This window comes from Salmo salar, chromosome ssa26 (assembly GCF_905237065.1).
Source record: "Salmo salar chromosome ssa26, Ssal_v3.1, whole genome shotgun sequence".
Taxonomy (NCBI): domain Eukaryota; kingdom Metazoa; phylum Chordata; class Actinopteri; order Salmoniformes; family Salmonidae; genus Salmo; species Salmo salar.
Window position 1 is genome coordinate 3,022,558 of NC_059467.1, and position 71,416 is coordinate 3,093,973.

General features: G+C 42.1%; 2 protein-coding genes across 3 annotated transcripts; one reads left to right on the forward strand and one right to left on the reverse strand.

Moving 5' to 3' along the window:
• The first annotated feature begins 3,365 nt into the window (after nucleotides 1-3,365).
• Nucleotides 3,366-21,767, forward strand: mfsd14bb (major facilitator superfamily domain containing 14Bb). Its single transcript, XM_014174881.2, has 12 exons — nucleotides 3,366-3,627; nucleotides 11,293-11,385; nucleotides 15,278-15,340; nucleotides 15,981-16,108; nucleotides 16,572-16,686; nucleotides 16,808-17,026; nucleotides 17,322-17,435; nucleotides 18,011-18,082; nucleotides 18,236-18,348; nucleotides 18,534-18,631; nucleotides 18,924-19,078; nucleotides 20,882-21,767. Exons 1-12 carry the CDS (start codon nucleotides 3,556-3,558, stop codon nucleotides 21,095-21,097), a joined length of 1,458 nt encoding a protein of 485 aa, XP_014030356.1. The 5' UTR covers nucleotides 3,366-3,555; the 3' UTR covers nucleotides 21,098-21,767.
• A 3,669-nt stretch (nucleotides 21,768-25,436) lies between these two features.
• On the reverse strand, nucleotides 25,437-52,202 carry lrrc2 (leucine rich repeat containing 2). Of its 2 annotated transcripts, XM_014174882.2 has the most exons (11): nucleotides 52,088-52,185; nucleotides 49,662-49,698; nucleotides 48,605-48,752; nucleotides 41,887-42,017; nucleotides 40,555-40,616; nucleotides 40,282-40,438; nucleotides 39,961-40,094; nucleotides 33,237-33,382; nucleotides 32,553-32,705; nucleotides 26,551-26,675; nucleotides 25,437-26,361 (listed from the first exon to the last, which is right to left on the reverse strand). In XM_014174882.2, the coding sequence occupies exons 3-11, from the start codon at nucleotides 48,739-48,741 to the stop codon at nucleotides 26,312-26,314; spliced, it is 1,095 nt and encodes a 364-aa protein (XP_014030357.1). In that variant the 5' UTR covers nucleotides 48,742-48,752; nucleotides 49,662-49,698; nucleotides 52,088-52,185; the 3' UTR covers nucleotides 25,437-26,311. The 2 variants fall into 2 exon arrangements, with proteins under 2 accessions (XP_014030357.1, XP_014030358.1); XM_014174883.2 differs by lacking the exon at nucleotides 49,662-49,698 and having other exon boundaries at nucleotides 52,088-52,202.
• Between the last annotated feature and the right edge of the window lie 19,214 nt (nucleotides 52,203-71,416).

Here is a 71,416-nt window from a genome sequence, read left to right on the forward strand (position 1 = left end):
TGTGGGGTTGATATAACCCACAATTCAATGCCAATTGTAGTCACCTGTCAAACTCTGGTGACTGTGAAGTGTGAAATTTAATCAACACGCCTGCATTTTCGGCATTTCAGACCAAATTATGATACTAGCGTGCTAAAAAATATATATTTACATGTAGATGACATTGATTTTAGCATTGGCAAAGTGGCTTAGTCTCGTAGTGAAGAGCCTGTAAAATGTAGCTAGCTTCATGAACATATTTTTGGGAATTCTGAAATGTATTGGAATAAATGACCAAACTGTAAAACTAGCTAGCCAGCTATGGGTAACTGTAGCTAGTTACCTGACAGGAGTCCTAGCTAGCTACGCTAGCTTGCTAAGTACATTAATAGCTTTAGGTTGGTTGTATTTAAGCTGAACTTCAAGATTTCTACCAAGAATGTTGCCTCTCCGATCATCACTCTCCCTCGCATGGGCAAGAGACATTTAAGGTACACTTGGATGTGACGATGTATAACGTCATTCGAGGGCTGAGGGTTTAGGGCCGAGGGCTGTCTACTTTGAGTTTGGACTGCAGCCAATGTTGACCGTATGACCTTTATAACAAGCATGTGATCAAAGGTCATGAACTTTCGACTGCAGTTGACTGGAAATTTCTGCAGTTGCTCCCTCACCAACACCAACTTGAGTTGGAACCAAAGCATTGTGGGAGACAACCTTCTAATGTTTTTTTTTTTTTTTAAAGCAAAAGGCACTACAAGCTCATAAATGGTTGATTTCACCACCTATCATTGGTTATATTCAATGCTCGTTTACGGTTTTGGGTCTATGACTATGTAGAGCTTAAATACATATTTATCCTTACGATCTAATTACATTGGCCTACATATGCTGCAAATTTCTAACATAAATAAATACAATATCCAGTTTGCGACAACATAGCTAATGTAATTCTCTAGATGTTACTGTAATGTTTTGTAATATTGTTCCCCAAACAAATTCAAATTTGTTGATTGTTTATTACATGTGAATAAAATGTAATACATATTGTAGGCTACACGTGTTATTGTAATGGATTTCTACACTGGGGATTTCTACATTTGCATTTTTGGAGAATTAATCTGTGTGGGGAACCGTCCCTTAATGAGCAAGTACCCCAGACACCAGTCGTGGGGTCAATACCAAGCGTTTTTGACTGCTTAGCATATTGCTTGGAATACTGTTTACCCAGTAATTTATGTGAACTGATGTACATGTATTTTCTAATACTTTTCTTCACAGTGAGTGTTTTGTCCTTCATGTGATTGAATCAAATTCTGCTCTTTACATGCTTACTGACAAAAGCAACAAAGGTTGAGAATTAAAGAAATACACTGCAGGCTGTAGTGATGCTAACATGCAATCAATTACCATACAGTAAGAATCTTTGTGGACTGCATTTAATCACATCTGTTACAATTCCATGTTGCACAATCACAAATAATAATGAGGAAGGTACAAGGGCATGAAGTAATGGCAAACAACAGAGCATAGCCCATAGCCTGCAAAAATGTTATTGTTCTAGTAGGCTATGTACTAACTACCAGGTTATATTTTGAGAAACCGTCACAAAAATACAAAACAAGTCTTGTGAATGTTAGAACGAGCTTGGGCTGGTATTTAATTTCCTTATCATCAGGATATTCATTCCTTGGAACATGTTGATCATGTTCTGCTTTGTGTAGGAAAGGTGAAATTTCGATACCATCAACTTCATCGGCAATAACAAAGACGAATGCCAATGTATGCCATTTTCGTCTGTCCTAGAAACAGCAGAAGTTGCTATCAGGCAGATGTACCTCCCTCCACTTTACTCGTTGACTTCCGTCTACCGTCAGCTACTTTCGCCTTACCACTCAAACGTGTGTCCGTTATTAAAATCTTTGACCCAGAAGTGCTTAGTTATTCTTGCCTGCTTCTCAAGGTCGTCACTAGATAACACAGCCACTAAGTAATAAACCCCACCTATTTCTACAATTTATATTTTTAAAACCTTAACTACACTGCTAACCTAATGCCTAACCCTAACCTTAAATGAAGACCAAAAAGTTCATTTTTGTTTTCAAGAATTTTTACGGTATATCCAATTTTTACTTTGTAGCTGTGCTAGCTGATGGAAACTGCTTCACACAGCCGAATCAGGGATGGAAGAGGAAGCGAGACATCCCACTCCCTAATTTCTTTCTGTGTCAATGGAAGTCAATGAAATAACTAGACCAGACCCAGTTGCTATTGCATTGGTGTCTGTGGGAGAGCCACTAAGTAGACAGGGAACTTACCATTTTTGTCAATGGTAAACAGCCTGAGTAAACTACCTTAATTTATCTACTATCCTTGGGTGAATGTCATGATGGGGAGCGGGCGCTGCACATCATCCCCCCTAGGGACAAAACCTGTGATTTGCTTTACTAAGCTGAGCAGGGCGCCTTTAAAAGGAGTGATTACTGGGGTGGCGTTAAGTGTTGAGGTGAAGCAAATTAAATGTAAGATTCCCTGCGTCTGTGACACCTGCTGTTTGGTGCGACACAGACCCGTTGGTGAGCGTGGTGAAACTGAGAAAACACTGTCTGTCCCTTTGAGTCTTTACCTGATAAAGTAATGTTAGGATATGTCAGTTATCCCGCGAAAGCTTTTGTGCCGAACCCACTAAGGTGTTTCAGATGCCAAGCTTATGGTCATGTTGCATCAGTGTGTAGGAGGGAGATTCTGAGATGTGAGAAGTGTGCGTAGGGCATGGGACAAAGGAGTGTGTAGTATTGGTGGAAAAAACGGTGTCAATTGTGGTGGTGTCCATGTTGCTGGGGATCAGAAGTGCCTGGTGCGAGAGAGACAGGTTGAGGTTGCCAGGGTCAAAGTAGAACAGAAGGTGTCGTATGCTGAGAAAGTGAAGAGAGTAGAGGATGATGGATCAAGGGTGAGTAGTAGCCCTAGGCCAATACAGAGTGATAGGAATGTATGCTTCACTAAGGTTGGCTTCTTAGCATTCATTGCCAACTGTACCGCAGAAATTGCATGTAAATCAGAGAAAATAGATGTTTTAGTGGCAGCTGCAGAGAAGTACTTAGGTGTATGGGGTTTTACTGCAGAAGGGTTTCTTGGTGTGTTGAACGAAAGAGGCCTGTCCTCCCAGGCAGTAGGCCTGGTATAGGATCAGTTCAGATCAAGTTAGTGAAATGGGGTGATACATTTTTGTTGTTGTAGTATTGGTATATACAGTAGGTGTAGGGTTAGTTGGTAGTGCATTATTTTTCTTCCTTTTCCCCCTTTTTAATTTTTGTATCACAAAATGTAACGTGATCGACCACACACGACCGCACAGTAGGTGGCCTCATGCGCAAACAAAATGTGCGAACGTCACATAATACCAAAGAAGAAGAACGTCATGACGTAACCTCAGAATCTGACAGAAAAACTCACAACAGTTTACTCGAACCGGGTAATAGTCATAATCATCAAGACAACCTGGAAGAGACGGATGTATCTAAGAGTATTACACAGCATGGACTTTATGTAAATATCGTTACAGCAAGATGTGAAATGACCCAGGAGAAAATACCGACTGAGACCAACGACATCATGTTGGTCCGAAACATGAGAGATGGGACCCCTGTAAGTGAAATGAACGTTGCCCACGTTTGGACATCCTTCAAAATATTTAGCTAGCTACTGTAGTTAGCTACGGCTATGCCGGAAGTGTCAATAACGTTATTTAGTCCCTCTTTTGTTGCTACCAGTTAGTCGAAGTTAGCATGTTATTAGCTACTAGCTACTAGCAAGTACGTTAGCTTTCTAGCTAATGTTAGCTATTTCTTCTGTTTTCGCTAGCTAATATCTCTGCCATTTTGACAATCTCATTTTCACGAGGTTATTGTGTCCATATAACTACGTATTTTCATGATTCGGACACATACACGTTAGATAGCTTTGTCGCTACATTTTGCGAACTCGTTAGCAATAAAGTTTGCTGTCCGTGCTCTTGAATTCCAATCTGGTATGATTAGCTAGGCGAGGGTCGGGGTCATATGAACAGGGTGCACATGACAGTAAGTGGCTATAGCTACCACAATAACATACAGCTGGGTGCCCTAAAATGTCTTTATCCAACATAACGTTGTAATAAAGCAAAATCTTTGGTCTGGAGCTATGCATGTAGCGAACTAGCAAATCCCATTACTTACTTGACTTTATCATTTTCTTTTATACTGATAGGACAGCTGAAAATACATTTTTGGTTATGGAAAATATATTTCACAGGTGTTTAGGTGTTACAATGATTCTCTACACTATACTTGCTTGTTTTGTCACATAAAAAAATAAATAGGCGAACTATTCGAACTTTAGCAACCAGGAAATGGCGATGCGATTTCTGCATAGTGCATCTTTAATTGATACAATCAAGATTTTCTTTGCCACTGGCCTACACATAATACCCCTTAATGTCAAAGTGGGATGATGTTTTTGGAAAATGTTACAAATTAATAAAAAATTACATTGAATATCCCTTTGGGCATGGTGAAGTTAATAATTACACATTGGATGGTGTATCAATACACCCAGTCACTACAAAGATACAGGCATCCTTCCTAACGCAGTTGCCTGAGAGGACATGAGGCCAATGGTGACTTTTTAAAACAGTTAGAGTTTAATGGCTGTGGTGGGAGAAAACTGAGGATGGCTCAACAACATTGTAGTTACTCCACAATAGTGATTAACACCGGGATCCTGGGACCACTCTTCACATTTCCTGAAAAAATGTAATGACAAGACCCGGGAAATTACAACATTTCCCCCAATGTCGCATTAATGCAATTCCAAAAAATACACAACATGCGCAGCAGCAGATTGGCCAAAAGTAAAATGGCACATTATCCAAACAGGTTGTTGCATGGAAGCCTTTAGCCTAGCGTATTTCCTTCACACGAAGATGCAATAATTTCAAAGCGCACGCATAATTGACACTGCTGGACTGCACACGAGAACCGAATGCAGTTTAGAGTTCTCATCATAACTGAAAATTAGATCATGTTCCGACCCAAGCCCGGTGAGTTGAAGCCTGAGCCCCAGTCCTACATCACAGAAATTAACCAGAAAAAAAGCCAGATTTCTAGAAGACAGCAGGCTATTTTGATTTAAATGTGTTGAGAACAACGCGGCGGAGGCAGGCAGCAGCGGAGTAAGAAGACGAGGAAACATTTGTCCTTTATTGTACAACAACGCTTGAGAGAACATAAAAACCATCAAGATATTTATTGTGAATCGCCCATAAGTTTGAAAAAAAAAATCTGTATGATTTTTAGGCTATATTGCCCAGCCTTACCTTCCATAGATTTACACAGTAATTATAACAACACCCGGATGATGTCTTCCAACCGATCTGAGCTCTTGCAGCATGAACTGACATGTTGTCCACCGAATCAAAGGTTCAGAGAATTAATCTAGTACTGAAAGCATAAGCTAGCTGTAGCCATCACTGCAATGGATTAAATGTGGTTGAGTAGTTGACTCAAAGAGAAAGTCAATAGTTGAACAGTTTTGAACTGTTCAACTATTCTTTTCCACTTAGCTTGCGAAGGCTGTTAGCTAGTTTAGCATACTCAAACAGACTGGGATCTTATGTTAGCTAGCTGGCAATGGCTATCCTACACTAGTACTCTTCCAAGTCAAGGTTTTATAAATGTATTGCCACTGGGGCCCGCCAGTTTAACTGCTAAAATGCTTGCTAACTACACTGTACTGCATGATTGTAGCGGGTTTACTAACACATTAGTTGTGGTAGCTATGCTCACTAAAATGTTAACTAATATGGTGACATCGATGTAGGCTGTGTGTAGTGGTTATAATATTAAGGTTTGACTTGAGAACTTTTCTTCATCTTCACACAGCTGATGTCCACAAGCGAAGGGAAAAGATGAGAGGAGAAGGACTTATATATTATATATATTTTATAATTTTTGCACCTGTGTTCTTACTTAATATAAACATATACAATTTCAGTAGCACATGTCTTGTGATGGACTGTGCCATCCCCACAGCCTCCACGGTGGATTAGTCCACTCAAAGAGGTGGGAATCAGACTGGTTTCTTGTTCACCATGATAATAAATATGTACTGTCAAACATCTGGACTCACCTCTACTTATTCAAGGATTTTTCTTTACATTGTAGAATCATAGTGAAGACATCAAAACTATGAAATAACACAGATGGAATCATATAGTTACCAAAAAAAGTCTTAAACAAATCTAAATATACTGCTCAAAAAAATAAAGTGAACACTTAAACAACACATCCTAGATCTGAATGAAAGAAATAATCTTATTAAATACTTTTTTCTTTACATAGTTGAATGTGCTGACAACAAAATCACACAAAAATAATCAATGGAAATCCAATTTATCAGCCCATGGAGGTCTGGATTTGGAGTCACACTCAAAGTTAAAGTGGAAAACCACACTACAGGCTGATCCAACTTTGATGTAATGTCCTTAAAACAAGTCAAAATGAGGCTCAGTAGTGTGTGTGTGGCCTCCACGTGCCTGTATGACCTCCCTACAACTCCTGGGCATGCTCCTGATGAGGTGGCGGATGGTCTCCTGAGGGATCTCCTCCCAGACCTGGACTAAAGCATCCGCCAACTCCTGGACAGTCTGTGGTGCAACGTGGCGTTGGTGGATGGAGCAAGACATGATGTCCCAGATGTGCTCAATTGGATTCAGGTCTGGGGAACGGGCGGGCCAGTCCATAGCATCAATGCCTTCCTCTTGCAGGAACTGCTGACACACTCCAGCCACATGAGGTCTTGCATTAGGAGGAACCCAGGGCCAACCGCACCAGCATATGGTCTCACAAGGGGTCTGGGGATCTCGGGATCTCATCTCGGTACCTAATGGCAGTCAGGCTACCTCTGGCGAGCACATGGAGGGCTGTGCGGCCCCCCCAAAGAAATGCCACCCCACACCATGACTGACCCACTGCCAAACCGGTCATACTGGAGGATGTTGCAGGCAGCAGAACGTTCTCCATGGCGTCTCCAGACTCTGTCACGTCTGTCACGTGCTCAGTGTGAACCTGCTTTCATCTGTGAAGAGCACAGGACGCCAGTGGCGAATTTGCCAATCTTGGTGTTCTCTGGCAAATGCCAAACGTCCTGCACGGTGTTGGGCTGTAAGCACAACCCCCACCTGTGGACGTCGGGCCCTCATACCACCCTCATGGAGTCTGTTTCTGACCGTTTGAGCAGACACATGCACATTTGTGGCCTGCTGGAGGTCATTTTGCAGGGTTCTGGCAGTGCTCCTCCTGCTCCTCCTTTCACAAAGGCGGAGGTAGCGGTCCTGCTGCTGGGTTGTTGCCCTCCTACGGCCTCCTCCACGTCTCCTGATGTACTGGCCTGTCTCCTGGTAGCGCCTCCATGCTCTGGACACTACGCTGACAGACACAGCAAACCTTCTTGCCACAGCTCGCATTGATGTGCCATCCTGGATGAGCTGCACTACCTGAGCCACTTGTGTGGGTTGTAGACTCCGTCTCAAGCTACCACTAGAGTGAAAGCACCGCCAGCATTCAAAAGTGACCAAAACATCAGCCAGGACGCATAGGAACTGAGAAGTGGTCTGTGGTCCCCACCTGCAGAACCACTCCTTTATTGGGGGTGTCTTGCTAATTGCCTATAATTTACACCTGTTGTCTATTCCATTTGCACAACAGCATGTGAAATTTATTGTCAATCAGTGTTGCTTCCTAAGTGGACAGTTTGATTTCACAGAAGTGTGATTGACTTGGAGTTACATTGTGTTGTTTAAGTGTTCCCTTTATTTTTTTGAGCAGTGTATATTTTATCTTTGAGATCCTTTGCCTTGACAGCTTTGCACACTCTTGGCTTTCTCTCAACCAGCTTCACCTGGAATGCTTTTCCAACAGACTTGAAGGAGTTTCCACATATGCTGAGCACTTGTTGACTGCTTTTCCTTCACTCTGCAGTTCAACTCATCCCAAACCATCTCAATTGGGTTGAGGTTGGGTGATTGTGGAGGCCCGGTCATCTGATGCAGCACTCCATCACTCTCCTTCTTGGTCAAATAGCCCTTACACAGCCTGGAGGTGTGTTGGGTCATTGTCCTGTTGAAAAACAGATGGGATGGCGTGCTGCTGCAGAATGCTGTGGTAGCCATGCTGGTTAAGTGTGCCTTAAATTCTAAATTGGTGACTGACAGTGTCACAAGCGGAGCACCATCACACCACCTCCTCCATGCTTCACGGTGGGAACCACACATGCAGAGATCATCCGTTCACCTACTCTGCGTCTTACTAAGAAGACACAGCGGTTAAAACCAAACATCTTCAATTTGGACTCATCAGACCAAAGAAGAGATTTCCACCGGTCTAATGTCCATTGGTTGTGTTTCTTGGCCCTAGCAAGTCTCTTCTTATTATTGGTGTCCTTTTAGTAGTGTTTTCTTTGCAGCAATTTGACCATGAAGGCCTTATTCACGCAGTCTCCTCTGAACAACTGATGTTGCGTTGTGTCTGTTACTTGAACTCTGTGAAGCATTTATTTGGGCTGCAATTTCTGAGATGCAGTTAACTCTAATGAACTTATCCTCTGCAGCAGAGGTAACTCTGGGTCTTCCTTTCCTGTGGTGGTCCTCATGAGAGACAGTTTCATCTTAGCACTTGATGGTTTTTGCCACTGCACTTGAATAAACTTTCAAAGTTCTTGAATTTGTCCGGATTGACTGACCTTCATTTCTTAACCTGTCAAGGTATAGGGGGCAGTATTTTCGATTTCGGATGAAAAACGTGCCCAGAGTAAACTGCCTAATACTTGGACCCAGTGTCAAATATTTGGATAGAACACACTCTGAAGTTTCTAAAACTGTTTGAATGATGTCTGTGAGTGTAACAGAACTCATATGGCAGGCAAAAACCTGAGAAAAATCCAACCAGGAAGTGGGAAATCTGATGCTTGTAGTCTTTTCAAGGCATTGCCTATCTAACACACAGTGACTTATGGTTAATTTTGCACTTCCTAAGGCTTCCACTAGATGTCAACAGTCTTTAGAACCTAGTTTCAGGCTTTTGCTGTGAACACAGAGCGAACAAGAAGGCCGGGAAGTTGGTGACTCAGAAAATGACATGAGTTTTGTGGCGCGCGTTCACGTGATGAGGTAGCTGTGTTCCATAACGTTTTTCAAGACATTGGACACGTTTTGTGTTAAAAAGGCCCTAAAGATTGATGCTATACAACGTTTGACATGTTTCAACGAATGTTAATAGAACTTTTTTTTACTTTTCGTTGTGAAATTTTGGGCGCGCTTCCTACATTTGGAGTAGCTTACTGAACGCGCTAACAACAAGGAGGTATTTGGACATGAATTATGGACTTTATCGAACAAAACAGCATTTTATTGTGGACCTGGGATTCCTGGAAGTGCCTTCTGATGAAGATCATCAAAGTTAAGTGAATATTTATAATGCTATTTATGATTTTAGATGACTCCAAAATGGCGGGTATCTGTATTGCCTGTTGTATTTTTCTGAGCGCCGTACTCCGGTTATTGCAAAGTGTGCTTTCCCCGTGAAGCTTTTTTGAAATCTGTCACAGCGGTTGCATTCAGGAGATGTTTATCTATAATTCTTTGAATAACAGTTTAATATTTTATCAACGTTTATGATGAGTATTTTTGTAAATTGTTGTGCTGATTCACCGGCAATTTTGGAGGAAAAATATCACGCGCCAATGTAAAATGGGTTTTTCGATATAAATATGAACTTTATCGAACAAAACATGCATGTATTGTGTAACATTGAGTCCTAGGAGTGTCATCTGATGAAGATCGTCAAAGGTTAGTGCTTAATTTTAGCTGTATTTATGGTTTTTGTGACCCCTCTCCTGCTTGGGAAATGGCTGTGTGGTTTTTCTTGTGTTGGCACTGTCCTAACATAATCTAACTTTATGCTTTTGCCGTAAAGCCTTTTTGAAATTGGACAATGTGGTTGGATTAAGGAGAGGTTTATCTTTAAAATGGTGTAAAATAGTTGTATGTTTGAGAACTTTGAATTATGACATTTTGTTTTAAATTTGGCGCTCTGATTTTTCACTGGCTGTTGAATAGTGTGAACCGTGGGTGGGACGGTAGCGTCCCACACAGCCCTGAGTAGTTAAAGATATGATGGACGGTCGTTTCTCTTTGCTTATTTGAGCTGTTCTTGTCATAATATGGATTTGGTCTTTTACCAAATAGGGTTATTTTCTGTATACCACCCCAGCCTTGTCACAACACTGATTGGCTCAAAGCATTAAGAAGGAAAGAAATTCACTTTTAACAAGGCACACCTGTTAATAATTTGGTAGCAATGAGATAGGTACATGTAGTAGTTCCAGATAATTACAAAATGTCCAAGTAGGTGACCTGGAAGACGAGACAAATTAAAGTGACATATTCATGTAAAAAATGGTCAGATATCAAACTCTTGGTTCAGACCTCTAGGAGACATGGTACACAAACGGTGAATCCAATCCATTACAATTCTCTTCTCCAATAATAGATTATCAAAAAAAACGATAACCTAAACTAAATAGCAAAATGAAGAATTGCGATTGATTTATTGAATTTTATCATTTGAATTTTGACCGTCTTAAAAAAAGCATTGTCAATTGCCAGTTGAGAATTCATTAGATTTGTCACAATTCATGTTATCACAACAATGCAATTAAATGGCAGACATGAGAAATGATTTGTCATTTATGCATTTACATTAGATTTTTAAATGTGTCAGTGTTGTACTGGTTAGTACCATGGGAATTAAATATCAGACTTTTTTCTTTTTCAAATTGGCAGACATGCGTACTCAATCATGAAAAATGATAATGCAATTTATTTTGCATTTCAATTTGAATTTCGTCACAAAATGCATACCCATTGAGGAAAAGGAATTGCATGATTTGTCATTTGACCATTTGCATTTCCAATTGAGTTTCGGCAGGTAACTGCTTCCATTAATATTCATCAGAATTAACCAATAGGAAGCTTTAAGAGTCTACGTAACTAATTTACATTCTTTTTAATTCTGAGGTCCCGAGTTTCCGACATGACCTGAACGCGACAGTAGTATCCCTACTGTAGCATCTCCCCACGTTGACATATTTTCACTTTTAAAACAACAAGGATGGGTGTAGCAAGTTCTTGCTCAATGTTGTTATTACAGATCAGACACTGCTGTTTTGCACCGTGTACTGTCCTAAACAGCCCCTGTCACTATCTTCCCATTGCAGCACACCACCGGCCGTGCCAAGGTGTCCCATGCAGTTGTGGTCATCTTTCTAGAGTTCTTTGCTTGGGGACTACTTACAACACCAATGCTGACTGTAAGTAAACACACCAGACACCCAAGTTTTAAGTTTGATATTTTATTAGTAATTTTAACACAGGAGACAGTTTTATTACTCATCCTTGAGATGTTTCTACCTGTGGTAAATTCAATTGATTGGACATGATTTGGAAAGGCACACACCTGTCTATATAACGTCCCACAGTTGACAGTGCATGTCAGCCAAAACCAAGCCATGAGGTCAAAGGAATTTTCCCTATAGCTCCGAAACAGGTTTGTGTCGAGGCACAGATCTGTGGAAGGGTACCAAAACATTGCTGCAGCGTTGAATGTCCCCAAGAACACAGTGGCCTCCATCATTCTTAAATTGAAGAAGTTTGGAACCACCAAGACTCTTAGAGCTGGCCACCCAGCCAAATTGAGCAATCGGGGGAGAAGGGCCTTGGTCAAGGAGGGGACCAAGAACCCGATGGTCACTCTGACAGAGCTCCAGAGTTCCTTTGTGGAGATGGGAGAATCTTCCAGAAGGACAACCATCTCTGCAGCACTCCCTCAATTAGGCCTTTATGGTGGAGTGGCCAGACGGAAGCCACTCCCTATGACAGCCCACTTGGAGTTTGCCAAAAGTTTCCTAAAGGACTCTCGGACCATGAGAAACTAGATTTTCTAGTCTGATGACTTGTCAGGATCGAGGGAAAGTTGAATGGAGCAAAGTACAGAGAGATCCTTGATGAAAGCCTGCTCAGGACCTCAGACTGGGGAAGAGGTTCACCTTCCAACAGAACAACGACCCTAAGCACACAGCCAAGACAACACAGGAGTGGCTTCTAGACAAGTCTCTGAATGTCCTTGAGTGGCCCAGCCAGAGCCCTGACTTGAACACGAATGAACATCTCTGGAGTGACCTGAAAATAGCTGTGTAGTGACGCTCCCCATCCAACCTGACAGAGCTTGAGAGGATCTGCAGATAACAATTGGAGAAACTCCCCAAATACTGGTGTGCCAAGCTTTTAACGTCATACCCAAGAAGACTCTCGGCAGTAATCACTGCCAAAGGTGTTTCAACAAAGTACTGACAAAGGGTCTGAATACATATGTGCATGTGATATTTCAGTTTTAAAAATGTCTAACAAACTGTTTTGCTTTGACATTATGGGGTATTGTGTGTAGATTGATAATAAAAATATATATTTTTAGAATATAGCTGTAACGAAACAAAATGTGGAAAAAGTCAAGGGGTCTGAATACTTTCCGAATGCACTGTAAATAGGTAGGTGCTGCTGAATGTCATTATTGGTGAGTTTGGACATTTACATGTGAATGTGAACGAGAGACATTGTGCAAATGAACAATACTGGCTATGGCGCAGCATGTGTACATTCTGTGTGGAGTCTGGAGTTGGTAGGGCAATGGGCCTACCTGGAGAAGATGGCGGAAGAGCAGACAGTCCGAGAACGGAGAGGAGAAAAAATGCAAGGAAATCAAAAGACAGTGCCAGCTGTACAGATAATTCATCCAAAGGGCTTTGACTTCTCAAACACGGCAGAAATCCAACACAATATGATGCCCCGTCACCTTATTAATTCAGCCACTTACTTAGATAACTAGCAAGTTAAACTAAGGGGTTGCTTTAACGTAGAATTCTTTGTTTTTCACACTGGGAAAAAAAGATAAAAATGCATAAATATCTTTCTGCTCGGCATCAGACAAATTTTGTCCTTTGTTGCACTTCTCCACTGGGATGAGAAAACGGGCGTTCTATCAGCAGACAGCGCTCTGACTGATGTGTAGCTACTTATCTCTGGTACTTTTCTCGGTGTGGCCAGCCAACTTTTCTCCGGTAAAATGCAAGCTGGCTATATTCTTTCTGTGATCAACTGAAATATGATGGTCATGCATTGATTTAGCAAAAAATACCTTGCTTTTTCATTGTAAGCTCATTTAGCCTACTTCCAGCCAAATAGCGTTGCACTTCATTTTCATCAGATGACAACAGACTATTTTCTGCCAAATGTGTTGCACTAAAGTATTTTCTGTAATGGAAAACTATAGTTGCACGTCCCTGAACACTCTCTATTGAAGCAAAAAAACCACTCACTTTCAATATAAAACGCAACCGCTGTCAAACAGCTGTACTCATCTGCTTCCGCTTTCTCCAGTTGTGCTATTTACAAACAAACACGTGACTGGCTCAAATCGCACACTCTGAGGACGCGGCCAGGGATGCCATTTGGGCCGGTGGCTTTGTGTATTCACTCATGAGAGTTCCTCACGTCAGACTCGGAGAGCGAAAACATCTGGTTCCGGAGCAGCAAAAGCCTTCCTGGATTGCTCAGTATTGTCTGCCTCGAAGAGTGCATAGATTGTGTTAATCTTGTCTGAGAGGGAGAGCACCACACAGCTGGATTTGCCTTTGTAGTCCGTGATAGCCTGTATTCCTTGCCACATGTGTTGCGAGTCTGAGTTGTCAAACATCGATTAAAGTTTGCGTTTGTAGTGTCTTTTTGCATCCCTAAAGGATTTGTAGAGCTCGTTCCTGCTTGCCTTGTTCACGCCACCGAATTGTTGGGGTTCGCGCTGCTGACATTGAATGGTGCAGGATGGGCTCTCGGCATGGTACGGATTTCTCTGTTCATCCAGGGTTTTGGTTGGGGTATGTCCGCATTGTTTTTGTACGTACATCATCAACACATTTCATAATGAAGCCTGTGACTGACAATGTATATTCCTCAATATTGATGGATGAGTCCTGGGTGGATGAATCTTTGAACATATTCCAATTAATATTCTTAAACAGTCTTACAGCATTGAGTCTGCCTCTATCCAGCACTTCACTATTCTTTGTGTTGGTGGCTCCCTCTTGAGTTGCTGCTTCTAGGCAGGGAGTAGGAACAGAGAGACTTGATCTGGTTGGCCGTTGTGGAGGCGGGGGACAGCTTTGTATGTGTCACAGATGTTTGTGTACACATGGTCCAGCACATTGTTTCCTCTCGTGATCCCGGATCCATTTTTGTGATACTTTGGAATAATAAATAATAAACTTGCTTTGTTAAAATCTCCCCCGTCCATAAAGACTTCTTCCGGGTGAGAGGATTCTTGATTTTCTTGTACAGTTCGCCGAGTGCCGCTTTGATGTTTGCTTGTAGCTGTATGTACACAGCTGTGGTAATAACGCACGTGAATTCCCTCGGCATATCGTGGGGTCCAACTTTTAGCACCAAAAACTCCAGGTAGGGTGAACAGGAGCTTGAGGTGTTTTTAACTTCGGTTCACCATGAACTGTTGACGAGGAAGCATACGCCTCCCCCTACTCTTACCAGAAGCCGGTGTTCAATCAATACGGAAAATTGAAAAGTCGTCTGGTTGAATAGCAGAGTCAAGTGAATTGTCCATACGCCATGTCTCTGTAAAAACCAAGACCCAGCATTCCCTGATGTCCCTCTACGATTGAAGCCTTGCTCTGAGTTCACAAAGTTCATTTTCCAGCGATTGGACATTAGCCATCAGGATGCTATAAAGAGGAGGCCATGTAGCCTGTCTTTTCAGCTTGGCTTGGAGTCCCCCTTTCGTTCTTCTTCTTCATCACCGGCATTGCCTTCTGTCTCGGCCAGCAGCAACAGGTAAGCCAGCTGTGCGAGACATTTATTATTCCAGATCTGGGAGGCTGAGTGATAAGTCTGTAGCTTCTGATTCATGATCCAGAAGTGTTTGTTGCTTGTAGGAAATTATTGCACAAACATTCTGAGCAAACAAAGTCATAATTAATGCAAAAATACTAATTAATAAAAGCATAGTCAAGCAGGAAGCGGGCAAGACGTGCGCCCTCCTCAGTGCCCCAAAGGTCATGAATGAATGACTGCATTATCTGTAGAGACTTTGCAAATGACCTAACAAGGGTATTTGTATTGTCTCCTTCTGCTGTCCTCCAGGTTCTTCATGAAACGTTCCCCCAGCACACATTTCTCATGAATGGTCTGATTCAAGGTGTTAAGGTAAGAGGCATTTCCATTTGGGTTGCTTTTAAGATTCAATGTTTAATACATTAATTTTATTTTTTTAAATACGAACTTTTATCTCAAAGATGAGAGGATATTTGGTTACTATGCTCACTTTCTAATTTCAGACAGCCCTGTTCTTTTAATGTTTCTGGATTCTTTTTAGGTGATCTAGCTTTTTGGTGTAGGTGAGAGGTGCGGTGGGAAACTGTTTGTCAAGTTTCTACTAGGCATAGGCAAAAATTGACAATCTGGTTTGTTCATCACATTCATCAATGGTGAAAAGAGCTGAGTATTACAGCATTGTAATATAACATATTGTCATGTATGACAGAGATGGTTGTCAGTCAGAATCACAGAGGGTTGAGCTTGCCTGGCAACCCAGGTCTGCCTAAGGCTTGGTCATGATCGTCTATGTGCTGCATTTACTACCCACAGCAAGACCCCGTTACTATACTTCAGTTAGCTATGTCACACTCTTTATGTGCTTAGGTGAGCAACTTTAACATTGGTAATGTAGCTCTTTCACACCTACATTGAGTTGTGTGAAACGCCTGCCCATATAGGTCTCGTGCTTGATGCATTTTTGGCGTAGCATTGTGATTACATTTTACCCACCCCCCTGTGTCGTGTGTAGGGGTTGCTGTCTTTCCTGAGTGCCCCTCTGATAGGTGCCTTATCAGATGTTTGGGGCAGGAAGTCCTTCCTGCTGGTTACAGTGTTCTTCACCTGTGCCCCAATCCCCCTAATGAGGATAAGCCCATGGTAAGAGGCACCAGTAGACATAGCACCCTTTGTGCTCAGTCACATGCTTCTCATGTGAGTGATCTCTACAGCGCTCTCCGTGGCTTCTGACTGTGAACCTGCTGGGAACAAGGGTCGTATGTGGGCAATGGGAAAATCTCAATTGCATACTCCTCATGTCCTCTCTCTTCACCTCCTTCTCAAAACCTATTGGATGAGAAAGCCATAGGTCCCTCCCCTCTGACCTTCTCCTCCAATGGGTTTTGAGAAGGAGGCAAGAAGAGAGGAAGCGAGGAGTAGGCAATTGAGATTCTCCCTATGTGTTTTCTGCTGATGCTTACATTTCTCTCAGTGAGAGAAGGTATCTTTGCTGCTGAATTTAAACGCAACTTTGTTTTCAATATACATTTCTATCAGTGTTGAATATTTGTGACATTTCCTCCTGTTTTGAGTAAGATTTTTACTTTTGAATGTTTCTCTGCAGGTGGTATTTTGCCATGATATCAGTCTCGGGCGTCTTCGCTGTGACTTTCTCTGTAATCTTTGCATATGTTGCAGACATCACTGAAGAACATGAAAGAAGCACAGCATATGGACTGGTAATGGTTCTTGTCTGTCTTAACGCCTTATCCCCCACCACCCTTACAACTCATGTTAAAGAGGATAAAATAAATTAACACACAAATGTTGAGGATGTTCCACCTTCCCCTTCTGCTTCAGGTGTCAGCAACGTTTGCCGCCAGTTTGGTCACGAGTCCCGCCATCGGTGCCTACCTTTCTGCAAATTACGGCGACAGTTTGGTGGTGCTAGTGGCCACTATCATCGCAGTGGTGGATATCGCCTTTGTCCTATTGGTCGTGCCAGAATCTCTCCCAGACAAAATGAGACTGACGTCCTGGGGGTCGCCTATCTCTTGGGAGCAAGCTGACCCCTTTGCTGTGAGTGACATTGACATAACCTGACTCAAATTGAATAAAATGTTATACCTTATGTACATATGCAAGAAGGCCATTAGCTCCGTAAAATGGCGATTTTGCGGAGTAGAAAATTGAAGGGCTGCATACGTCTGCGTATTTGGGCTACGCAGGATCGTCATTTTGCATTCTTGCGTATGTTGGTTGGGAACAAATTAGCCTCAAGTCTTACATCTGTTCAATATGTTTAGAATTTCACTGTGATACTACTGAATGTTGACCACTTGGTTTTTCTTCCTCACATGTCATTTGTCCACAGTCTCTTAGGCGAGTGGGAAAGGACCCGACAGTGCTGCTTATATGTGTCACAGTGTTCCTGTCCTACTTGCCAGAGGCAGGCCAGTACTCCAGTTTCTTCCTCTACCTGCGACAGGTGCGACTGGTTATAAGTCAGTTATAACAGGTTATAAGAATCATGGGAAGTCTTAAGTCATTCTAGCATTGTTATCAATCATTATGTAATGTTATCTGACCAGTGTTGCCAACAATTTTGCGGTGAGTTTCGCTATTGGCTCCTTGATTTGTCGCTAGAAGTCTCTAGATGTTTTGCCATTGCTGCGACGACGTCACAGCACAAATTTGCCTTGCTGCGGCATGGCTGCAGTCCCTGATGTAGCGTTTTTGCCCCCTCTCTCGCCGCACATCCTCAACCTGTGTGTGCACCGTTGCTGTGAATCCTACTCTCGTTTGCGGCAGAATTTTGTGGGAAAAGCCCTCGTGTCAAAACTTCCCAAAGGCACCCTAAAAAGTAGCTGAATTTGTCACTAGAACCAATAAAAGTCGCTGGAGGGGTCTGAGCTTGCATAGTATAGCAACAAAGTCACTCAATTGGCAACATTGCATCTGCCTTGTCTAAACTAATTGGATATGTTGAGGGTGACGTGTATACTTCACTTTTATCCACACTGTGTAATATGAGATACACTGTGCTTTTGTGTTCCTTACCAGGTTATTGAATTCTCACCTGCAGCAATTGCTGCTTTTATAGCAATGGTCGGGATCCTCTCTATTATCGCTCAGGTATTGTGTTGCTATATCTATTTATCAACTGTGAAAAGTGTCGCTATTTACGATGTTCCACGTCAATATTTACCTCAGTAAACTATTAAAAGGTAATGAAGAATACAATATTTTGGATTTACTGTAATTTTTCTCTCACTTTTCTTTTAACAGACATTGCTCTTAACCTATTTTATGAGAACTATCGGGAATAAAAACACAGTGTTACTTGGACTGGGGTTTCAGCTGTTCCAGCTAGCCTGGTATGGCTTTGGATCAGAACCATGGTAAGTTTGTATTTGATCCACAGCCAAAATGATATCTCATACGTGCTAGAATACATAGGGTTGGTCTTTCAGTCTTTAGTGTTGTCCAGCTGTCCAAGTGTTGGCACCGCGTGAGTGTGGAGTGGATTTGTCCATTGTCCGTGTGAAATAGCTCTAACCACACTGTGGGACCTCCTGCCTTTCAGGATGATGTGGGCTGCGGGCACAGTCGCAGCCATGTCCAGTATCACCTTCCCTGCAGTCAGTGCTTTGGTGTCCCGGATAGCAGCCTCTGATCAGCAAGGTAAGACAACACCAGTCTCCTCTCTGTGGCTCTACCTTTTCCCCTCCACACATTGCCCTTACACGGAGCTGCAGAGGTCACTGCCACTGACCAACTAAAGAGCAACAGCTGACATGTATGTGACAACTGATTCAAGCCTTGGTCTATGTAATCTCTACCTTGCTCTCCCTTTCACCATAACAGGCAGGAATCATTATGCTTTTTATACCCTGTCTACCTGAGGTGTCTGAAAGGAGGTGAATTGTGAGTTTATCTGTGCCGTCAGAGTAAAATCTCTTTGTTACGTTTACAGGATGTGTCCAGGGAATGATTACGGGTATCAGAGGCCTATGCAATGGCCTGGGTCCAGCTCTGTATGGCTTCATATTCTTCCTGTTCAACGTGGAGCTGAACGAGCTTGACCCTATGACAGGAAGAAACAAAAGCACACCTCAGGAGCCCAGCGAGGTACAGAGCCCAGAATACGCTTACATCTTTAATTTCATGGCTGTGTAACTCTGATGAGATCATATGAGTACAGCTGTGTTCGTGTGATGGTGAATGTGATAGTCAGTTTGCTTTAGGCCCAAAGAGCACAAAAACCCCTTCTGTTGGCTAAGAAACAGTAGTTTTATTTTATGGCGTTGGATTAGTACAACAAAAAGTTATCCCATTAAGAGAAGCTTCTTCTACTTTTTGATGATGGTTAAAATAAGCATTATCAAAGTAAAACCTATCATCAATACATACAGTGCATTCCAAAAGTATTCAGACCCCTTCCCTTTTTCTACATTTGGTTATGTAAAAGCCTTATTCTAGAATGGATTAAATAAATAAAAAATCCTGATCAATCTACACACACTACCCCATAATGAAAAAGCAAAAACAGAAATACCTTATTTACATAAGTATTCAAACCCTTTGCTATGAGACTCGAAGTTGAGCTCAGGTGCATCTTGTTTCTATTGATCATCCTTGAGATGTTTCTACAACTTGATTGGAGTCTACCTGTGGCAAATTAAATTGATTGGACATGATTTGGAAAGGCACATACATGTCTATATAAGGTCCCACAGTTGACAGTGCATGTCAGAGCAAAAACCAAGTCATGAGGTCGAAGGAATTATCCATAGAGCTCCGAGAGGATTGTGTCGGCACAGATCTGGGGAAGGGTATCAAACAATTTCTGCAGCAAAGTTTGGAACCACCAAGACTCTTCCTAGAGCTGGCTGCCTGGCCAAACTGAGCAGAGAGGTGACCAAGAACCCAACGGTCACTCTGACAGAACTCCAGAGTTTCTCTGTGGAAATGGTTGTCCTTCTGGAAGGTTCTCCCATCTCTGCAGCACTGCACCAATCAGGCCTTTATGGTTGAGTGGCCAGACGGAAGCCACTCCTCAGTAAAAGGCACATGACAGCCCGCTTGGAGTTTGCCAAAAGACACCTAAAGGACCATCAGACCATGAGAAACAAGATTCTCTGGTCTGATGAAACCAAGATTAAACTCTTTGGCCTGAATGCCAAGCGTCACGTCTGGAGGAAACCTGGCACCACCCTTACGGTGAAGCATGGTGGTGGCAGCATCATGCTGTGGAGATGATTTTCAGCGGCAGGTGCTGGGAGACTAGTCAGGATTGAGGCAAAGTACAGAGAGATCCTTGAAAACCTGCTGCAGAGCGCTCAGGACCTCAGACTGGCGTGAAGGTTCACCTTCCAACAGGACAACGATCCTAAGCACACAGCCAAGACAACGCAGGAGTGGCTAGAGGACAAGTCTCTGAATGTCCTTGGGTGGCCCAGCCAGAGCCCGGACTTGAACCCGATCGAACATCTCTGGAGATACCTTAAAATAACTATGCAGCGACGCTCCCCATCCAACCTGACAGAGCTTGAGAGGAGGATCTGCAGAGAAGAATGGGAGAAAGTCCCCAAATACCAGTGTGCCAAGCTTGTTGCGTCATACCCAAGAAGTCTCGAAGCTGTAATCGCTGCCAAAGGTGCTTCAACAAAGTACTGAGTAAAGGGTCTGAATACTTATGTAAAAGTGTCTACGTTTTATTTGATACATTTGAAAAAAATATAATCCTGTTTTTGCTTTGTCATTATGGGGTGTTGCATGTAGATTGAGGGTGGGGGGACAGTTCAATCCACTTTAGAATAACACTGTAACGTAATACAATGTGGAAAAGGTCAAGGGGTCTGAATACTTAACGAATGCACTGTACATGCAAGCGGTTCATTTTGGTAACATTTATTGTGAATTTCCTTTCAGAAACCGACCATTCCCGGGCCGCCCTTCCTTTTCGGAGCCTGTTTAGTGTTGCTGGCTCTCCTTGTGGCCATCTTCATCCCTGACCACCACAGTATGGCAGTGAAGACCTACACGGACACTTGCAAAATCAGCACCAGCAACAACCTCCAGAGTTTAAACCCCCTGCCTACCAGCGAAGAGGACATAGAGCCTCTCCTGCAGGACAGCAGCATGTGACTGTCTGAAAGGGACTCCAACATGAGCCCCCCTAATGACCCCCAAACTACAACCTCAACCAGCAGCAGCCGACATGGAGCCATTCAGGGTATATCCTTCAACCACATTGAAAACACAAAGTTCTGTTTCTACGATTAGGGATCGGTCTTTTGTCCAGCGAGATGGTTTTATCGTTTACTGTGATTTTACATTGCGACAAGGACAGAAACACTTCTTAATGCACCGGGTTGAGTGACAATGTGTTTTGGTGTTTAACATTGCCCTAGACAGTGTTTGTGGAGTTGAAGAGATGACCGTAAGCTCTGCTGGTTTCTCATATGCTTAAAGAACCCCCCCTCCTATTAATGGGTTTTAAAGGCCAATCAATGCCCACTCTAGCTTTATGTTAATAAAATATTGACCTGTATCTCATCAAAGTTACTGTGCAATCTAGATTGTAAACGGATTGGTGTATAGTTAGGTAAATACACTACCTGACAAAGTATGTGGACACCTGCTCTTAGACCATCTCATTCCAAAATCATGGGCATTAATATGGAGTTGGTCCCCCCCCCTTTGCTGCAATAACAACCTCCACTCTTCTGGGAAGGCTTTCTACTAGGTGTTGGAACATTGCTGCGGGGACTTGCTTCCATTCAGCCACAAGAGCATTAGTGAGGTAGAGCACTGATTCATCCCAAAGGTGTCAAATCAAATTTTATTTTTCACATACACGTATTTAGCAGATGTTATTGCGGGTGTAGCGAAATGCTTGTGTTTCTAGCTCCAACAGTGCAGGCGTTCGATGGGGTTGAGGTCAGGGCTCTGTGCAGGCCAGTCAAGTTCTTCCACACCGATCTCAACAAACCATTTCTGTATGGACCTCACTTTGTGCACGGGGGCGTTGTCATGTTGAGTCGTTGTTGCTCCAAGACGTTTCCAATTCACAATAACAGCACTTACAGTTGACTGGGGCAGCTCTAGGAAGGGCAGAAATTTGACAAACTAACTTGTTAGAAAGGTGGCATCCTATGACTGTGCCACGTTGAACGTCACTGAGCTCTTCAGTAAGGACATTCTACAGTCAATGTTTGTCTATGGAGATTGCATGGCTGTGTGCTTGATTTTATACACCTATCAGCAACGGGTGTGGCTGAAATAGTCTAATCCACTAATTTGAAGGGGTGTCCACATGCTTTTGCGTATATATAGTGTATGTACCTTAAAGGTGATGCAATTTATTATAAATGCTGTGCCATATATTCTTTTTATTCTTGCCTTTTTTTCATGCATTGTTGAATCAGCCGAGTGAGACTTGACTTGGACTTGAATGTTACAGAAATAGTTGCTGAAAGAGTTGAACATGACATTCCAAATATGCCTATCCACCCTACAAATCCCAACCTGAGTATATTGTCAGCTACCTCAAATGTTTACCTCTTCATAAAATGTAAATTTAGACAAATCTAGGCCCCCTGATTTGGTATAGCTTCTCATAACCTTTAAAAACTAAATCATCACTTTTACAGCAACTGTTACCTTTTACATCTGAGTGTTAGTTCTTGTGTTGCATAAAGGTCTGGTGGGATTGTGGCTACCAGTGAAGGATTAATTTGAGACCCACAGTACAGTTGTACTCCTCAGTTTTTAACTTGAGACTTTAACATTTTAACTGCCAATCCTGAATTGAAATTAAAACCGTGATAATGGCATATTGTGGTACTTTAAAAATGTATTTTCAGAGTACAGTTGTTTGGCCTCATAACTATTGCAACTAGTTGGAAAGTGCTTCTTTTTTTGTGGTATGGTACAGGTAACTGTCAAAATAAAGAATACACTTGAGTAAATGAGGGCTCTGGCCGCTCTGTTATGGTGCATGTTCCTGGCATGGTTTAGTTCCACTCAACCCCTTAGAGGACAAGGTAAACACCAATGAATACACAGCCATTGAGTGATCACCTTCAACCTATAGTGAATCCTTTCTGTCCTGATGGAAGTGGTCTCTTCTAGGATGACGATACCCCCATCCACAGGGCACGAATGGTCACTGAATTTTTTGCTGAGCATGAAAACGATTTAAACCATATACCATGGCCGTCTGTTACCAGATCTCAACCCAATTGAACACTTATGGGAAATTCTGGAGCGGCGCGTGAGACCACGTTTTCCACCACCAACAAAGCACCAAATTATGGATTTTCTCGTGGAAGAATGGTGTCGCATATAGTTCCAGACAGTTGTAGAATCTATTGTATGCCAAGGTGCACTGAAGCTGTTCTGGCGGCTCGTGGTGACCCAATGCCCTATTAAGACACTTTGTTGGTGTTTCCTTTATTTTAGCGGTTGCCTGTATCTATTATGACCACAGACTGAATTGAGACCAAGATGTTGCTCTGTCAGATCTTAAGATTTTTTTAAATGTTGCTTTCTCAAAGATAGTTGGTGTAAAAAAACACAATACAACCTATATTTTTGCATACAATCATAACTAACCTGTAAAAGTGGAATTTAGTGTTACATTTTCCCTGTATTGTGTATTGTGTTCATTTTGCCAGCAGGTTTGAATCTAACTTATGACATATCTCTACAAACATGTTGATGAAACAGTATGAATCTGCTCTAACTTATGTAAGACCCAAGTCTTTTGGACTTTCGTAATGCAGCACTTTGTATATTTTAAGAACAAGGTTAATATATTTAGCCATTGTTATTGCTAAAGAAAACTATTCACTTCTGCAGTTAAAATATACTTATTTCTACATGAACGAGTCATTTACTCAACTCTTGCAGTGTAAATTATGCATTCATTTGCTGAGTACTGGACCTTAATTTCAATGAAAATGTGTGCCTAAAAATATATATACATGTTAATATACTGAACAAAAATATAAGCGCAACTTGCAACAATTTCAAAGATTTTACTAAGTTACAGTTCATGTAAGGAAATTAGTCAATTGAATTGAAAGGAATTCATTTGGCCCTAATCTATGGATTTCATATGACTGGGCAGCGGTGCAGCCATGGATGGGCCTTGGAGGGGATAGGCCCACCCAATGGGGAACTAGACCCAGGCAATCAAAATGACTTTTTCTCCACAAAATGTTTTATTACAGACTGTAATATTTCTAATCCCCTACAGTTTTGAGGCCGGTTGGACGCACTGCCAAATTCTCTAAAATGACGTTGGAGGCAGCTTATGGTAGAGAAAGTAACATTCAATTATCTGGCAACAACTCTGGTGGACATTCCTGCAGTCAGCATGCTCCCAACAAACTTGAGACATCTGTGGCATTTTGTTGTGTGACAAAACTGCAAATTTTTAAAGTGGCCTTTTATTGTCCCCACCACAAGTTGCACCTGTGTAATGATCATGCTGTTTAATCAGCTTCTTGATATGCCACACCTGTCAGGTGGATGGATTATCTTGGTAAAGGAGAAATGCTCACTAACAGGGATGTGAACAAATTTGTGCACAAAATTTGAGAGAAATACACTTTGTGCATATGGAACATTTCTGGGATTTTTTATTTCAACTCATGAAACATGGGACCAACACTTTACATGTTGCGTTTTTATATTTTTGCTCAATATATTTTGAGGTCTTTTTTTAAATGATGTTGAATTATTTCTTCATGGGTTGTGCATTTGTAACAGCTTTGTTTTATCTTAAATCATAATTCTGAATATCTACAATAATAAAGAAATGTATAGCAATTGTTGGATGTCTGCATTACATAATTTATACTAGTATGTGTGGATTTTATAATCCACACATTTTGACCATTATGTGGGTATTATATCAAATTTGATTATGTGATAAGGATTCCTCATATTTGCTCTTGGTATCATGCAGACTTCGAAAGTGTTTAATCATACAGCATTGTCTATAACAAATCATACTCATGCTCACTTGCAAAACACTCAGCATCCCAGACACTCATTCAATAAACTTGATTGACAATCATTGTCTTTGAGGAAAAAGTTAGAAAAATATAATCCTTCCTACATTCAGGGCTTTCACTATTGCACTGCAACTAGTGTTTGGTCACATCAGAACAGATATACCATATTACAACTACCGTATGGTCTCCCATAACATGTGAGAGACCATTTCGTAAATATTGAAGCTAGTGCTAGCCCAATCTTCACAAATTTTACACTTAACAAATGTATATCGGTATGGTCATGTCATTTACAAGCCTTATTGATCATGGATTAAAAAGCGGGGGACCATGCTTTCCTTGGCAAAATGCAAGGTCCACAAAAGGCATCAGATATATCAAGTAAAAATCACACAGCATACTATATTGCAACATTTTAAAATGATATTGCACTCCAGCAGAGACTAGTAATCATGGCACAACATTAACCCATCCATAATCTTGAAAAAACTAACTTGAACTGTTAAAGTAGTAGATTACCAGGTGCAATTACTGGGAGATTTCCAGGTCGACTTCATTGCAGACATTGCATTGCATCAACCAATGGTTGCGTGACATGTCATCGACTGGGTCGGCATCAGATTGCAAAATCATATGATGGAATTAGTTTATATGTTAAAACAGTGGCGTGGGACAATTTTGTATTTTTTGGGGCAAAAAATTTTCATGGGGCAAAGAGAAAAATGTGCTGTTTTATAGCTAATCTCATGCTATTCTATACATTTTGCCGTAAGGCTGTGAGAAAATGTTGCTGTTTTAAAGCTAATTTCCTGCAATTTTATAGCTAATTAAAGATCAAATTTAGGTGGTTGACTGTGATAAAGGCACTGGAATATCAGCTGTCTTGTTTGCTAAATGAACAAATGAAATAGGCAGTGGCATAGAAGCACAAGGATATAAGCTTCATTGCAGTCATATTCGTGGCTTATTGGGTGTGTGGCTTCCAGTTAGTTTTGGCAACCCATCCCATGAGAGTGAATGTCATTCCAGTTCATCTCTTCTGTTATATTTACTCAAATCTGACTAACCCAATGCACTGCTTGCTATGAATTCTATCTGATGGTGTTTGTATGCTTAGGTAAATAATATCCCGTTTAGAACACTGACAAGTAAAGAGCATTACATGTCTACGCCCCAGTGTTAAACATCTATCCAGGTGATGTGAGTTTTGGCATGCATCTGCAATGTAGTCAGCCTGGAACTCGGCCACTGTTTACAAGTGTTCAGAGGATTGACATGCAATGCATGTACAGCAGCATGGTTGTCTGTTTTCTTCTGGTCATCTGAATCTCCATTACAGACAGCATGAGAATGACACTTTGGTGGTGTATGTTGGGGCAGTTTCTGGAGAGAAATTATACATTTACATGTCGAACTCTGCATTTATAGGCTACACAATAATACATTATTAGACATATGAGTGCCTTAAGTGGTAAATAAATAGTCTGTGGTGGATGGATCTAATGTCTTGCTAAGTGATTGCTAACTTGTCCAACAGTGAAACAACCCACAAATATGAAAGCGATGTCTTACCTCTGTCCTTCACTGTGTCAATGTATGTCTTCATAAATTCTTTGTGATGGTCTTGCCTTGTTTCCAATATCTCATCATCCCCCTCCATTATCTCATCAGCCATGTTGTCATATAGCTTAATGAATCTGAAAAGAAAAAGGCATATCACATATTTTCAATTTTAATTTAATATTTATCATCTGGACCCAGTTTTTTTAATACAGAAAAAATTATCCTGTGTTGTCCCAATCTTGTTCCCCCATTTGATTTTGTTCCCCCTTCATTAGAACAAATGACATGGGATCATATAACATGATCTTTGTTGTAGTATACAGTGCCTTGCGAAAGTATTCGGCCCCCTTGAACTTTTCGACCTTTTGCCACATTTCAGGCTTCAAACATAAAGATATAAAACTGTAATTTTTTGTGAAGAATCAACAACAAGTGGGACACAATCATGAAGTGGAACGAAATTTACTGGATATTTCAAACCTTTTTAACAATAAAAAACGGAAATATTGGGCGTGCAAAATTATTCAGCTCCTTTACTTTCAGTGCAGCAAACTCTCTCCAGAAGTTCAGTGAGGATCTCTGAATGATCCAATGTTGACCTAAATGACTAATGATGATAAACAGAATCCACCTGTGTGTAATCAAGTCTCTGTATAAATGCACCTGCTCTGTGATAGTCTCAGAGGTCCGTTTAAAGCGCAGAGAGCATCATGAAGAACAAGGAACACACCAGGCAGGTCCGAGATACTGTTGTGGAGAAGTTTAAAGCCGGATTTGGATACAAAAAGATTTCCCAAGCTTTAAACATCCCAAGGAGCACTGTGCAAGCGATAATATTGAAATGGAAGGAGTATCAGACCACTGCAAATCTACGAAGACCCGGCCGTCCCTCTAAACTTTCAGCTCATACAAGGAGAAGACTGATCAGAGATGCAGCCAAGAGGCCCATGATCACTCTGGATGAACTGCAGAGATCTACAGCTGAGGTGGGAGACTCTGTCCATAGGACAACAATCAGTCGTATACTGCACAAATCTGGCCTTTATGGAAGAGTGGCAAGAAGAAAGCCATTTCTTAAAGATATCCATAAAAAGTGTTGTTTAAAGTTTGCCACTAGCCACCTGGGAGACACACCAAACATGTGGAAGAAGGTGCTCTGGTCAGATGAAACCAAAATCGAACTTTTTGGCAACATTGCAAAATGTTATGTTTGGCGTGAAAGCAACACAGCTCATCACCCTGAACACACCATCCCCACTGTCAAACATGGTGGTGACAGCATCATGGTTTGGGCCTGCTTTTCTTCAGCAGGGGCAGGGAAGATGGTTAAAATTGATGGGAAGATGGATGGAGCCAAATACAGGACCATTCTGGAAGAAAACCTGATGGAGTCTGCAAAAGACCTGAGACTGGGACAGAGATTTGTCTTCCAACAAGACAATGATCCAAAACATAAAGCAAAATCTACAATGGAATGGTTCACAAATAAACATATCCAGGTGTTAGAATGGCTAAGTCAAAGTCCAGACCTGAATCCAATCGAGAATCTGTGGAAAGAACTGAAAACTGCTGTTCACAAACGCTCTCCATCCAACCTCACTGAGCTCAAGCTGTTTTGCAAGGAGGAATGGTCAAAAATTTCAGTCTCTCCATGTGCAAAACTGATAGAGACATACCCCAAGCGACTTACAGCTGTAATCGCAGCAAAAGGTGGCGCTACAAAGTATTAACTTAAGGGGGCTGAATAATTTTGCACGGCCAATTTTTCAGTTTTTTATTTGTTAAAAAAGTTTGAAATATCCAATAAATTACAGTTTTATATTGAAGCCTGAAATGTGGCAAAAGGTCGAAAAGTTCAAGGGGGCCGAATACTTTCGCAAGGCACTGTATGATGTGATATGTTACAGATTTGATTCATTTTGATCTGGGAAAGCTTTCCACTAGATGTTGGAACGTTGCTGCGGGGAACTTGCTTCCATTCAACCACAAGAGCATGAGCCGGGTACAAATCAAATCCTTTGTTTGTACCCCCCAGGGCAATTGAACTGATTCCAGATGCTGACCCAAAACATCACCAGCGGAGAAGAGGTACTCGGAGTGGACTTCTAGTCTGACTCAGGAGGCGCGCACACCACCAACCGCTTCCGAGTATATTATTCACTAATGTTTAGTCACTGGATAATAAAGTTGATGAGCTGAGGATTTCCTTCCAGATATACATCAGGGATTGTAACATACTCTGTTTCACGGAAACATGGCTCTCTTGGGATTTACGGTCTGAGTCCGTACAGCCAGTTGGGTTCTCAGTTCATCGCGCAGCCAGAAATAAAAATCTCTCCAGGAAGAAGAAGGGTGGGGGTGTATGTTAAATTGATTTACTACTCATGGTGTGATTGTGATAACATACAGGAACTCAAGTCTTTTTGTTCATCTGACCTAGAATACCCCACAATCAAATGCGGGTATAGTCACAGCTGTGTATATTCTCCCTCAAGCTGATACCACGACAGCCCTCAAAGAACTTCACTGGACTTTATGCATACTGGAAACCACATATCCTGAGGCCACATTTATTGTAGCTGGATTTCTAACAAGGGAAATTTGAGGAAAGTGCTACCAAAATTCTATCAACACATCGACTGTAGTACTCGCGCTGCTAAAAAATTTGACCACTGCTACACCAACTTCCAAGATGCCTGCAAGGCCCTCCCCCGCCCTCCATTCGGCAAATCTGATCATGACTCCATTTTGCTCCGCCCTTCCTATAGCCAGAAAATCAAACAGGAAGTACACGTGCTATGGACTATTCAACACTGGTCTGACCAATCGGAATCCACGCTCCAAGATTGTTTTGATCACGCAGACTGGAATATGTTCCGGGTAGCCTCCAAGAATAACATTGATGAATATACTGATACGGTGACTGAGTTTATCAGGAAGTGTATAGGAGATGTTGTTTCCACTGTGACTATTAAAACCTACCCTAAAAAGGAACCCCTGGCTAGATGGCCGCATTCGCGTAAAACTGAAAGTGCAAACCACTGCATTTAACCATTGAAAGGTGACTGTGAATATGGCAAAATACAAACAGTGTAGTTATTCCCTCTGCAAGGCATTCAAACAGGCAAAACATCAGCATAGAGACAAAGTGGAGTCGCAATTCAACGGCTCAGACTCAAGTCGTATGTGGCAGGGTCTACAGACAATCACGGACTACAAAATGAAAATCAGCCATGTCTTGGACACCGGCGTCTTGCTTCTGGACAAGCTAAACACCTTCTTCGCCTGCTTTGAGGATAAGACAGCGCCACCGACACGGCCCGCTTACCGAGGGCTGTTGGCTCTCCTTCTCTGTGGCCGACAAGAGTAAGACATTTAAACGTGTTAACCCTCGCAAGGCTGCCGACCCAGATGGCATCTCTAGCCGCGTCCTCAGAGCATGCGTAGGCCAGCTGGCTGATGTATTTATGGACATATTCAATCTCTCCTTATCCCAGTTTGCTGTCCTCGCATGCTTCAAGATGGCCACCATTGTTCCTGTACCCAAGAAAGCAAAGGTAACTGAACTAAATGACTATCGCCCCGTAGCACTCACTTCTCACAAGTGCTTTGAGAGACTAGTCAAGGATCATGTCACCTCTACCTTACCTGACACCCTAGACCCACTTCAATTTGCTTACTGCCCCAACAGATCCACAGATGATGCAATCGCCATTGCACGCACACTGCCCTATCCCATCTGGACAAGAGGAATACCTATGTAAGAATGCTGTTCATTGACTATAGTTCAGCATTCAACACCATAGTACCCTCAAAAGCTCATCATTAAGCTTGAGGCCCTGGATCTGAACCCCGCCCTGTGCAACTGGGTCCTGGACTTCCTGACGGGCCGCCCCCAGGTGGTGAAGGTAGGAAACAACACGCTGATCCTCAACACTGGAGCCCCACAAAGGTGTGTGCTCAGCCCCCTCCTGTACTCCCTGTTCACACGACTGCGTGGCCACGCACACCTACAACTCAATCATCAAGCTTGCAGATGACACAACAGTAGTAGGCTTGATTACCAACAGTGACAAAGCCTACAGGGATGAGGTGAGGGCTCTGTGAGTGTGGTGCCAGGAAAACAACCTCTCACTCAACGTCAACAAAACAAAGGAGATTATTGTGGAAAAGAGCAGATGGAGCTTCCCCCTATCCACATCGAAAACGACACATCACTAACAAACTGAAATGGTCCACTCTCACAGACAGTGTGGTGAAGAAGGCGCAATAGCGCCTCTTCAACCTCAGGAGGCTGAAGAGATTTGGCTTGGCACCTAAAACCCTCACAAACTTTTACAGATGCACAACTGAGAGCATCCTGTCAGGCTGTATCACCGCCTGATATGGAAACTGCACTGACCACAACCACAGGGTTCTCCAGAGGGTGTTGCGGTCTTCCCAACGCATCACTGGAGGTAACTACCTGCCCTCCAGGACACCTACAGCACCCGATGTCACGGTAAGGCCAAAAAGATCACCAGTCTCAGCATTAACAGTGAAAGGCGACTCCGGGATGCTGGCCTTCCAGGCAGAGTTCCTCTGTCCAGTGTTCTTTTCCCCATCTTAATCTTTTCTTTATATTAGCCAGTCTGAGATATGGCTTTTTCTTTGCAACTCTCCCTAGAAGGCCAGCATCCCGGAGTCACTTCTTCACTGTTGACATTGAGACTGGGGTTTTGCGGGCACTATTTAATGAAGCTGCCAGTTGAGGACTTGTGAGGCGTCTGTTTCTCAAACTAGACACTTTAATGTACATGTCCTCTTGCTCAGTTGTGTACCGGGGCCTCCCACTCCTCTTTCTATTCTGGTTAGAGCCAGTTTATGCTGTTCTGTGAAGGGACAGCGTTGTACGAGATCTTCAGTTTCTTGGCAATTTCCCGCATGGAATAGCCTTCATTTCTCAGAACAAGAATAGACTGACGAGTTTCAGAAGAAAGTTCTTTGTTTCTGGCCATTTTGAGCCCGTAATCGAACCTACAATTGCTGATGCTCCAGATACTCAACTAGTCTGAAGAAGGCCAGTTTTATCGATTCTTTAATCAGGACAACAGCTTTCAGCTGTGCTAACATAATTGCAAAATGGTTTTCTTATGATCAATTAGCCTTTTAAAATGATAAACTTGGATTAGCTAACACAACGTTCCATTGGAACACAGGAGTGATGGTTGCTGATAATGGGCCTCTGAACGCCTATGTAGATATTCCATAAAAAATCTGCCGTTTCCAGCAACAAAAGTCATTTACAACATTAACAATGTCTACACTGTATTTCTGATCAATTTGATGTTATTTTAATTGACAACAAATGTGCTTTTCTTTCAAAAACAAGGACATTTCTAAGTGACCCCAAACTTTTGAACAGTAGTGTACATAGACATGAAATCACTGGCCACTTTAATAAATGAAACACTAGTCACTTTAATAATGTTTACATATTTTGCATTAGTCATCTCATTTGTATATACTGTATTCTATTCTATTGTATCTTAGTCTATGCCGCTCTGACATTGCTCATCCTTATATTTATATATTCTTAATTCCATTCCTTTACTTGGATTTGTGTGTATTGTGTGTATTCTTGTGAAATTGTTTGATATTACTTGTTAGATAGTTCTGCACTGTTGGAGTTAGAAACACAAGCGTTTCGCTACTCCCGCAGTAACATCTGCTGAACGTGTATGTGACCAATACAATTTAGTAGAATTTTATCCTATGACAGTGCCACGTTGAAAGTCACTGAGCTCTTCAGTAAGGCCCTTCTACTGCCAATGTTTTGTCTATGGAGATTGCATGGTGGTATGCCTGATTTTATAAACTTGTCAGCAATGGGTGTGGCTGAAATAGCCAAATCCACTCATTTGAACGGGTGTCCACATACTTTTGTATATATAGTGTATATGTGACCAACAGGCATAGTTATACAGGGATATTATGATACTATACACTCTCAGTCATCTCGTCAGACTTACTTGATGGCAGGATTTTCTTTAAGCCCTGAAGGCCAGCAGATCAATGTGTCTCCACTAACAACAATCATCTTGAGTGTAGTGATATTTACCAAACACTTTGGCAAATATGACATGTTATTCTTATGAACAAACAAGGATTCCAATTCTTCCAACCTGAATCGGACACAGGAGATATTGGGAATAGTTAAAGAAGCTGTGGCCAACCCTCCTCCTAGAGAGCTACAAGGTACAGGCTTTTACCTCAACCCAACACACATCTAATTCAGGGGTGTACTCACTAGGAACTAAACCAAAGCAAATGTGACAAAACGTGGAGGGTCCTACCTAAATTTGTAAAAAAATTAACTAGTTTTCCTTGCAGAACATTTTTCGTTGCCAAATACTTTGCTATGATGTGCACTAGCAAATACACCCCAGCTAATCAAGATCCTGATGAGCAGCTGATTAACAGAGCCTTCAGCAGGGCTGGAGAAAAAACCTGCGCACTCAGTAGCTCTCCAGGCAGAAGGTTGCCCCCACCCAGAGTGGAAACATGTAGTACTTCATTATAACCATTTTAATATCATTCATGAATATGAAACTTTTATCATTAGATGATCATGATGATAATCAATGATGGTAATGTGTGAGTGATGAATGATGAAATGGTAATCTGTTATAGCATTAACGCTATGCTTCACATACCTGTCCATATCCTCAGGCAAATCCGTCAACATGTTGATACTCATATCCAACAATTGTAGGCTTGTCATACGAAGAGCACAGATGGGTATGCTGGCGAATTGGTTTTCTGCTATATCCAGATGTGTGACTTTCTTGAGATTGCTTAACTGAAACAAAGACTCTGATTTATTCTGTGTTTACATAGAAGAGCTGTAGCAAGAAAACAAATCCCTACAATAAAGCCCTTATAAAACATTATCATCACAGAATGAGACCTTTTGCATTTTCGTTAAGTTTTCGCATGGTTGTGGTTCGCCATTGTTGCTTGTTGTACAGTATACACAGTGAGTGTACAAACATTAAGAACACCTTCCTAATATCGAGTAGCACCCCCCATAGAACAGCCTCAATTCATAGGAGCACGGACTTTAAGGTGTCGAAAGCGTTCCACAGGGATGCTGGCCCATGTTGACTACAATGTTTCCCACTGTTGTGTCAACTGCATTCACCTGGTCAGTCTATATCATGGAAGGAGTGTTCTTAATGTTTTGTACACTCAGTGGAAATACCTGGTTCTAATACAGTTAACTGCCAAAATAATGGAAACGCTTCAGTAAATGAAGGATACAAAGTATATTGAAAGCAGGTGCTTCCACATAGGTGTGGTTCCTGAGTTAATTAAGCAATAAACATCCCAACATGCTTAGAGTCGTATATAAAAATGCTGGATAGGCCATTATTTTGGCTACCATGGCTATGCCCCCATAGGATGACAATGCCCCCATCTACAGGGCACGAGTGGTCACAATGGTTTGATAAGCATGAAAATGATGTAAACCATATCCCATGGCAGTTTCAGTCACCAGATCTCAACCCAATTGAACACTTATGGGAGATTCTGGAGAGGCGCCTGAGACAGCATTTTCCACCACCATAAACAAAACACCAAATTATAGCATTTCTCGAGAAAGATTGGTGTCGCATCCCTCCAATAGAGTCCCAGACACTTTTGGAAAGACCTTGGACACTATAAACACCCAGCTAGAGGTCAGAGATCAGCGGAACAACAGTAATATAGCCTGGCTGCTATTCAGAGGATTGTTGCTCTGTAACATAACTTGCAGCGACGGCCGCGCAGTTGGTTGGTGTATATAAATGTGCATATTCACAACAACCTGAGCCCGTTGCAGACTCACAATGATGGGGCTTTCCTTAGAAAATACAGGGTCCCACGAGAAGAGATAATCAGACTGCTTGACCTTGTGTCTCCCTCAATCAGCCGACCAACCCACTGCAACTTTGCCTGAGTGCTGCAACCTGGGCTTAGGGGTAGATGTAACATAGTAAACAAAAATAGTATGATATGTTACGTTTGTATGCATTACTTTGTGGATGTCCATCATCCATTTCGTATGATATGTTTCAAATTACAATTAGTATGATATGTTTCAAATTACAATCTGTTTATGTCAGAAATTGCAATTCGTACAATATGTTCAAAATATGCAATACATAAGATATTTTACGAATTCCAATTTGTTGTGGCAAATGTTTGCTAGGTGGCTAACGCTAACATTAGCTAGGTGGCTAACGTTAGCTAGACTAGGGGTTAAGGATAAGGTTAGAAGTTAGGTTAAAGGGTTAGGGTTAATTTTGGATTTTCATTTAATATGTTACATCTAGTCTATGAGACCAGAGTGGTATCATACAAATCAGGTTTGAGGAGAAAGTGACTCAACTCTGAGTTCAACTCGGGATAACCAGTCATATGAATATGGCTTACCTTTTAGTCAGGTCAATTTCTATTTGCAACAAATCCTTCAGATCTAATCTGCTCTGGGGCAGACTAACTCAGGGCTAACTCCATTTATCCTGAATGAAGTGTTTGAGCTGCGAGTTGAGGACCAATGAAATCAGAATACCTCCCTCTTGCAAAGATTGTGTCATCACCCCCTTTGTTTGAGGAAGACAATTGATTAAATATTTTATTATTCAACTGTTTCTGTGTGTAAATACATACAGTACCAGTCAAAAGTTTGGACATCTACACATTCAAGGGTTTTTCTTTATTTTGAATATTTTCTACATTGTAGAATAATAGTGAAGGCATCAAAACTATGACATAACACATATGGAATCATGTAGTAACCAAAAGAGTGTTAAACAAATCAAAATATATTTTAGATTCTTCAAAGTGATAACAGCTTTGCACACTCTTGACATTCTCTCAACCAGCTTCATGGGGAATGCTTTTCCAACAGTCTTGAAGGAGTTCTTACATATGCTGAGCACTTGTTGGTTGCTTTTCCTTCACTCTGCGGTCCAACTCATCCCAAATCATCGCAACTGGGTTGAGGTCAGTTGATTGTGGAGGCTAGGTCATCTGACGCAGCACTCCATCACTCTCCTTCTTCGTCAAATAGCCCTTACACAGCCTGGAGGTGTGTTATGGGTCATTGTCCTGTTGAAAAACAAATGATAGTCCCACAAAACGCAAACCAGATGAGATGGCGTATCGCTGCAGAATGCTGTGGTAGCCATGCTGGTTAAGTGTGCCTTGAATTCTAAATAAATCACAGACAGTGTCACCAGCAAAGCACACCTGCACCATCACACCTCCTCCTCCATGCTTCACGGTGGGAACCGCTCATGCGGAGATCATCCATTCTCCTGCTCTGTGTCTCACAAAGACATGGCGGTTGGAACCAAAAATCTCACATTTGGACTCATCAGAAAGATTTCCACCGGTCTAATGTCCATTGCTTGTGTTTCTTGGCCCAAGCAAGTCTCTTCTTATTATTGGTGTCCTTTAGTAGTGGTTTCTTCGTAGAAATTTGACCTTGAATGCCTGATTCACGCAGTCTCCTCTGAACAGTTGATGTTGAGATGTGTCTGTTACTTGAACTCTGTGGTAACTCTAATGAACTTATCCTCTGCAGCAGAGGTAACTCTGGGTCTTCCTTTTCTGTAGAGGTCCTTATGACAGCCAGTTTCATCATAGTGCTTGATGGTTCTTGTGACTGCACAAATTTTCCGTATTGACTGATCTTCATGTCTTAAAGTAATGATGGACTGTCGTTTCTCTTTGCTTATTTGAGCTGTTCTTACCAACTACCTACCTCCTCCCCATATTCGTTTTTTTCTGCTCTTTTGCACACCAGTATTTCTACTTGCACATCCTCATCTGCACATCTATCACTCCAGTGTTAATTGCTAAATTGTAATTACTTTGCCACTATGGCCTATTTATTGCCTTACTTCCTTACTTAATTTGCACACACTGTATACAGATTTTTGTATTGTGTTATTGACTGTACGTTTATTTCTCCCATGTCTAACTCTGTGTTGTTGTTTTTGTCACACGGCTTTGCTTTATCTTGTTCAGGTCGCAGTTGTAAATGAGAACTTGTTCTCAACTGGCCTGACTGGTTAAATAAAGGTGAAATAAAAAAATAATAAATATGGACTTTGTCTTTTACCAAATAGGGCTATCTTCTACATACCACCCCTACCTTGTCACAACACAACTGATTGGCTCAAACGCAATAAGAAGGAAAGACATTCCACAAATGAACTTTTAACAAGGCACACCTGTTAATTGAAATGCATTCCAGGTGACTACCTCATGAAGCTGGTTGAGAGAATGCCAAGAGTGTGCAAAGCTGTCATCAAGGCAAAGGGTGGCTACTTTGAAGAATCTCAAATATAAAATGTATTTTATTTGTTTAACACTTTTTTGGTTACTACATGGTTCCATATGTTATTTAATAGTTTTTATGTCTTCACAATATTCTACAATGTAGAAAATAGTCAAAATAAAGAAAAAACACCAAATTCTTTTTTTTGTATGACTTAATGAAATTATTTGAGGCTGACACCAAGACACCCAAGACCCACTCCAATTTGCATACTGCCCAACAGATTCATAGATGACGCATTCTCAATTGCTCTTCACACTGCCCTCACCCACCTAGATAAGAGGAATACATACTGTATGTCAGAATGCTGTTAATTGACTACTGCTTAGCATTCAACACCATTGTCCCCTCCAAGCTCTCCACCAAGCTTAAGACTCTGGGTCTAAACACCTCCCTCTGCAACTGGATCCTGGACTTCCTGACGGCCTGAGCCCAGGTGGTGAGGGTAGGCGACATCACCTCCTCCACGCTGACCCTCAACACAGGGGCCCCACAGGGGTGTGTGCTTAGTCCCTTCCTGTTCTCCCTGTTCACCTACCACTGCGTGGCCACGCACAACTCCAATACCATCATCAAGTTTACTGATGACATGACGGTGGTAGGCCTGATCACCGGCAACGATGAGTCAGCCTACAGCGAGGAGGTCAGTAACCTGACAGTGTGGTGCCAGAACAACAACTTCTCCCTTAATGTCAGTAAGACCAAGGAGCTGATCATGGACTACAGGAAACGGGGGGGGGGGGCATTTTGGTCTCATCTGACCACAACACTTTCACCCAGTTGTCCTCTGAACCATTCAGATGTTCATTGGCAAACTTCAGACGGGCATGTATATGTGCTTTCTTGAGCAGGGGGACCTTGCGGGCGCTGCAGGATTTCAGTCCTTCACGGCATAGTGTGTTACCATTTGTTTTCTTGGTGACTATGGTCCCAGCTGCCTTGAGATCATTGACAAGATCCACCCGTGTAGTTCTGGCCTGATTCCTCACCGTTCTCATGATCATTGCAACTCCACGAGGTGAGATCTTGCATGGAGCCCCAGGCTGAGCGAGATTGACAGTTCTTCTGTGTTTCTTCCATTTGCGAATAATCGCACCAACTGTTGTCACCTTCTCACCAAGCTGCTTGGCGATGGTCTTGTAGCCCATTCCAGCCTTGTGTAGGTCTACAATCTTGTCCCTGACATCCTTGGAGAGCTCTTTGGTCTTGGCCATGGTGGAGAGTTTGGAATCTGATTGATTGATTGCTTCTGTGGACAGGTGTCTTTTATACAGGTAACAAGCTGAGATTAGGAGCACTCCCTTTAAGAGTGTGCTCCTAATCTCAGCTCGTTACCTGTATAAATGACACCTGGGAGCCAGAAATCGTTCGGATTGAGAGGGGGTCAAATACTTATTTCCCTCATTAAAATGCAAATCAATTTAGAACATTTTTGACACGCGTTTTTCTGGATTTTTTGTTGTTATTCTGTCTCTCACTGTTCAAATAAACCTACCATTAAAATTATAGACTGATCATTTCTTTGTCAGTGGGCAAACGCACAAAATCAGCAGGGGATCAAATACTTTTTTCCCTCACTGTATCTATTTATCAGTCGTATTGCTTGGGGATAGAAGCTGTCCAAGAGCCTGTTGGTGCAAGACTTGATGCACCAGTACCGCTTGACGTGCAGAAGCAGAGAGAATAGTCCTATGGCTTGGGTGGTTGGTGTCTTTAACAATTTTCCGGGCCTTCCTACTACATTGCCTGATAAAGATGTCCTGGATGTCAGGGAGCTCGGACACAGTGATGTACTGGGCTATCCGCACCAACCTCTGTAGCTCCATGCGATCAAGGGCGATGCTATTGTCAAACCATGCAGTGATGCAGCCAGTCAAAATGCTCTCAATAGTACAGCTGTAGAACTATTTGAAGATTTGAAAGCCCATGCCAAACTTTTTCAATCTCCAGAGGGGAAAACTGTGCTCGTGTTTGAACCATTTTAAGTCTTTAGTGATTTGGAAACCGAGGAACTTGAAGCTCTCAACCTGCTCCACTGCAGCCCCGTCGAGGTGGGTGGATTTTTTTGTTGTTATTCTGTCGCTCACTGTTCAAATAAACCTACCATTACAATTATAGACTGATCATTTCTTTGTCAGTGGGCAAACGTACAAAATCAGCAGGGGATCAAATACTTTTTTCCCTCACTGTAACAAAATAGCTATCTGAGTTAACCTTGTATCCTTATTGACCTTTTATTTTTTATTTTTGCACTGCACTCTCACAGGGCCCTACACACTCACACACACACTCACTCCATAATCTTCTCACTCACATAATATGCACACACATTTATACTGACTCTACACACACCCACTCACATACAAGCTGCGACTACTCTGTGTATCTGCTTGATTTTATTGATCTCTAGAGAAACTGCGCAATGTGCGTATTGAGCTCACAGAAAAAAATAATACCAAAATTCAATTAGCTCAGCACTAGAGCTTAAGCACTATAGAAAAGAAGACGACAGATTCAAATCTTGAAATCAATGGTTTGTTTGTTATTTATTTTTGTTATTTATTTTCATTCATAAAAACTAATCTGTGAAATGTATTGGCATAGCTTACATTTCACATGAAACTAGAGGGGATCACGTGAAAAACCGAACATGGCCCCAATGATGCTCTTAGCTGTCACACTTACATATTCACTCTACGTGCTTGTTTGGGAAACACTTTAAAGTAAATAACTTGGGAAGCACTGCCTCTGGTACTATCATCGTAATGCTTAATTTGTGTCACAACTGGGAAACGAGGCCCAGATCTGTCTACAATTGTAAGATATCTAGATCCAATGTGTGCCTGACTAACTCCGGAGGTGGGCAAGAAGATCTAATCAAAATCAGATCACAATGTATATTTTGATTGTCTACCCCTGTCAAAAAATGTTGGGCACAATCAGAATCTGGACGAAATCAGGAAAATGGATGCATGTTAGAACAAGGTATAAACGGAGCTTTTGAAGATATCATACCACACAAGCCATTTCACACAAATACCCCTTACCTCAAAAGGCAACTCTTCAAGATAATTTCCAGTTAGCTCCAATCTCTCCAGATTCTCACATTCACCAAGTTCTGGAGGAATACTGGACAGCCTATTGTAATTAACTTTCAGCACCCTCAGCTTTGTTAATTGACCTTACAAAAAAACATAGGGAAGACATGTAATGGAATGAAGAAACAGATATGTTCTAAATCCCATTTACATTCAATTCAAATTAAGGATGTTTAATGAGCTAATGTAACAAATAAAGACAAAGTCATAGGAGAGACTTCAACTTTCATATTTTCAAATAGGAGGACATGCATGATACATAATAATTACCTATTTCAACAGGCAGCTTGTCAATTCCGTTTTGGGGTATATCCAATACGCAGAGGTCCGGAAACTGCACAATCCACGCTGGTAATTTGCAGATTTTAGTTCTTCTTATGTGCCATTCTCGAAGGTATGTCATATCAAGAAGATTATCAGGAAGTTCCTGCATTGAAAGTAATACAACATGAAAACAACGATAGTGTGGATACCTACAATGGTAGTGATGTTATCTGAAAACAATCATGATGAAAAAGAATGAGATGGTATGAGCCAACTTACTATCCATTTATCACCATCCAGTTCAAAAATGAATTTGATGCCCTCAATTGTGGGATTTGCATCTGTAGGATAAAAAAGTCAGTTAAAGAGTGGAGCATGGCATTGATTGAGAGTGAGAAGAGAGAGAGCATAGTAACCATGGCACAAGTACTTATTCAGATAAATATACAGTGCATTCGGAAAGTATTCCGACCCCTTCCCTTTTTCACATTTTGTTACATTACAGCCTTACTCTAAAATGGATTAAATTATAACATGTACTCTACACACAATACCGCAAATTGACGAAGCAAAAACAGTTTTTTTTGCACGTTATAACAAATAAAAAACAGAAATACATACAGTAAGTATTCTGACCCTTTGCTAATGAGACTCGAAATTGAGCTCAGGTGCATCTTGTTTCCATTGATCATCCTTGAGATGTTTCTACAACTTGATTGGAGTCCACCTGTGGTAAATTCAATTGATTGGTCATAATTTGGAAAGGCACACACCTGTCTGTATAAGGTGCCACAGTTGACAGTGCATGTCAGAGCAAAAGCCAAGCCATGAGGTCGAATGAATTATCCGTAGAGCTCAGAGACAGGATTGTGTCGAGGCACAGATCTGTGAAAGGGTACCAAAAAATGTCTGCAGCATTGAAGGTCCCGAAGAACACAGTGGCCTCCATCATTCTTAAATGGAATAAGTTTGGAACCACCAAGAATCTTCCTACAGCTGGCCGCCGGCCAAACTGAGCAATCGGGGGAGAAGGGCCTTGGTCAGGAAGTTGACCAAGAACCCGATGGTCACTCTGATAGAGCTCCAGAGTGGAGATGGGAGAATCTTCCAGAAGGACAACCATCTCTGCAGGATTGCACCAATCAGGCCTTTATGGTAGAGTGGCCAGACTGGGGCGAAGGTTCACCTTCCAACAGGACAACGACCTAAAGCACACAGCCAAGACAATGCAGGAGTGGCTTCAAGACAAGTCTCTGAATGTCCTTGAGTGGCCCAGCCAGAGCCCAGACTTGAACCCGATCGAACACCTCTGGAGCAACCTGAAAATAGCTGTGCAGCGACACTCCCCATCCAACCTGACAGAGCTTGAGAGGATCTGCAGAGAAGAATTGGAGAAACTCCCCAAATACAGGTGTGCCAAGCTTGTAGCGTCATACACAAAAAGACTCAAGGATGTAATCACTGCCGAAGGGGCTTCAACAAAGTACTGAGTAAAGGGTCTGAATACTTTTGTAAATGTACATTTGTTTTATATTTGTATATATTTACAACATCTTCACGGGACATGTTGGGATTGCTGTCCTAATGATTTAATTGTTTTGCTGAGCTTGCCTGTGTTTGGTATATCCTGGTGGGGCTGAATTTCATTCAGAGCTGTTCTCGTCAGGTAGTGTTGGAGCACTTCCACCTCGTTGGACTTCAATTTCTTGCATGCTATGCGATACTGCCATTGCTGATCGATCCTTGGGAAAAATATTTACACGTTTTTCTGGAAACGTTGACATTTGTGTAGTAGCTTATTTACAAAAGGCATGGTTCGACCAGATCATCACAGCAACATCAATTGTTGAAAATACATTGTCTGGATGAGAGCAACGATTAAGACACTGCTGTTGGATGTCATTATTATCACATAGCTGAGGTGAATCTAGTTTACAGGGGTACCAGTCTTTTTTTTGTGCCATCATGCTACTCGTCTTCTTGTCATACCAAATATTGTGTCGCTCCAAACAAGGAGTTGCATGATGGCACAAACAGACTGGTAATCCAGGTGATTTAAAGGAAAACTCCACCCAAAAACTATCTTTTGGTATTTGTTTCATTAGAACATTGTTGGTATAGTCCCAAAATGTTTTGCATGCCAGAAATCACAAGATATGTAACTTTCAAAATACAGCTGGTATGATGCATTTTGCATCAAATAATGCTGCGTTCAAATCACATTTTATTGGTCACATACACATGGTTAGCAGATGTAAAAGGGCTTTATAAATACATTTGATTGATTGATGTTATTGCGAGTGTAGCGAAATGCTTGTGCTTCTAGTTCGGAAGTTTACATACACCTTAGCCAACTACATTTATACTCAGTTTTTCACAATTCCTGACATTTAATCCTAGCAGAAATTCCCTGTTTTAGGTCAGTTAGGATCACCACTTTATTTTAAGAATGTGAATTGTCAGAATAATAGAAGAGAGAATGATTTATTTCAGCTTTAATTTCTTTCATCACATTCCCAGTGGGTCAAAAGTTTACATACACTGAATTAGTATTTGGTAGCATTGCCATTAAATTGTTTAACTTGGGTCAAACTTTTTGGGTAGCCTTCCACAAGCTTCCCACAATAAGTTGGGTGAATTTTGGCCCATTCCTCCTGACAGAGCTGGTGTAACTGAGTCAGGTTTGTAGGCCTCCTTGCTCGCACACACTTTTTCAGTTCTGCCCAAAAATGTTCTATAGAATTGAGGTCAGGGCTTTGTGATGGCCACTCCAATACCTTGACTTTGTTGTCCTTAGCCTCTATGGGCTAGGTGGGACGCTAGCGTGCCACCCGTGGTGCACTCCATCAACAGCAGGTGCATTTCAAGAGCGGCAAATTTGAATCCAAATAAATGTCAAAATTCAAATTTTTCAAACATACAACTATTTTACACCCTTTGAAAGATAAACATCTCCTTAATCTAACCACGTTTTACGATTTCAAAAAGGTTTTACGGCGAAAGCATAAATTTAGAGTATGTTAGGACAGTACATTTACAAGAGTTGTGTGTAATGTTTTGTCAATTCAAAGACAGGGTAACCAAAACCATAAAACCAGCTAAAATGATGCACTAACCTTTTACAATCTCCATCAGATGACACTCCTAGGACATTATGTTAGACAATGCATGCATTTTTAGTTCTATCAAGTTCATATTTATATCCAAAAACAGCGTTTTACTATGGCATTGATGTTGAGGAAATCGTTTCCCTCCAATAACCGGCAGTCAAGTCAGCGTCACAAATTAAATAATTAAAATTAGAAAACATTGCTAAAATATTATATTGTCATTTAAAGAATTATAGATTTACATCTCTTGAACGCAATCAACTTGCCAGATTTAAAAATAACCTTACTGGGAAATCACACTTTGCAATAATCTGAGCACTGCGCCCAGAAAAATACGCGTTGCGATACAGACTAGACGTCATGTTGGGGAGATCTAAAATCGAAAATACTATGTAAATAATCCATTACCTTTGATTCTCTTCATCAGATGTCACTTCCAGGTATCACAGGTCCATAACGAATGTAGTTTTGTTCAAAAAAGCTCATCATTTATGTCCAAAAATCTCCGTCTTGTTAGCACATGATCTAAGCCAGCCGGACTTCTCGTCATGAACGAGGGGAAAAAATATATTTCCGTTCGTTCAAACATGTCAAACGTTGTATAGCATAAATCATTAGGGCCTTTTTTAACCAGAACATGAATAATATTCAAGGTGGACGAATGCATACTCTTTTATAACGTATTGGAACGAGGGTACCCAACATGAACTCGCGCGCCAGGTGTCTAATGGGACATCATCGTTCCATGGCTCTTGTTCGGTCAGATCTCCCTCCAGAAGACTCAAAACACTTTGTAAAGGCTGGTGACATCTAGTGGAAGCAATAGGAAGTGCCAAAATATTCCTCAGCCCCTGTGTTTTTCAATGGGATAGGTTTAAAGGCAATACAACACATCAGGTATCCACTTCCTGTCAGAAAAAGTCTCAGGGTTTTGCCTGCCAAATGAGTTCTGTTATACTCACAGACACCATTCAAGCAGTTTTAGAAAATTTAGGGTGTTTTCTATCCATATGTAATAAGTATATGCATATTCTAGTTACTGGGTAGGAGTGGTAACCAGATTAAATTGGGTATGTTTTTTTATCCAGCCGTGTCAATACTGCCCCCTAGTTAAGCCATTTTGCCACAACTTTGGATGTATGCTTGGGGTCATTGTCCATTTGGGAGACCCATTTGAGACCAAGCTTTAACTTCCTGACTGATGTCTTATGATGTCGCTTCAATATATCCACATAATTTTTCTTACTCATGATGCCATCTATTTTGTGAAATGCACCAGTCCCTCCTGCAGCAAAGCACCCCCACAACATGATGCTGCCAACCCCTTGCTTCACGGTTGGGATGGTGTTATTCGGCTTGCAAGCCTCCCCCCTTTTTCCTCCAAACATAATGATGGTCATTGTGGCCAAACAGTTCTATTTTTGTTTCATCAGACCAGAGGACATTTGAAGTACGATCTTTGTCCCCATGTGCAGTTGCAAACCGTAGTCTGGCTTTTTTATGGCGGTTTTGGAGCAGAGTCTTCTTCCTTGCTGAGCGGCCTTTCAGGTTATGTCGATATAGGACTCGTTTTACTGTGGATATAGATACTTTTGCACCTGTGTCCTCCAGCATCTTCACAAGGTCCTTTGCTGTTGTTCTGGGATTGATTTGCACTTTTCGCACCAAAGTACGTTCATCTCCAGGAGACAGAAGTGGTATGACGGCTGCGTGGTCCCAAGGCGTTTATACTTGCGTACTATTGCTTGTACAGATGAACATGGTACCTTCAGGCGTTTGGCAATTGCTCCCAAGGATGAACCAGACTTGTGGAGGTCTACAATTTATTTCTGAGGTCTTGGCTGATTGTCAAGCAAAGAGGCACTGAGTTTGAAGGTAGGTCTTGAAATACATCCACAAGTATACCTCCAATTGACTCAAAGGATGTCAATTCGCCTATCAGAAGCTTATATAGCCATGAATTTTCCAAGCTGTTTAAAGGCACAGTCAACTTAGTGTATGTAAATTTCTGACACACTTGAATTGTGATACAGTGAATTATAAGTGAAATAATCTGTCTGTAAACAATTGTTGGAAAAATTACTTGTGTCATGCGCAAAGGAGATGTCCTAACCGACTTGCCAAAACTATAGTTCGTTAACAAGAAATGTGTGGAGTGGTTGAAAAATGTGTTTTTATGATTCCCACCTAGGTGTATGTAAACTTCCAACTTCAACTGTATAAATATATGAATGAGCAATGACGGAGCGGCATAGGCAAGATGCAATAGATCGTATAGAATAAAATACAGTACATACATATGAGATGAGTGATGAAAGATATGTAAACATTATTCATGTGGCATTATTAAAGTGACTAATGATCCATTTATTAAAGTGGACAATGATTTCAAGTCTGTATGTAGGCAGCAGCCTCTCTGTGTTAGTTATGGCAAATATAACATTTGTCTGATCTACATCTAGGAAAATGTCCCTCTTGATTTATTTTGAAAAAAGGGTCTCATTGCTACTGTAATGGTTAATACTCAGATTGTATCACTCATTGTAGAACATTTTGTTTACACCGACAGTAAACTTCACATTCTCAGACACTTTGCCTGTGTCCAAAACTGTTCTTTCTTCTGAAGTGTGCACTTGTACACTCCTCCCCATACATTTAATACCAACAGTCTGATGGCCTTGAAATAGAAGCTGTTTTTCAGTTTCTCGGTCCCAGCTTTGATGCACCTGTACTGACCTCACCTTCTGGATGGTAGTGGGGTGAACAGGCAGTGGCTCTGGTGGTTGATGTCCTTGATGATCTTTTTGGCCTTCCTGTGACATTGGGTGCTGTAGGTGTCCTGGAGGTCAGGTCATTTTCCCCCGGTGATGCGCTGTGCAGACCGCACCACCCTCTGGAGAGCCTTGCGGTTGTGGCGGTGCAGTTGTCATACCAGGCGGTGATACAGCCCAACAGGATGCACTCAACTGTGCATCTGTGAAAGTTTGTGAGGGTTTTAGGTGACAAGCCTAATTTCTTCAACATCCTGATTTGAAGAGGCGATGTTGCGCCTTCTTCACCACACTGTCTGTGTGGGTGGACCACTTCAGTTTGTCCATGATATGTACGCCGAGGAACTTAAAACTTTCCACATTCTCCACTGCTGTCCCGTTGATGTGGATAGGGGGGTGCTCCCTCTGAGGATTCCTGAAGTCTACAGTCATCTACTTTGTTTTGTTGACGTTGAGTGAGAGGTTGTTTTCCTGACACCACACTCTGAGTGCTCTCACCTCCTCCCTGTAGGCTGGTCCCGTGTGGCTCAGTTGGTAGAGCATGGTGTTTGCAACGCCAGGGTTGTGGGTTCGATTCCCGCGGGGGACCAGTACAGGGAAAAAATGTATGAAATGTATGCATTCACTACTGTAAGTCGCTCTGGATAAGAGCGTCTGCTAAATGACTAAAATGTAAATGTATGTCTTGTCGTTGTTGCTAATCAAGCCCACTAATGTTGTGTCTTCTGCAAACTTGATGATTGAGTTGGAGACGTGCATGGCCACGCAGTCATGGACGAACAGGGAGTACAGGAGGGGGCTGAGCACGTACCCTTGTGGGGCCCCAGTGTTGAGGATCAGTGAAGTGGTGGTGATGTTTCCTACCTTCACCACCTGGGGATGACCTGTCAGGAAGTCCAGGACCCGATTGCACAGGGTGGGGTTGAGACCCAGGGCCTCAAGCTTAATGATGAGCTTGGGGGGTACTATGGTGTTTAATGCTGAGCTACAGTCAATGAACAGCATTCTTACATAGGTATTCCTCTTGTCCAGATGGGATAGGGCAGTGTGCAATGTGATGGCGATAGCATCGTCTGGACATATTGGGGCGGTAAGCAAATTGAAGTGGGTCTAGGGTGACAGGTAAGGTGGTGGTGATATGACTGATCCTTGACTAGTCTCTCAAAGCACTTCATGTTGACAGAAGTGAGTGCTACGGGGCGATAGTCATTTAGTTCAGTTACCTTTTCCTACTTGGGTACAGGAACAATGGTGGCCATCTTGAAGCATGTGGGGACAGCAGACTGGGATAGGGAGAGATTGAATATGTTCGTAAACACACCAGCCAGCTGGTCTGCGCATGCTCTGAGCACGCGGCTAGGGATGCCACCTGGGCCGGCAGCCTTGTCAGGGTAAACAAGAGCCCACAGTCTTTGGTAGCGGGCCGTGTCGGTGGCACTGTATTATCCTCAAAGTGGGCAAAGAAGGTGTTTAGTTTGTCTGGAAGCAAGACGTCGGTGTCTGTGATGTGGCTGGTTTTCCTTTTGTAGTCTGTGATTGTCTGTAGACCCTGCCACATACGTGTTGTGTCTGAGCTGTTGAATTGCCACTCCACTTTGTCTCTATACTGACGTTTTGCTTGTTTGTTTGCCTTGCGGAGGGAATAACTACACTGTTTGTAATTGGCCGTATTGCCAGTCACCATTCCATGGTTAAATGTGGTGGTTCGCGCTTTCAGTTTTGTGCGAATGCTGCCATCTATCCATGTTTTCTGGTTAGGGTAGGTTTTAATAGCCACAGTAAGTACAGCATTTCCAATACACTTCCTTATAAACTCGCTTATCGAATCAGCGTATATGTTGATATTATTCTCTGAGACTACCCGGAACATGTCCCAGTTCGCGTGATCAAAACAATCTTGAAGTGTGGATTCCAATTGGTCAGACTAGCGTTGAATAGCCCTTAGCATGGGTACATCCTGTTTGAGTTTCTGCCTATATGAAGGGGCGGAGCAAAATGGAGTCGTGGTCAGATTTGCCAAAAGGAGGGCGGGGGAGGGCCTTGTATGCATCGCGGAAGTTAGAGTAGCAGTGATCCAGTGTTTTATCAGTGTGAGTACTACGGTCAATATGCTGATTGAATTTAGGTAGCCTTGTTTTCAAATTTGCTTTGTGAAAATCCCCAGCTACAATAAATGCAGCCTCAGGATATGTGGTTTCCAGTTTGCATAAAGTCCAGTGAAGTTCCTTGAGGGCCTTCATGGTATCGGCTTGAGGAGGGATATACATGGTTGTATATAAACGTGATTGCTGTCATGCATAAAAAAATGGGACTATATTAACAATGGACTACTGAAACAAATACCTTAAATATTGTTTTGGGGTTTAATTTTCCTTTAAGTTAAAAATAATATGAGAATATATCTAGAATATGGTTGTCAAACCTCTGAGTTTTGATTAATAAACATACTTTGCCAGAGCGCTTTTCTGTACTCGCTCGTGTTCCTTCTTCTGCTTGTTCTTGTATTTTTTCTCTCTGCCTTCCCAAATGTTCCTGAGCAGTGAGATGTCATAAACTGGTATATCAACCCTCCTGTCCACCCTCATGTTGATTTCCCCTGTGGAAAAATACAGAAATTGAGGGTAAGTAAAAAACATGACATTATACCCACAAACAAAAAGGTATTTCACTACAAGCCTCTATCCTTTTGAGAAAATCTGTTATAAAATTATATTTAAAAAAAGGATTGGGTTTAGCTAACAGATAAGCAGCATCAAGGGGGTAAAATGTATATCTTGTTAGAAATCAGATGACAATCTACCATAAAACAAGGGTAATCCAAAAACTGTATCTAACCGTTTGACCCACGATCTTACCTCTGGAACTGTTAGGTTGAATCTCACATTTGAGTGTTGATTCCATGTTATGTGTTTTAAATGTGTCTGCCAATATGAATGACACTGTACAAGTTCAGATGTAGAGTTGTAGATCTTTGATTCCATATTGAAATTGTTACCAATTGACACTCCTTTTTTGGGCTCCCGAGTGGAGCAGCGGTCTAAGGCATTGCATCTCAGTGCTAGAGGCATCACAACAGAACCTAGTTCGATTCCAGGCTGTATCACAACCGGCCTTGATTGGCAGTCCGATAGGGCGGCGCACAATTGGCCCAGCGTCGTCCGGGTTAGGGTTTGGCCATTAGGGTAGGCCGCCATTGTAAAAAATAATTTGTTCTTAACTGATTTTCCTAGTTAAATAAAAATGTATTAATTAATACCATAGTGCAGGAAGTGCCTTGAAAAACAAACTTTGGTTTTGTGCCCTTTGTCTTTTATGTGTACATTACATTTTAGTCAATTAGTAGAAACTTTTATCCAGAGCGCCTTGACTTGTATTTTCTAGAGCTTTGAGAGAAAATCATACACAAATAATTTACTCTACAGTTGTTTAGACATGTATTAGCATCAGAAGCACAGGCTTCCCCAAGCGAGATTGGACAAGCACAAACATGCTTTGCCATGCTTACTTTTCAGTGCGCTGAATAGGAAAAGTCTCTATTTCTCCTGTAAAAAACATTTGATGCAGATGATATTGATTAAAAAAAGGATCATGCTATATACAGTAAGTGCTTCATTTATTATAATTTTTTACTATTTTTTACATTGTAGAATAATAGTGAAGACATCAAACTATAAAACAACACATATGGAATCATATAGTAACCAGAAAAGTGTTAAACAAATCAAAATATGTTTTATATTTGAGATTCTTCCAAGTAGCCACCCTTTGCCTTTATGACAGCTTTGCACACTCTTGGCTTTCTCTCAACCAGCTTCAAGAGGTAGTTAACTGGAATGCATTTCAATTAACAGCTGTGCCTTCTTAAAAGTTAATTTGTGGAATTTCTTTCCTTCTTAATGCTTCTGAGCCAGTCAGTTTTGCTGTGATAAGGTAGGGGTGGTATACAGAAGATAGCCATATTTTGTAAAAAACCAAGTCCATATTATGGCAAGAACAGCTCAAATAAGCAAAGAGAAACGACAGTCCATCATTACTTTGAGACATGAAGGTCAGTCAATGTGGAAAATTTCAAGAACTTTGAAAGTTTCTTCAAGTGCAGTCACAAAAACCATCAAGCGCTATGATGAAACTGGCTCTTATGAGGACCACCACAGGAAAGGAAGACCAAGAGTTACCTCTGCTGCAGAGGATAATTTCATTAGAGTTACCAGCCTCAGAAATTGCAGCCCAAATAAATGCTTCACAGAGTTCAAGTAACAGACACATGTCAACATCAACTGTTCAGAGGAGACTGCGTGAATCAGGCCTTCATGGTTGAATTGTTGCAAAGAAAGCATTACTAAAGGACACCAATAATAAAAATAAGAGACTTGCTAGGGCCAAGAAACATGAGCAATGGACATTAGACCGGTGGAAATCTGTCCTTTGGTCTGATGAGTCCAAATATGCAATTTTTGGTTCCAACCGCCATGTCTTTGTGAGACGCAGAGCATGGAGGAGGAGGTGTGATGGTGTGGGGGTGCTTTGCTGGTGACACTGTCAGTGCTTTATTTAGAATTCAAGGCACACTTAACCAGCATGGCTACCACAGCATTCTGCAGCGATATGCCATCCCATCTGATTAGCACTTAGTCCCACTATCATTTGTTTTTCAACATGACAATGACCCAAAACACCTCCAGGCTGTGTAAGGGCTATTTGACGAAGAAGGAGAGTGATGGAGTGGTGCATCAGATGACCTGGCCTCCACAATCACCCGTCCTCAATCCAATTGAAATGGTTTGGGATGAATTGGACCACAGAGTGAAGGAAAAGCATCCAACAAGTGCTCAGCATATGTGGGAACTCCTTCAAAACTGTTGGAAAAGCATTCCAGGTGAAGCTGGTTGAGAGAATGTCAAGATTGTGCAAAGCTGTCATCAAGGCAAAGGGTGGCTACTTTGAAGAATCTGAAATCTAAAATATATTTTGATTTGTTTAACACTTTGTTGGTTACTACATGGTTCTACATGATTACATGATTCCATTCCATAGTCACACAAAAAAATAAAAAATTGAATGAGTAGGTGTGGCCAAACTTTTGACTGGAACTGTTTATATATTATATACGCTAAAGGTAACCATGCCCTATATGTGGAGCACATCAATCATCACCACAGCATTTTGATGAGAACAGTCACAGCAGTCGGCTTTGCTAAGTTCACCTCGCTCTTTAATGCCTCTGACCACACTGACACATTTGGTTTCTGATCACAGTCATACCACACTGAAACCTAGACTGTGACGTGACTTTAACCCTGTTGAATAGTCTAAACTGAATAATCATTAATGGGGAAGTTCAGGATTGTACAACTTGATGTTAGATGGTTTAGATGGTTTTAAAGAAAAACAAACCATTGGTGATAGTTTCTCCTGGTCCATAGACTACAGGAGGGTGTGGAACCAAATAATGGTGAACATCCACTTTAAAAGTCAGAAAATTATATAAGTATGTAAATTAGAATAACATTAGTAATTGTGGAGTTATGCCATGAGGTGCTATTTTTGTAAAATTCTACTTTATATTTAGACTTGGGAACAGACTGCTGTGACTGACTATTGATATAAAAACTGAAGTCATGGTAGCAAGCACTTGAACAGGATTGAATGCTTTCATAAATGTATGTCTTCATATATATTACTTTCAGCTCAAGAGTCTGAATGGTCCTTCATCAATCTCACTTGGAAACATATTGGTTTCTCTCTACTTTTAGATCCAAAACAGTTGTTTGCTGTAGTTTGTCTGTACCTTGAATTTCACAACACACATTTATTATTCTGTGAAAATAACCAGATTTTCCCCTAAGCTATAAATCCTGTATGAAAACAATGAAGACATCCATAGGTACGATTATTGATAAGACAATGCGTACAACAAATACATTTTCTTACCTGTGTAAATTGACTGCTTCTGTGTAACTTCAACTGCTTGTTTAGTTGTTTACAAAGTTGTTAGGCTAAAATACAGATGACTAACAACTGTCTGCCTCTCTGTGACCAAGGTGCTATTTTTACACTGGAGATATGATTCCATGGGTCACATGGAGGCACTCTCATGAGTACCAACATTACAGCATGAGCCCTACCGTCTGTCACCTTATGGAATCTCTTATGGAAACTGTTCTACTAAACTGCTCTCAAGTTTCAGTGGTTAAGATACTGAAAAGCTCTCATATTGCAGTGGTTACAAGTGATTAGAAGTCATACATTGCAAGGTATAAAATGGGTGGTTCGAGCCTTGAATGCTGATTGGCTGACAGCCGTGGTATATCAGACCGTATAGACCGGGTATGACAAAACATGTATTTTTACTGATCTAATTATGTTGGTAACCAGTTTATAATAGAAATAAGGTACCTCGAGGGTTTGTGGTATTTGGCCAATATACCAAGCCTAATATACCAAGCCTAAGGGCTGTATCCAGGCACTTTTTGTTGCGTTGCGCATAAGAACAGCCCTTAGCCATGGTATATTGGCCATATACCACACCCCTTTGTGCCTTATTGCTTAACTATACATTCTACATCAGTAAAGAAATCAGTTGGAATGTTAAACCTACATAGGCATGTGCGTGCGTGCAAATGTGTGTGTGTGCTTGCATGCATGAATACTCAACCCTCAGGATGCATGCATGAATGATATTTCACATTGGATGTTGTGACCTCTGTCCTACCTTCTCTGACCTACAGTACCAGTCAAAAGTTTGGACACAGCTACTCATTCAAGGGTTTTTCTTTATTTTTAATATTTTCACCATTGTAGAATAATAGCAAAGACATCAAAACTATGAAGTAACACATATGGAATCATGCAGTAACCAAAAAAGTGTTAAACAAATCAAAATATATTTTATATTTGAGATTCTTCAAAGTAGCCACCCTTTGCCTCGATGACAGCTTAGCACACTCTTGGTATTCTCTCATAGATAATGAACAGCGAGTAGCAGCAGTGTGCAAAACAAATGGGGGGGGGGGGGGCAATGTAAATAGTACGGTGGCCATTTGATTAATTGTTCAGCAGTCTTATGGCTTGAGGGTAGAAGCTGTTACGGCCCAGCGTACGGCCCAGCGATGTACTGGGCCGTAAGCACTATCCTCTGTAGCGCCTTATGGTTAGATGCCGAGCAATTGTCATACCAGGCGGTGATGCAACCGGTCAGGATGCTCTCGATGGTGCAGCTGAAGAACTTTTTGAGGATCTTGGGACCAATGCCAAATCTTTTCAGTCTCCTGAGGGGAAATAGGTTTTGTCGTGCCCTCTTCACGACTGTCTTGGTGTGTTTGGACCATGATAGTTCTCGACTCTCAACCCGCTCCACTACAGCCCTGTTGATGTTAATGGGGGCCTGTTCATCCCTCCTTTTCCTGTAGTCCACAATCAGCTTCTTTGTCTTGCTCACATTAAGGGAGAGGTTGTTGTCCTTGCACCACACTCCCAGTTATCTGACCTCCTCCCTATAGGCTGTCTCATCATTGTTGGTGATGAGGCCTACCACTGTTGTGTCGTCAGCAAACGTAATGATGGTGTTGGAGTCTTGTTTGGCCATGCAGTCGTGGGTGAACAGGGAGTACAGGAGGGGACTAAGTACACACCCCTGAGTTGAGCATGGTAGACGTGTTGTTGCCTACCATTACCACCTGTGGGCGGCCCGTCAGGAAGTCCAGGATCCAGTTGCAGAGGGAGGTGTTTATTCCCAGGGTACTTAGCTTAGTGATGAGCTTCGTGGGCACTATGGTGTTGAACGCTGAGCTGTAGTCAATGAATAGCATTCTCACATAGGTGTTTCTTATTTCCAGGTGAGAAAGGGCAGTGTGGAGTGTGATTAAGATTGCGTCATCTGTGGATCTGTTGGGGCGGTATGCGAATGGAGTGGGTCTAGGGTATCAGGGAGGATGCTGTTGATGTGAGCCATGACCAGCCTTTCAAAGCACTTCATGGCTACCGACATGAGTGCTACGGGCGGTAATCATTGAGGTTACAGCAGGTTACCTTCACTTCCTTGGGCACAGGGACTATGGTGGTCTGCTTGAAACATGTTGGTATTACAGACTCAGACAGGAGAGGATGAAAATGTCAGTGAAGACACTTGCCAGTTGGTCCGTGCATGCTTTGAGTACACATCCTGGTAATCCATCTGGCCCCGCGACTTTGTGAATGTTGACCTGTTTAATGGTCTTGCTCACATCGGCAATAGAGTGTTATCACACAGTCACCTAGAACAACTGGTGCTCTCGTGCATGCTTCAGTGTTGCTTGCCTCGAAGCGAGCATAAAAGGCCTTTAGCTTGTATGGTAGGCTCGCGTCACTGGGCAACTCGCGTCTGGGTTTCCCTTTGTAGTCATAGCCCTGCCACATCTGACGAGCATCAGAGCCGGTGAAGTAGGATTCGATCTTAATCCTGTATTGACGCTTTGCTTGTTTGATGGTTCGTCTGAGGGCATAGCGGGATTTCTTATAAGCGTCCAGATTAGTGTCCCGCTCCTTGAAAGCAGCAGCTCTAGCCTTTAGCTCAATGCAAATGTTGCCTGTAATCCATGGCTTCTGGTTGGGATATGTACGTACGGTCATTGTGGGGACGATGTCATCGATGCACTTACTGATGAGGTGGTATACTCCTCATTGCCATTGGATGAATCCCGGAACATATTCCAGTCTGTGCTAGCAAAACAGTCCTGTAGTGTAGCATCCGCGTCATCTGACCACTTCTGCAATTGAGTGAGTCACTGGTACTTCCTGCTTTAGTTTTTGCTTGTAAGCAGGAATCAGGAGGATAGAATTATGGTCAGATTTGCCAAATATAGGGCGAGAGAAAGCTTTGTATGCGTCTCTGTGAGTGGAGTAAAGTTGGTCTAGAGTTTTTTTCCCTCTGGTTGCACATGTGACATGCTGGTAAAACTGAGTTAAGTTTGCCTGCATTAACCTCTTACATCTAGATGTGCCGCTAGCAGAACGCCTCGCCAATATCCAATGATAGAGCGTGGCGCGAATTACAAACACCTCAGAAATCCAAAAACTTCAATTTTTCAAACATATGACTATTTTACACCATTTTAAAGACAAGACTCTCCTTTATCTAACCACATTGTCCGATTTCAAAAAGGCTTTACAACGAAAGCAAAACATTAGATTATGTCAGGAGAGTACCCAGCCAGAAATAATCACACACCCATTTTTCAAGCTAGCATATAATGTCACCAAAACCACAGCTAAATGCAGCACTAACCTTTGATGATCTTCATCAGATGACACTCCTAGGACATTATGTTATACAATACATGCATGTTTTGTTCAATCAAGTTCATATTTATATCAAAAACCAGCTTTTTACATTAGCATGTGACGTTCAGAACTAGCATACCCACCGAAAACTTCCGGTGAATTTACTAAATTACTCACAATAAACGTTCACAAAAAACATAACAATTATTTTAAGAATTATAGATACAGAAGTCCTTTATGCAATCGCGGTGTCCGATTTTAAAATAGCTTTTTGGTGAAAGCACATTTTGCAATATTCTGAGTAGATAGCCCGGCCATCATGGCTAGCTATTTTGACACCCACCAAGTTTGGCACTCACCAAACTCAGATTCACTGTAAGAAAAATTGGATTACCTTTGCTGTTCTTCGTCAGAATGCACTCCCAGGACTTCTACTTCGACACCCAATGTTGTTTTGGTTCCAAATAATCCACAGTTATATCCAAATAGCTGCGTTTGTTCTTGCGTTCAAGACACTGTCCGAAGGGTGACGCGCCGGCGAGTATCGTGACAAAAAAATTCAAAATATGCCATTACCGTACTTCGAAGCATGTCAAACGCTGTTTAAAATCAATTTTTATGCGATTTTTCTCGTAAAATAGCGATAATATTCCGACCGGGAGACCTTGTTTTCGTTCAAACACTGAAAATAGAAAATGGAGTCTTCACATGCACGCGCGCCCGTGTCATTGTTCTCAGAACGACCACTTTCCAAAAGCTGTTTTTCGCCCAGGGACTGCAGAGTCATCATTCCCCGTTCTGGCGCCTTCTGAGAGATTATGGGAGCCTTAGAAAATGTCACGTTACAGCAGAGATCCTCTATTTTCCATAAAGAGGCTATAGAAGGCCAAGAAATGGTCAGAGAGGGCACTTCCTGTATGGAATCTTCTCAGGTTTTGGCCTGCCATATGAGTTCTGTTATACTCAGACACCATTCAAACAGTTTTAGAAACTTTAGGGTGTTTTCTATCCAAATAAAATAATTATATGCATATTCTAGTTTCTGGGCAGGAGTAATAACCAGATTAAATCGGGTACGTTTTTTATCCGGCTGTGAAAATACTGCCCCCTATCCTAAACAGGTTAAAGTCCTCGGCCACTAGGAGCGCCACTTCTGGATGAGCATTTTCTGGTTTGCTTATGGCCTTATAGTGTTGGTTGAGTGTGGTCTTATTGCCAGCATCGGTCTGTGGTGGTAAATAGATGGCTACAAATAAAATAGATGACAACTCTCTGTGTAGGTAGTGTGGTCTACAGCTTATCATAAGGTACTCTACCTCAGGCAAGCAATACCTCGAGACTTCCTTAATATTAGACATCGCGCACCAGCTGTTATTGACAAATAGACACACACCCCCATCCTTCGTCTTACCAGACGTAGCTTCTTTTCTGTTCTGCCGGTGCAAGGAAAATCCCGTCAGTTCTTTATTATACGTGTCATCGTTCAGCCACGACTCGGTGAAACATAAGATATTACAATTTTTAATGTCCCATTGGTAGGATAATCGGAATCGTAGGTCATCAATTTTATTTTCCAATGATTGCACGTTAGCCAGTAGAACGGATGCCAGTGGGAGTTTACTCGCTCGCCTACAGATTCTCAGAAGGCAGCCTGACCTGTGCCCCCTTTTCCTCCGTCTTTTCTTCATGCAAATGACACGGATTTGTGCCAGTTCCCGGGAGAGCAGTATATCCTTCTCGTCGGACTCGTTAAAGAAAAAGCTTCTTCCAGTTTGAGGTGAGAAATCGCTGTTCTGATGTCCGGAAGTTATTTTTGGTTGTAAGAAACGGTAGCAGCAACATTATGTACAAAATAAGTTAAAACATAAGTTACAAACAACACAAAAGAAAAATAGCACAGTTGGTTAGGAGCATGTAAAACGTCAGCCATCCTCTTCGGCGCCATCTTAAATGAAGCATGGAGGAGGAGGTGTGATGGTGTGGGGGTGCTTTGCTGGTGACATTGTTGGTGATTTATTTAGAATTCAAGGCACAGCATTGCTATCACAGCATTCTGCGGCGATACGCCATCCCATCTGGTTTGCGTTTAGTGGAACTATCATTTGTTTTTCAACAGGACAATGACCCAACACACCTCCAGCCTGTGTGAGGGCTATTTGACCACTACTAAACCACTGTAAAGAAACCACTACACCAATAAGAAAAAGAGACTTGCTTGGGCCAAGAAAGACGAGAAATGGACATTAGACCGGTAGAAAAGTGTCCTTTGGTCTGATGAGTCCAAATTTTAGATATTTGGTTCCAACCGCCATGTCTTTGTGAGACGCAGAGTACTGGTTTCTTTAGTAGTGGTTTCTTTACAGAAATTCGACCATGAAGGTCTGATTCACGCAGTCTCCTCTGAACAGTTGATGTTGAGATGTGGCTTTCACTTGAACTCTGAAGCCGGCTACGTGGACTTTCCAGGGGGTTAAAACACTCCTACATGTATTTACTGGTGGCACAGACACTACTTCCTACACTTAAATTGCCCTTGCCTAACGATTTGCGTCTGATGCCGAGCTTGCAACTTGGCTATCCTCACCATAAGGTGATAGTTCTCCTTTATATTACAGTGACTGCAATAAGAAGGCATAATGTTACTTTGCTTTTTTTCGGCAAGAGTAGGTCCTGCTGACCTATGTCCAGATTAAGCGTCCGGGGTGAAAAAGTATCTTAAAAAAAGTTGTGTGAGGACAAAACTAAGACCTTGGTAAATTTGTTAAATACAGAGTTTGATTAAATAGTTATTAAAAAGCAAAAACGTTTTGCAGGTAGCCAAGTAGCAGCAAAGAGTACAGCAGTACGGAGACAAGACGGATGTGCGTTGCTTCACCAGTCACGTGATCCATCTCGACAGTGAGGCTAAGAAACATAATATGCACACACATTTATATTTACTCTACACACAGGCACACGCATCCACATATGATCATCATATACAGTGCATTCGGAAAGTATTCAGACATCTTTACTTTTTCTTATTGTTTTGCTTCTTCTCAGCTGCATCCGATTCATTAACAACTGTGACTAAGGTTGGGATCCTTTAAGAAAACATATCTAATACCAGTGTCATCCCAGGTGAGGAATAAGACGCTATTTTAAAGCATAGTACATGTAATCTTTCCTTAAGTACAATGTAATTACTAGTTGTTACACTTCATTTTAACTAGCTAAATCCTGTGTATCTTGCTTGTAACTAATGTGTAACTAATGTGTACTTATACAGTACATTACCCATCCTGACAACCTGGCCCTAATTTAAGTTTCTGGAAGCGCCATCCAAGTGTGAGAATAAATGCACTAATACACCATAGAGTACATGTAATATTTGTATAAGTACAGTGTAATTACTAGTTGTTACACAGGATTTAGCTAGTTAAAATGAAGTGTATTTTGAGTGGTACACACTTGTAATAAATGTGTACTTACATAGTACGTTACCCATCCTGACTCTCATTTTAAGGCTTCCGGAAGCTCCATCCAGGTGGGAGGATAAACACAATAGTACATGTAATATTTTTTACCAGGTAAGTTGACTGAGAACACATTCTCATTTACAGTAATGACCTGGGGAGTAGTTACAAGGGAGAGGAGGGGGAATGAATAAGCCAATTGTAAGCTGGTGATGATTCGGTGACCATGATGGTATGAAGGTCCGATTGAGAATTTAGCCAGGACACCAGGGTTAACACCCCTACTCTTACAATAAGTGCCATGGGATCTTTAGTGACCACAGAGAGTCAGGACGCCCATTTAACATCCCATCCGGTGCCTCCTACTGGCCCTCCAACACCACTTCCAGCAGCAACTGGTCTCTCATCCAGGGGCCAACCCTGCTTAGCTTCAGAAGCAAGCCAGCAGTGGGATGCAGGGTGGTATGCTGCTGGCAAAGTACAATGTAATATCTGGCAAAGTACAATGTAATATTTACATTTACATTTTACATTTAAGTCATTTAGCAGACACTCTTATCCAGAGCGACTTACAAATTGGTGCATTCACCTTATGATATCCAGTGGAACAACCACTTTACAATAGTGCATCTAAATCTTTTAAGGGGGGGGTTAGAAGGATTACTTTATCCTATCCTAGGTATTCCTTAAAGAGGTGGGGTTTCAGGTGTCTCCGGAAGGTGGTGATTGACTCCGCTGTCCTGGCGTCGTGAGGGAGCTTGTTCCACCATTGGGGTGCCAGAGCAGCGAACAGTTTTGATTTTTAATATCTGCCTAAGTACAACGTAATTACTGGTGTTACACAGAATTTAGCTAGTTAAAATGAAGTGTACATTGAGGGGTAATGAAGTGTACATTAAGTGTAATTATTGTGTACCTACATTGTACATTACCTACATATATAGGTTACCAATGAGCAATTACCATATACAGTACCTACTTACTAATCATTACCGAGTGAAAATACCAACAAACAAAAGATGAGCTTCTAGTTAACTTTATTGCAACATGTAAAACAACCTTACATTTCTTACAAAATAATAAGGATTTGTATTATTGGATTAATCATTTGATTAACTAGATTAAACAAAGATATGGGTTTACTCAATTGCAAAAAATAACTATTTTAGTGGCGATTCAAATCTGCAGCCGAGAGTATGGTGAGTAGCCTAGGTAGCTAAGTAATTCAGAGAAAACAGAAATGTATTCCCCCAAGCAACAATATAAATAACAATGGAAACATCTATGTCTTCATCTGTTTCTTTCTTGTAAAAAATTTTCCTATCCTGGAGTCTGAGAACTTGTGGAAATCTGTGGTAAAATTTGAGAAAAATAATGCAACGTTAGCAAAGACAATTAGCCTACTAGCTAGCTATCATCAGACTCAGAGACAGTATAGCTAGAAACCTTCCTCTGTAATCATCATTATCACGATTTCTATTATTTAGGGTTTAGTCTGTAGCTATGCCTAGATACCTAGTTGTGTTATTCAACTAGTATTATACTAATAATGGTGCTTAATAAGCTAGGTAGTGTTTACATTGAAAAGGACCTAGCCTCAGTGGTGTAAAAAGTACCCAATTGTCATACTTGAGTAAAAGTAAAGATATCATAATAGAAAATGACTTAAGTAAAAGTGAAGTAAAAGTACACTGCCGATTTTGCAGGTTTTCCTACTTACAAAGCATGTAGAGGACTGTAATTTTTATCATAGGTACCCTTCAACTGTGAGACGGAATCTAAAACAAAAATCCTGAAAAATCACATTGTATGATTTTTAAGTAATTAATTTGCATTTTATTGCATGACATCAGTATTTGATACATCAGAAAAGCAGAACTTAATATTTGGTACAGAAACCTTTGTTTGCAATTACAGAGATCATACGTTTCCTGTAGTTCTTGACCAGGTTTGCACACACTGCAGCAGGGATTTTGGCCCACTCCTCCATACAGACCTTCTCCAGATCCTTCAGGTTTCGGGGCTGTCGCTGGGCAATACGGACTTTCAGCTCCCTCCAAAGATTTTCTATTGGGTTCAGGTCTGGAGACTGGCTAGGCCACTCCAGGACCTTGAGATGCTTCTTACGGAGCCACTCCTTAGTTGCCCTGGCTGTGTGTTTCGGGTCGTTGTCATGCTGGAAGACCCAGCCACGACCCATCTTCAATGCTCTTACTGAGGGAAGGAAGTTGTTGGCCAAGATCTCGTGATACATGGCCCCATCCATCCTCCCCTCAATACGGTGCAGTTGTCCTGTCCCCTTTGCAGAAAAGCATCCCCAAAGAATGATGTTTCCACTTCCATGCTTCACGGTTGGGATGGTGTTCTTGGGGTTGTACTCATCCTTCTTCTTCCTCCAAACACGACAAGTGGAGTTTAGACCAAAAGCTCTATTTTTGTCTCATCAGACCACATGACCTTCTCCCATTCCTCCTCTGGATCATCCAGATGGTCATTGGCAAACTTCAGACAGGCCTGCACATGCGCTGGCTTGAGCAGGGGGACCTTGCGTGTGCTGCAGGATTTTAATCCATGACGGCCTAGTGTGTTACTAATGGTTTTCTTTGAGACTGTGGTCCCAGCTCTTTTCAGGTCATTGACCAGGTCCTGCCGTGTAGTTCTGGGCTGATCCCTCACCTTCCTCATGATCATTGATGCCCCACGAGGTGAGATCTTGCATGGAGCCCCAGACCGAGGGTGATTGACCGTCATCTTGAACTTCTTCCATTTTCTAATAATTGCGCCAACAGTTGTTGCCTTCTCACCAAGCTGCTTGCCTATTGTCCTGTAGCCCATCCCAGCCTTGTGCAGGTCTACAATTTTATCCCTGATGTCCTTACACAGCTCTCTGGTCTTGGCCATTGTGGAGAGGTTGGAGTCTGTTTGATTGAGTGTGTGGACAGGTGACTTTTATACAGGTAACGAGTTCAAACAGGTGCAGTTAATACAGGTAATGAGTGGAGAACAGGAGGGCTTCTTAAAGAAAAACTAACAGGTCTGTGAGAGCCGGAATTCTTACTGGTTGGTAGGTGATCAAATACTTACGTCATGCAATAAAATGCAAATTAATTACTTAAAAATCATACAATGTGATTTTCTGGATTTTTGTTTTAGATTCCGTCTATCACAGTTGAAGTGTACCTATGATAAAAATTACAGTCCTCTACATGCTTTGTAAGTAGGAAAACCTGCAAAATCGGCAGTGTATCAAATACTTGTTCTCCCCACTGTAAGTATCAAAAGTGAAAGTATAAATAATTTCAAACTCTTTATATTAAGCAAACAAGACCGCACAATTGTCTTTTTTTAAATTTACGGATAGCCCAAGTACTTTTGGGTGTCAGGGAAAATGTATGGAGTAAAAAGCACCACATTTTCTTTAGGAATGTTAGCGAAATAAAAGTAAAAGTTGTCAAAAAACATAAATAGTAAAGATACCCAAGGAGTGTACAGTTGTGGCCAAACGTTTTGAGAATGACACAAATATTAATTTTCACAAAGTTTGCTGCCTCAGTGTCTTTAGATGTTTTTGTCAGATGTTACTATTGAATACTGAGGTATAATTACAAGCATTTCATAAGTGTCAAAGGCTTTTATTGACAATTACATGAAGTTGATGCAAAGAGTCAATATTTGCAGTGATGACCCTTCTTTTTCAAGACCTCTGCAATCCGCCCTGGCATGCTGTCAATTAACTTTGGGCCACATCCTGACTGATGGCAGCCCATTCTTGCATAATCAATGCTTGGAGTTTGTCAGAATTCGTGGGTTTTTGTTTGTCCACCCGCCTCTTGAGGATTGACCACAAGTTCTCAATGGGATTAAGGTCTCAGAGGATGTGTTGGTACCATTCTTTATTCATGGCTGTGTTCTTAGGCAAAATTGTGAGTGAGCCCACTCCCTTGGCTGAGAAGCAACCCCACACATGAATGGTCTCAGGATGCTTTACTGTTGGCATGACACAGGACTGATGGTAGCGCTCACCTTGTCTTCTCCGGACAAACTTTTTTCCGGATGCCCCAAACAATCGGAAAGGGGATTCATCAGAGAAAATGACTTTACCCCAGTCCTCAGCAGTCCAATCCCTGTACCTTTTGCAGAATATCAGTCTGTCCCTGATGTTTTTCCTGGAGAGAAGTGGCTTCTTTGCTGCCCTTCTTGACACCAGGCCATCCTCCAAAAGTATTCGCCTCACTGTGAATGCAGATGCACTCACACCTGCTTGCTGACATTCCTGAGCAAGCTCTGTACTGGTGGTGCCCCGATCCCGCAGCTGAATCAACTTTAGGAGACGGTCCTGGCGCTTGCTGGACTTTCTTGGGTGCCCTGAAGCCTTCTTCACAACAATTGAACCGCTCTCCTTGAAGTTCTTGATGATCCGATAAATGGTTGATTTAGGTGCAATCTTACTGGCAGCAATATCCTTGTGCAAAGCAATGATGATGGCACGTGCTTCCTTGCAGGTAACCATGGTTGACAGAGGAAGAGCAATGATTCCAAGCACCACCCTCCTTTTGAAGCTTCCAGTCTGTTATTCGAACTCAATCAGCATGACAGAGGGATCTCCAGCCTTGTCCTCGTCAACACTCACACCTGTGTTAACAAGAGAATCAGGGCTGTGGCAGGGCTGAAATGCAGTGGAAATGTTTTTGGGGGATTTAGTTCATTTGCATGGCAAAGAGGGACTTTGCAATTAATTGCAATCCATCTGATCACTATTCATAACATTCTGGAGTATATGCAAATTGCCATCATACAAACTGAGGCAGCAGACTTTGTGAAAATTGATATTTGTGTCATTCTCAAAACGTTTGGCCACGACTGTATATATAGGTGTGTTGACACATGTAGCTAGCTACCTAAGGTTAACATGCTGAATGTGCCTCACGTAATACTCTTGGGTACAGATACCCTGAGAACAAGGTTCAGGGAAGAACTTGACCGTAGAGCCCAGCTAGCTAGCTATTTGCCAGCTTTAGGTAGTTAGCTAGGTAACTAATGTTACCTGTCAAGGTTAGAAAACTAGCTAGCATGGAAAGTATATTCTGTGTAGATGTTAACTAAGTTAGTTGGCCAACTGTCTAGCCTAGTTGGTAGGCCTACCAAAAACGGCAGCTAACGTAGCTAGCTAGTTTTTGGTATTCTGCTGGACGATTTAGCATAGATAATGTTAGCTGGCTAGCTAGCAAGCTATTGTTAGCTAGCCAACACTAGGCTGGCTAGCTGGCAAATGCTAACTAGCTACCTGTGCTAAATCATCCAGCACAATTACTGTATTCAAAAAGCTAAACAAATTGCATCGAAAAACCTATATTCTCTCTCCTGTATGGACGATTTTGTCTCATCTACAACACTTCTTCTTCTATGGTGTATTGGCGCCAGTACCCCTTGAAAGTCTCCAATGTAAACTCCTAAGTCCCAAAGAAATTTCTGACGCAGCCACAATAATGTCTAGTTTCTTTGACACTTAAGCTGTACAGATTATAACTGTGGCATGAACGCCACAAAATCCACCTTAACGCACATGGTATCTTTTCACTGGCAGCAAACATTTACTTGGCCTACAGGCTACCATATTATCAGCAGAGTCACTTGTTTTCTCAACTCTTTTAATCGCCTCTGCATAGCAGATTAGATTGACCTCCCAAACTTTTGCCACCTGAATCTCCTTCACCCTTACAGGGTACTCCAGGAACTCGGGATCATGATCCCACCACTATTGCAACACCATTGTCCTTCTACACACTGTTCTTCAGTATACTTGTCCATCTGCACACATTTGAAACATGGCCAAATCTTTTTTAATTTTTTTTTTACAATGCAGTCGTTTGGGGACGAAAGCTTTCACAGTGTCACGTTCTGACCAGTATGAGGGTTATTTTGTTAGTGTAGGCTGGTCAGGACATGGCAGAGGGTATTTGGTTTATGTGGTTCGGGGTGTGTGTATTATGTAGAGGGTAGTTGATTTATGTTTCCGGGGTTTTTTGGTCACTGCTCTGTTAGTCTATGTTCTTTCTAGTTAGTATGTTTCTATGTTTAGTTAATTGGGGTGTGGACTCTCAATTGAAGGCAGGTGTTGTCTAGTTGCCTTTGATTGAGAGTCCTATATATAAGGGTGTGTTTGTGATTTGTGGGAGGTTGTCACTTGAATTGCTGTCTTGTGCCTTCAAGTCTGTCTTCGTCGTCCATCGTTTTGTTTTGTTTGTAGAAGTGTTTTCATTCAAGTGAATTATGAGCACTCAACCTGCTGCGCCTTGGTCCATTCCTGACGACCGTCGTTACAGAACCTCCCACCAAATCCGGACCAAGCAGCGGAGGAAGGAGCAACAGGTGGACTTAGTGGAGCAAAGGGAATTTGAGTTGGACCAACGGGAGAAATGGACATGGGAACAGATTATGGCCGGAGAGGGCCCATGGAAAAAATGGAGCGAAGACCGGGAACACTACAGGGGAACACGACTGGCTATTAAGCCGGAGAGGCAGCCCCAATATTTTTTTTGGGGGGGGCACACGGGTAGTTTGGCAGGGCCAGGATTGAGCCGCAAGCCAAATCCCCGTGCTTATTGGGGGCAGCCTAGTATTAGTCAGGTCCTGTGTATTGGAGTGAGGTGCACGGCGTTGAGGCCTAGTATTCATAGGCCGGTGTGCGCAGTACCTGCGCCCCGCATTTGTCAGGGGAAAGCGGGCATCCAGCCAGGAAGGGTGGAGCCAGTACTGCGCTCGAGACCGCCAGTGCGCCTTCACGGTCCAATATATCCTGTTCCCGCTCCACGCACTAGCCCTAAGGTGTGTGTTTCCAGGTTGGCATATCCAGTACCAGCACCATGCACCAGGCTTCCAGTGCGTCAGCCCAGTCCAGTACGTCCTGTTCCCGCTCCACGCACTAGCCCTAAGGTGTGTGTTTCCAGGCTGGCATATCCAGTACCAGCACCACGCACCAGGCTTCCAGTGCGTCAGCCCAGTCCCGTAAGTCCTGTTCCCGCTCCACGCACTAGCCCTAAGGTGTGTGTTTCCAGGCTGGCATATCCAGTACCAGCCCCACGCATCAGGCTTCCAGTGCGTCAGCCCAGTCCAGTACGTCCTGTTCCCGCTCCACGCACTAGCCCTAAGGTGTGTGTTTCCAGGCTGGCATATCCAGTACCAGCACCACGCATCAGGCTTCCAGTGCGTCAGCCCAGTCCAGTACGTCCTGTTCCCGCTCCACGCACTAGCCCTAAGGTGTGTGTTTCCAGGCTGGCATATCCAGTACCAGCTCCACGCACCAGGCTTCCAGTGCGTCAGCCCAGTCCAGTACGTGCTGTTCCCACTCCACGCACTAGCCCTAAGGTGTGTGTTTCCAGGCTGGCATATCCAGTACCAGCCCCACGCACCAGGCTTCCAGTGCGTCAGCCCAGTCCAGTACGTCCTGTTCCCGCTCCACGCACTAGCCCTAAGGTGCGTGTCTCCAGTATGGTACCTCCAGTACCAGGACCACGCACCAGGCTTCAGTGCGTCAGCCCATTCCAGCACGTCCTGTCCATGTTCCTCGTACTAGCGGTGTGGTGCGTGTCCTTAGTCTGGCATGTCCTAAGCCAGCCCCACGCACCAGGCCTTCAGGCAACAGTGCCTCGTCCAGAGCTTCCGGCGACAGTGCCCGGGAGAGAGACGGCCCACTGTTCGGAACCAGGTGAGATGGCCCACTGTTCAGAGCCAAGTGAGTCTGGCTACAGTCCAGAACCAAGTGAGTCTGTCTACAGTCCAGAGCTCCTAGAGTCTTCCTACAGTCCAGAGCTCCTAGAGTCTTCCTACAGTCCAGAGCTCCTAGAGTCTTCCTACAGTCCAGAGCTCCTAGAGTCACCCTACAGTCCAGAGCTCCTAGAGTCACCCTACAGTCCGGGGTCGACAGAGAGGGACATTACTGTAGAGACAGTTTATGAGGGGAGTGAGCCAGGGGTGGAGTGGGGTCTGCGTCCGGCTCCTGAGCCACCTCCTGAGGGGGGGAGTATTGGGGTTGGGGGGGTGTTGCAGGAGCACCGTCAGTGACGGTGGCCACCCTCCCTTCCCTCCCATGTACTTTTGGGGATTTATTAGTGTTTTGGGGGTTTTGTTGTTGGTTTTTTTTGTGTGTGAGGTGCATCCGGGGTCTGCACCTTTGGGGGGGGGGTAATGTCACGTTCTGACCAGTATGAGGGTTATTTTGTTAGTGTAGGCTGGTCAGGACGTGGCAGAGGGTATTTGGTTTATGTGGTTCGGGGTGTGTGTATTATGTAGAGGGTAGTTGATTTATGTTTCCGGGTTTTTTTGGTCACTGCTCTGTTAGTCTATGTTCTTTCTAGTTAGTATGTTTCTATGTTTAGTTAATTGGGGTGTGGACTCTCAATTGAAGGCAGGTGTTGTCTAGTTGCCTTTGATTGAGAGTCCTATATATTAGGGTGTGTTTGTATTTGTATTTGTGGGAGGTTGTCACTTGAATTGCTGTCTTGTGCCTTCAAGTCTGTCTTCGTCGTCCATCGTTTTGTTTTGTTTGTAGAAGTGTTTTCATTCAAGTGAATTATGAGCACTCAACCCGCTGCGCCTTGGTCCATTCCTGACGACCGTCGTTACACACAGCTAATTGTACATAAAGAAGCTTCACATGCACAGGTAGGTGCTCTTCATAAAAAAAGAACAGGACCAACAAATGTTCTTATTTTATTACATTCAGGTAAGTTAAGATTTCCCTTCACTGAAACTTAAGGGGCCTAGCCCGAACCATGAAAAACAGCCCCAGACCAGTATTCCTCCTCCACCAAACATTACAATTGTCACTATGCATTCGGGCAAATAGCATTCTCCTGGCATCTGCCAAACCAAGTCGGACTGCCAGATGGTGAAGAGTGATTTATAACTCCATAGAGAATGTTTCCACTGTTCCAGAGTCTAATGGCGGCCAGCTTTCCACTACTCCATTCGTCGCTTGGCATTGCACATGGTGATCTTAGGCTTCTGAGCGGCTGCTTGGCCATGGAAACAACCTTTCATGAAGCTCCCGACGAACAGTTCTTGTGCTGACACTGCTTCCAAAGTCAGTTTGGAACTCACTAGTGAGTGTTTCAACCGAGGACAGACAAATTTTACGTGCTACGCGCTTCAGCACTCATCGGTCCCGTTCTGTGAGCTTGTGTGGCCTACCACTTCGCGGCTGAGCCATTGTTGCTCCTAGACGTTTCCACTTCACAATAACAGCACTTACAGTCGGCAGCTCTTGCAGGGCAGAAATTTGACACGCTGACTTGTTGGAAAGGTGGCATCCTATGCCGGTGACACGTTGAAAGTCACTGAGCTCTTTAGTAAGGCCATTTTACTGCCAATGTTTGTCTATGGATATTGTATGGCTGTGTGCTCGATTTTTTTTTTTATACACCTGTCAGCACCGGGTGTAGCTGAAATAGCCGAATCCACTAATTTGAAGGGGTGCCCACATACTTTTGTGTACACAGTGTAGACTGACCAGGTTAATCCAGGTGAAAGATATGATCCCTTATTGATGTCACTTAAATCCACTTCAAATTAGTGTAGATGAAGGGGAAGAGACAAGGTAAAGAAAGATTTTTAAGCCTTGACACAATTGAGACATGGATTGTGTATGTGTAACATTCAGAGGGTGTTGTATTTTTTTTTTTGCTTTTGACCGGGGTATGGTAGTAGTAGGTGCCAGGTGCACCGGTTTGTGTCAAGAACTGCAATGCTGCTGAGTTTGTCATGCTTAACAGTTTCCCATGTGTATCAAAAATGGTCCAACACCCAGAGGGCATCCAGCCAACTTGGGCCAGCATCCCTGTGGAACGCTTTCCACACCTTGTCCATGCCCTGACGAATTGAGGCTGTTCTGAGGGCAAAGCGGGGGGGGGGTATTTTTGTTGTCTCCGGCTTATTGTAGGCAATATCAAGTTGGTGTATGAACGAATGGGTTATAGAGCAAACAAAGCAATTATCGTAATATAGCTTTTTTACTGGCTTGGTTTCCCCAGTGATTTTACCCACGTACCGCTACTGCAACCCTGGCATCCACTTCCGCCATCTTCCTTTTTCCTGCTCAAACACTTGGTTCTTTCACAGCATTCTCTTATGTCTGGATTTTGCACACAACTTTTGTCTCAATCCCGGTTCTTTGGGCACTTTCATGTCAGTGTCAACACAAATTGTGGGCACGTTTGAGGTCTTCCTTTTTTAGAGCGCGTTGCACAGATGGGCAGATCTTGACATGAAGCCTTATTTCCTGTGACTTATAAATGCACCAATGCATCTCATCCAAAAATGAGAATGGGCTTCAACCGTGAAATCCTTGCAAGGTTACATGATGAAAAAAAGATGTTGTCTTATGTCCATTTAAAGTGCATTTATAAACCATTATTAAACCAAGCCTAATAGGATCACAATTTGGCAAGCACTGAATGACTATCTCTCAATTTTAACCATAACTGTTTATTATGTGTTTAATTTTTTTTATTTAGAGTTATAGTCCAAGGGCCACCCAACAAAAAAGAAAAGGCAATCTGTGACCCAAGAAACAGAAGTTTCAACATCATTATGTGGATAATTTTATGAATATGAACACTGTGGTTGAAAACTTGTAAAAGTTGCACATTAATTAAATATTATAAATCAAAGGTACAATTTCAAAAGCATAGTGCATTTGGGGTAATTTCCCCTCGCAACATTATGAGGTTGTCATGTTACACCTTGGTTTCAATTGTTACACACTTTCCGTCCCACTGGGCAAATATTCGTTGAATCAATGTTTCCACGTAATTTCAACAAAATTCAATGTGACGATGCTGAATCAACGTGGAAACTGATTCGATTTCAAAAAAGTCAACAACATAAGGGAATATAGTATTTTTTTACCTAAATCCAATGACATGGCGACCTTTTTTGTTGATTTCGTGTTATATTCACGTTAGTTTACAAATGTAAATAAAAACTGAACTGACGTCTGTGCCTAGTGGGGTTGTCCATACTTGCAGAAAGCAACGCATGTACCGGACTGGAGGAATCCCAAAATAAAATGAGATAAGAAGCTGTTGAAAGGTTCATTTTAGGGACGCCCATGGTAGCGATGACAAGTTGATAGGCCACTGTGGAGTGGATTTACAGTGGTTTAAAAGGACACGTAAAATCAGATTTTTGATTTGTCAATAACTCAGCCATCTCTTAACCAATCCCTTAGCTTTTCTCAAACTAAGTTAAGAGATATACCATGGGCCTACATACACATTTGGTGTTATTTGAACTTATGGTTCAAGAGAATATGTTTTTCAAAGGTTTTCCAAAATTTCCAAGATGGAGGAAAATATATCCTGACAGACCTACAAACAAGTCCCTAGGTCAAACGGGGCAGCGGATATGAGGGTTTATGTGAGACTGCTTATAACGGCGCCACCTATAGGCCAATTGGTGCCATTATTTTTGACCAAGTTACTCATGTCCTCTAGTGTGCCAAAACAAAAAAATACCAATCTATGCTTGAGTTAATTGACAAGGTCAATAATTTGTTTTTGAATAACAATAGGTTTCACAGTTTACTGTGAACCCCTAATTACACTGTAATGAGGACCCCATAAATTGTGTTACCAGTCTTATGCTACACCTGGAGAGACCCCATTTTGATATTTAATAAAATGTGTGACACCTCTATGTAAAAAAGTGATGTAATCAATGGCCAATGTTTACTCTTTAAATTGAGGCTATGACAGTCTATTACAAATCAGTCTGACAGTACTTTTGACAGTATTTCAATCTGAAGGAAGTATGGTTTGAAGTGACTGAAATGCATCAGAAAGGTATTGGGAAGTTCAGAAGATCATCAGGCAATAATTATGTATGATCTTATGTATAGAAAAGAACATCAGTAGCTAGGTTTCCATCCAATTGGGAATAGATTTTCAAGTGAATATTCTGGAATCCACATAAAGAGAATGTGAGCATTTTCCTCCAAACGGACTTGTTGCGAATAAAAATCAGTGCATGATGAGGTAGTGCACACAAAATGTACTGTTTCACTGAAGTTTTCATGTACTGAATAAAATTCTGAAGTTCAATGTGTTTCCATCGCATTTTCAACTCTACCTGATAGTTTATTCACAAAAACTGTCAAATAGCAAATGTGCCTACTCTGGTCTTGGCACCTGCGCTCTAGCCAACAGCTTGCAGATACAGCGCGGGTATGCTGTGCGGGTTGGCTAGTCTACATGATGAGATTATTATGGATAAGAGCGAGAATATTTGTATTTCTCAAATGGCAGTCAAGCATCGATCATCATGCAACCAGAATAAGACCCTCAATATGTATTGGAAAGCAGCATCAAGCTCATCACTGTGCACTTTCACCACACTGAAGTTCATCATCATTTATTCCATCCAATGGTGATTTTAGCATGTACATCTTGGTGGGGCAAACTCCCCAAAACAAAGCCATTAATCAACACAACACTAAACAATACATCAATTGCACTATAATGGTGACAAACGGTGCCTACAAACTGTTAGG

Coding starts and splice junctions, on each gene's coding strand:
- mfsd14bb (XM_014174881.2), top strand. CDS start 3,556: ATGACCCAGGAGAAAATACCGACTGAGACCAACGACATCATGTTGGTC. Junction 18,632..18,923: donor AGCAGCCTCTGATCAGCAAG/GTAAGACAACAC, acceptor TTACGTTTACAG/GATGTGTCCAGGGAATGATT. Junction 19,079..20,881: donor CACCTCAGGAGCCCAGCGAG/GTACAGAGCCCA, acceptor ATTTCCTTTCAG/AAACCGACCATTCCCGGGCC.
- lrrc2 (XM_014174883.2), bottom strand. CDS start 48,741: ATGAGGGTGGACAGGAGGGTTGATATACCAGTTTATGACATCTCACTG. Junction 40,617..41,886: donor CCAGGATATACCAAACACAG/GCAAGCTCAGCA, acceptor TTTATCCTACAG/ATGCAAATCCCACAATTGAG. Junction 32,706..33,236: donor TTGCCTGAGGATATGGACAG/GTATGTGAAGCA, acceptor TGTCCGATTCAG/GTTGGAAGAATTGGAATCCT.